Raw genomic sequence first — 59,005 nt, 5'->3', positions numbered from 1 at the left:
TTCCATTGTGTATAGGATGCTAGTATCCTTGCATTCCTTTCTCTCACTGTATATACATAACTTCTTTATCCATCCATCTACTGGTGGGCATTTATGTTATTCCTGTGTCTTGGCTATTATGAATAATGCTGCAGTGAACATGGTAATGAAGAGACCTCTTTAAGTCCCTAATTCCATTTCCTTTGGATATATACCCAGAAGTCGAATTGCTAGATCATATGTAGTTTCTAAAAACATTTTTAGGCTCCTCCATATAGTTTTCCATAGTGGGTGGTACCAATTTATATTCCCATTAACAATACACAAGGGCTCCCTTTTTTCCCACAACCTTGCCAGCACTTGCTATTTCTTGTCTTTTTGATAACAGCCATTCTAACAGTTGTGAGGTGACATCTCACCTGGTTTGACTTTCATTTCTCTGTTAATTAGTAAAGTTAAGTATCTTTCAGGCACTCGTTTGTTATTTGTATATCCTCACTGGAAAAATGTATATTCAGTTCCTCTGCTCATTTTAAAATTGGACTCTTTGTTTTGGGGTTTTTTTTTGTTTTTTGCTTTTTTTTTTTTGCTATTAAGTTGCAAATTTACATTTATATTTTGGATAGTAACCCCTTACAAGATACATGATTTCCAAATGTTTTCTCCCATTTTGCAGGTTGCCTTTTCATTTTGTTGTTTCCTTTGCTGTAAAGGAGATTTTTAGTTTGATTATAGTCCCACTTGTTTATTTTTCCTTTTGTTGCGTGTGCTTTTGGTGACAGATTTTAAAAAAAACCATTGTCAAGACCAATATCAAGGAGCTTACCTCTTATGTTTTCTTCTAGGATTTTTATGGTTTCATAAAGGTGATAAATATATTATAAATATATATAAATAATACTTATATAAATTATATTGTATAAATTATAATTTATATATGTAATTATATATAATAAACATATAATCATATGAATTATATATGTGTAATTATATATTATATATAATTTATATGTAAATTATATGTATTATAAATATATATAAATAATATTATAGTGGTAAAAAATTTGCCTTTAGTGTATTTCAGGTTAATTTTGTCACTAATGTAAAATAGGGTTTCACTTTCATTCTTTTGCATGTGATTATCCAGGGTTTACAGTATTATGTTTTGAAGAGACAATTCTTCCCCTTTAAGTATTTCTTGGCTCCCTTGTCAAATATTAGTTGACCATATATGCAAGGGTTTATTTCTGGTGTCTTGATTCTGTTCCATTGGTCTATGTATCTATTTTTATGCTAGTACCATATTGTTTTTATTACTATAGCTTTGTAGTATAGTTTTATATCATGATCTTTGTTTTTCTTCTCAGGATTGTTTTCCTATTCAGGGATTTAGTGGTTCTATAAAAATTTTAGTATTTTTTTCCTATTATTGTGAAAAATCCCTTTGGAATTTTGATGGAGATTGCATTCAACCTACATATGGTTTTGGGTAGTATGGATATTTTAACAATATAAATTCTTCTGATTCATGAATATGGAATTTTTTCTATTTTTTGTATCTTCTTCAATTACTTTCATTAAAGTCTTACAGGTTTTAGTAAACAGATCTTACACCAATTTTAGAAAGATGATTAAATTATATTCCTAGCCAAATGCACTTGAAATAGCTTTACACAACCATATCTGAATGCATGTTAACAGATTTTATTGTCAAAGGGACTCAAGGGGACAAGATGAGGGTTGGGTCCTTTAAGATCTCTTTCAGCCTATGTGTTTCTGAGGTTGGAGTTGAGTGCTTAGCTGGTGGTGCTGAGAGTTCCAGGAGTAGAAAGAAACTTTCATCTGGGCTGAAAGTAGTTAGAAGACTTTCTCAGAAGAGACCCATGCGAGGTCCTAATGAACAAGTAAGGAGGCAGGCAAGAAGGAGGAGAGGGCCCTCCATGTATGGTAGCCTATGCAAGGGACTGTGTTGGGAGGTGGGGAAGTTGGGTGGGCCTGCTCTGAGAGCTCTAGGAAGGAAGGCCCATTTATTTTAGCATCTGAACTTCAATGCCCCTCAAATGGTCCCAGAGCACTTTCCTAACAAGTCCCCCAGGAAATACAATCAGAATGTCTTACTGACAATTCCATTTTTTTCTCCTTTTCCCCCAGGCTTCTCTCCTTAGAGGCTGTGGCCTTCAGTCAGGAATCCCTGGGACTGTAGACTCTTCCCTTCTCACATTACCATCCACGTCACTCTTAAACGTCAAATTCCTTTAATGCTTGGGGATTGTTAAGAATTCTCTAGACTGGAAATTCCCCTAAATTATTTTCTGGAGAAAGTTGCTAATGAGAAAAGAGCCCTCTTAGCATTAAGTAGTCTTCAGGGTTTTCTTAATATTCAGATGATTCTTAGTTTACAAATAAAACTTGTTTCCAAGCAGCAAAGAGCAATTGTAATATTTTGGTAAGAGAGACATGTAGGTAGAGAATTTAAAAGACTCGTCGTGTGTGGCCTTTTGTAATTTAATATTTGTCTGAATCCAGAGTGGATGGAAATTTGATTTACTTTGATTGCACTAGTTTAGGTCCTGGTTAATGTGACAGCTGATGTGATTGTGTGTGTGTGTGTGTGTGTGTGTGTGTGTGTGTGTGTGTGTGTGTGTGTGTGTGTTGAAGTTATGGCTCTCTTTGTAAGCATTAAATTACCATCATGAGTATCTGACCCATATATCTTGACCTCATAATAAGCCTGATCTTAACATTTGTAATTGATAAGTACAGACTAGTGTTAATAACTTAATGAATATTTTCTAAGACATCTGGCTTTGAAGGCAATGACTATCTAATGATTTTTTAAATTTTATTGGGGTATAGTTGATTTATAATGTTGTATTAGCTTTAGCTTTATAGCAAAGTGAATCAGTTATACATACACATATATCTATTATTTTCCCCATATAGATTATTACAGAACATTGAATAAACCTCCCTGTGCTATACAGTAGGTCCCTGTTAGTTATCTACCCTATATATAGGTAGTGTGCATGTGCCAACATCATCCTTCCAATTTATCCCCCACCTCAGTTTCCCTTTTGGTAATGCTAAATTTGACTTTGAAATCTTTGCATCTGTTTCTGTCCTATAAACAAGTTATTTTGTATAATTTTTATTAGATTCCACATATAAGTGCTATCATATGATATTTGTCTTTCTCTGACTGGTTTACTTCACTAAATATGATCATCTTTAGGTCCATCCATATTGCTTCAATCGGCATTATTTCATGCTTCTTTATGACTGAGTAGTATTCCATTGTGTATATGTACCATATCTTCTTTATCCAATCTTCTGTCAAAGGACATTTAGGTTGTTTCCATGTTTTGGCTATTGTAAATAGAGCTACAATGAAAATTAGGGTGCATGTATATTTTTGGATTATGGTTTTATCTAAATATATGCCTAGGAGTGCGATTGCTGGATCATATGGTAGTTCTATTTTTAGTTTTTGAGAAATCTCCATATTATTTTCCTTAGAGGAATCTCCATATTATTTTCCTTAGTGGTTATTTTCCTACATTCCATCAATAGCATAGGAGGGTTTCCTTTTCTCCACACCCTTCCAGCATTTAAGCATTTATTTTTTGTAGACTTTTTGATGATGGCCATTGTCACCAATAAGAGGTGATACCTCACTGTAGTTTTGATTTACACTTCTCTAATAATTAGAGATGTTGAGCATGTTTTCATGTGCTTTTTGGCCACCTGTCTGAATTTTAAAATTTGTATGGAAACACAAAAGCCCTCAAATAGCCAAAGCAATCTTAAAAAAGAAAAATGGAAATAGAGGAATCAGGCTCCCAGACTTCAGGCTATACTACAAAGCTACAGTCATCAAAACAGTGTGGCACTGGCACCAAAAAAAAAAAAAAAAAAAAACACAGAAATGTAGATCAGTGGAACAGGATAAAAAGCTCAGAGATAAATCCATGCACCTATGGTCAACTAAACCATGACAAAGAAGGCAAGAATATACAATGGGAAAAAGTCTCTTCAACAAGTGGTGCTGGGAAACTGGATGACCACATGTAAAAAATGAAATTAGAACATTCTGTAACACCATACACAAAAATAAACTCAAAATTGACTAAAGACCTAAACATAAAGCTGGATACTATAAAACTCCTAGAGGAAAACATAGATAGAACACTCTTTGACATAAATCACTGCAATATCGTTTTGGATCCACCTCCTAGAATAATGAAAATAAAAACAAAAATAATCAAATGGGACCTAATTAAACGTAAAAGCCTCTGCACAGCAAAGGAAACCATAAAAGAAAAAGACAACCCACAGAATGGAAGAAAAAACTTTGCAAACAAAGCAACCAACAGGGGATTGATCTCCAAAACATACAAACATCTCATGCAGATTTCTATCAGAAAAAAACAGAAAACCCAAACAAAAAATAGAAGAAGATCTAATAATAATTTATATAATTACTTAAGGCCTGTTCGCATTTGAACTTAAAAATAATTTTATGGTGTAGCCAGACTCTGATATAATCATAATTTCCATTTGACAGGTAGGGGGCCTGCGTTTCAGAAAGATTAGGTCGTTTTTCCAAGAGCTCAACAAATTAAGTTAAGACTAAAATCCAGGGCTTGCCACTGTCCCTCTGTTTTCTCTTGTGGCAGAGGAAATTGAAGGGTAAGTCAACTGTGGAAACCAGGACACTTTTGTAAGTAAAAGTCTAGATTGCTGAAAGCCACAATGGGGTAGGTACCATGGAAATAAGAGAGGGACCCCCGAAAGTGAAGAAGAGTTGAAAGAAGAACTGGGGATATTGCAGAGCAGGAATATGGTGGGGGAGACTAGGAAAATCACTCAGCAAGCATTTATTAAGGAGCTAATACCCCTCTCCATGTGCTATTTGCTAGGCGATGAAATACTGGTTAAGGAAGATCTAAAGTATCCAACAGAGCTCTGACTTCATGGATCTGACCTGATAGTTGTGACTTAGAAGAATAATTCTAAGTGTTTGAATTTTCATCAGTACTATCCCATCCATTATCTCAGCTGAGCCTCAAAAATCTTGGCTGACTAATTGAGATATGGCATGATATAACAAACAGGTAAGAACCTGGGCTCTGGAGTTATGCTACCTGAGCTCAAATATCGGGTGTACTGCTTTCTAGCTGGGTGGAATCTTGTGCGTCTATTTCTTTATCTATATGAAGAGGATAATAATACCTACCTCTGGAATTATTATAGGAATTAAAGTACATATAAAGCACTCAGACAGTGGCTGTCATGTGGAAATCTATCAATGAAAATAGTTCTCATTTAGGCACAAGGCATATCATGAAACACATTTTACAGATTTAGAAATTAAATTTCAGAGAAGTGAGTTGATGTTTCCAAAGCCACAGAGGATCAATGACATCCTTAAGCCTTGGACGTATTTCTTTCTGAGTCCTTTCCTAATTTTTCCAGTGACCAAACTAAATGCAAAAGTGGTTTTTTCTAGATATCTCCCTTACCCTGGGAGGGAGGGTCCAATGACTTCAGTGACCATATGGATGTCATAGGCATTGCAGACAGTCCTACTCCATGCTTACTGAGCATCTTCACTCATTCCGACTAACTTGAGGAAAGCCCTCTTCACATCCTTGTTCCGAAGACTATAGATGATGGGGTTGAGAAAGGCAGAAATGACATTGTAGAACAGAGCCAACTTCTTATCACCTTCTGGGGAGGCTTCGGAGCCAGGCCTCATGTACATGACCATGCATGGAATACAAAACATGGTGACCACAGTGATATGTGAAGCACAAGTGGAGAAGGCCTTGATTCGCCCCTGGGTAGAGCGAATCTTTAGAATAGCCACAAAGATGCGAACATATGAGGCCAGAATGAGGGACAGTGGGATCAGGAGCAAGATGAAACCCAAGATAAAATCCACTTGGTCATTGAGGGTTGTATCTGCACAGGCCAACTTCAAGACAGCAGGAATTTCACAAAAGAAGTGATTGATCTCATTGGGGCCACAGTACGGCAGGTTCATTGCAAAGACTGTGTAGACAAGGGCACAGGTGATACCACAAAAGGCAGAGCTGACTGCCAAAAGTACACACAGGGTTTGGCTCATCTTGACCCCATAGTGGAGTGGGTAGCATATGGCAACATATCTGTCATAAGCCATGGCTGCAAAAATCCAGGTCTCAGTGATGCCCAAGGTCAGGAAAACATACATCTGGACCACACACCCAACATAAGAGATGGTCTTACTGTCACTTACTAGATGGATCAACATTTGGGGCACTGTGGTGGTGGCGTAGCTGAGATCCAGTAGAGAGAGGATGCTGAGGAAGAAGTACATGGGGGTGTGGAGGTGTGCATCCACTCTGATCAGGGTGACAATGAGCCCATTTCCCAGGACTGTAAGTAAGTAAAGAAAGAGGAAGAGGAAGAAAAGAATCCAGTTGGTTCTGGGACTTCTAGAGAAGCCTAGGAGGATAAACTCAGTTACAGAGCTGTGATTTTTCCAACCTCGGCTATGCATGGCCTTCCTTCTGGGGAAAGAAGAGGACATACTCCTAAACTCCTTGCAGTCGCAGTGAGAGAATTTCATGGGAGATCCATAGATGCAGGGACTGAATGCCTCTCAGAACCATGCAGTCAAACCAGACATCCACCTCCACGCCAGGGAATATTCTATCCAAATTAGCCTAGCATTACTCCAGGCACTTAGTAGAGAGTCTATAAATATTTTCAGTCTGTCTAAATAACTAGCTTTAATAAAATTCCAAAGCCCCTGTGGAAGAAATTGTACGTAGCAGATATCTTATTTTGAAGAAACACACATACACACACACACACACACACACACACACACACACAAACACACACACCCCATTAACCAAAGTAAAGAAGCTAAAGAAATACAAAATGTTTTATAGTGTACCAAAAAGTGGAGTTCCCGTCGTGGCGCAGTGGTTAATGAATCCAACTAGGAACCATGAGGTTGTGGGTTCGATCCCTGCCCCGCGTTGCTGTGGCTCTGGCATAGGCTGGCAGCTACAGCTCCAATTAGACCCCTAGCCTGGGAACCTCCCATATGCTGCAGGAGTGGCCCAAGAAATGGCAAAAAGACAAATATATATATATATATATATATAAAATATATATATTTTATATATATATATATATAAAATACCAAAAAGTTCTAGAGCTCTCTGTATTTCCTGAAGTAATTCTTTCAAATGTCAAGACAGATAGGTGCTGCCAAGGACAAGGTAAATGTGAAAAAAAACAAAACCCCTGACTTCTTTCCTTTGCCTTCTTCCTCTTTGTACCTTTGAAAACCCACAGACCATAAACTTTCAGGAAAAGTTTCAAAGAAAATTTTATAGGGGGAAAGAAATCTTTCTCTTAGAACTTTTATTCCCTCACCCTCTCTGTTCCAGGCCTACCTGCAGTGGCTACAACTGTATTTATTTATAGTTAAATAAATACTGCCAGAGACTCAAGAATTGAAACCCAGAGAAAACTTCTGTGCATCTAGCATTTTTCAAAAAAAAAAAAAAAAAAGAAGAGGCATATCTACCTGGAAATTAAGTTCCTGTGTGTCTGGAGGCTTTTCTTAAAAGCTAGTAAGGACTCCTCCACGGCCATGTTGCTTGCAGGGCAGAGCTGAGTAGGACGAGCGGGGGTAGGAATGGGTCCTCAGTGTGATTTAGACTCAATCCTCAATCCCACTGGGAGGCCTGGGCCGTAGAACATAAGACAGACCAGTCCTTCTCTCTTAATCCTCTTGCAACAGAACAGTAATGTCTAGATATGCCCCTTTTCCAGATCCCAAAGAAAGAGTAATTTATAAAATGGTACTCTCTGAAAATGTTTTAATTAATGCTATCATTAAATTATCACCATGACTCGTTGAGATCAGTACCACTGCTTTCATTTAATAAAATCATCCATCCAAGGTCAGACAGAGTAAATGGAGGAGCCAGGACTCAAACTCCTGGTCCGAAATGTATTTCTCGCACCAGCTTTTTTGCTGAAGGGTTTAGCAGGTCACCAGATACAAAATAGGTCCACTTTAGGCAAGAGAGAAACTGACCCGTGTGTCAACTCTTTTAGAGGGAAGAAAGTAGACATTGCACAGCATTGTAGAGAGAAATAGCAAGCTCTCCGTTTTTAGATGTTTTCAGGCCTAAGCTATAAGCCTATATATCATTCAGGGGTAACATCACTGCTTTGGATGTGAAATTACAATATCCTACATTAAAAGTCACTTTTGCCATAAATGTTCCAAAATTCCAAAATTCAGAGTTCCTATCATGGCTCAGTAGAAACGAATCCGACTAGGAACCATGAGGTTGTGGGTTCGATCCCTGGCCTCGCTCAGTGGGTTAAGGATCCGTCATTGCTGTGAGCTGTGGTGTAGGTCACAGACATGGTGCAGATCTGGTGTTGCTGTGGCTGTGGTATCGGCTGGCAGCTACAGCTCCGATTAGACCCCTAGCCTGGGAACATCCATATGCTGCGGGTGCAGACCTAAAAAGGACAAAAAGACCAAAAAAAAAATTAAAAATAAAGTAAAATAAAATAAAATTCCAAAATTCAATGACTCCAAAATTCAATGACACAAAGATTCAGAGAATCTGATTTTAGGAGCCATTTCTCACTATGTACACAAACTTGTAACAGAATCTAGAGTCAGAACAAAGAGATGTGGTACTAATGAAAACTTAGGAAGCCTGAAGTGGGAATACACTATTAGTCAACAGTAACGTAAACGTAAGATAATGTAATGTCTCTACCCTCTTACTTTTGCACAGAGGGAGCTCCCCTGAGAGCTACGACGGGTACCCACGTCAGGGGCTTACTCTCCTGCCTCCTGAGAAGGCCCCGCGTAGGCTTCCTCCAGAAAGAAGGAAAAGCCTGAGGAAAATGTCAGGCTACGAGCTGAGGAGACCACTGTTATAAAGCCTGCTTTATATCTTTGTTATGCTTTCCTGTTCAAAATTCGTTGTTTTTGTCTCCTCTGAGAGGGTGTTCTAAGAATGAAATTGGGACAATGTCAACAATTTAAGCAGCGACTGTATCTACACCAACAGGAGGACCATGCAAGGTCCAAGGCCGAGCGGGGACAGGAAACATCCAGAAGAGCATTTCGCTGAAGAAGAGCAAGAGCTTCTTCCCCGGCCGTGCCTGTTCTAGCCTTTCTTCCATCCAACCCAACCTATACACTGTCAGAGTGACTTTCGAAAAGGCAGAGCTGGCCACGCTCTTTCCCTGCTTAGAAGCCATTGAAAACTCCCCTTATCTATGAGCTAATGCCTAAATTCCTTCCCATGGTACTCGACGCCCTTTGGAATCCGACTCTTCTTCTTCTTCTTTTTTTTTTTTTTTTTTTTTTTTTGGCTTTTTGCCTTTTCTTGGGCCGCTACTGTGGCATATGAAGGTTCCTAGGCTAGGGGTCGAATCGCAGCTATAGCCTCTGGCCTAAGCCAGAGCCACAGCGCGCAGGATCCGAGCCTCGTCTGCAACCCATACCACAGCTCATGGCAACGCCGGATCCTTAACCCAATGAGCAAGGGCAGGGATCGAACCTGCAACCTCGTGGTTCCCAGTCAGATACATTAACCACTGTGCCACCATGGGAACTCCCTGTAATCTGATTCTTACTTACCTGGCATTCTAGCTTTATTTCCTGTACTTCCACACATCTTGATAGCTAGGAATGGTTTTTGGTTGGAAAAAATTATTCACTTATGTCTGTGGCTACTTTGCCCTACCACAAGAGTTGAGAAGTTGTGGCAGAGACCATATATGTCCCACAAAACCTAAAATATTTACTATCTGGCCCTTTAGAGGAAGGGTTTGCTGACTCCAGCTGAAGACAAACCAACTCATTCACCATCCTATGAATATTCCAGATCCTTTCATAAATCTATTTTCCATGAGGCAGTATGTACCCAGGAGGCTGCAGAGTCTCTGCAGTCAAAGGAAATTTGGTTTGAATCCTGCTCTGCCACTTACCAACAGTACAACCCAGAGAAAGTTATTAATCTCACTAAACCTCCATTGTGTCGTCTCTAAAACTGGGAGAATAACATGCCTTGAAGGGTTCTGTGAAGACTCAATGATATTTTCGTTGTATGTAACACTATAGCAATAAGCTTCAGTTATCACTAGTATTATTAAGTCACTCTCCAGTTGAAATGCCCTTGTCTATTTTTCTCCTCTTGGTAAAATCCTAATCATGGACGTATTCTGTGGTTCCCACCCCCTTCTTCCTCTGGGCTCTGATATTATTCCCCATAGCTGTGCACTGCTTTATGGAATTCCTTAAAGATGGAGAACCATGTCTTACCTTTCCATCTCCAATTCATAGCACAGGGTATGAGTAAGGGCTAATAAATGTCAGATTAATGGCTTCAATGAAGTCAGGCCAATGATATAAGACTGAGTTTGTTGCAAGAACGGATTCCCGGTCCACTGGGAATCCCCAGTTTCCTCCGTCACCTTCTCTTTCAAAATTACTATCAAGGTCTTCTTTGATGACTTCTACCTGGATTACCCACTCCTGGACAACCAAAATCCTCTTCTTGGCAATTTGTGAAATGAAATAAAGTTAGACGGAAAAACGGGAGAAATGAAATCAAGAACAAGTGGATATTCCTTGTATTACCTTCCTCGAATGAGCTGCTCTTCAAGCCTTAGTTTGTGCCGCTTGGCATGTCATTAGGTGGGGATGATTTCATTAGGCACTCACCATGGGCCAATTACTTTACATCCAAGATAGAAGAATGACGAAGAGCGCGGCACCAGAATCAGATCTGAGTCCAAGTTCTGTCTGCGTTGCTAATTAGCAGAGTGATCTTGGGAGAGTTGTCTAAATTGTGTGTCATTCTCTTCCAGAAACCAGTGATAATATTAGTGCTTATCTCGAAATGTTGTCCTGATGGTTAACTGAAGCAGCACATACAAAGTTGCTTAACACTATGCCTGCAGAGTAGTTAGCGCTCAAAGGCCTCCTTGGAGGTCATTCTCCAACGACCTCCCTTCACCGGACTCTGCTGCGTCTGCACCATCTGCAGGTGACACTGTGCCAGAGCTATGGCTGACAGCAATCTGCGGAGAGCACCCTTCGCAGGCTTCTGGTCTTTGTCCTTCATGTTCCTAACCTATCCTTCCACCCTGACCCCAGGCCTAGTACCCATGCCTCCTCCACCCAGATCCCACAACTGCCTTGGGCGGCTCTAATATCCACCTACTGGCCTATAAGAGAGTCCTATTTTAGCTTCTCCCCAGAAGCTGCTGCATCTCAGCAGCTCCCTGGGAGATACTTGGTTGGTGTATTAATGAGGCCCTTGGGTATCGAGGATCAAAGACTCCCTAAGGGTGCAGCCAAATAGATCCCAGTGGCACCTCAGGAGACTTCTAGTTGTGTGGGATACCATTACTCAGAGAAAGTTCAGTAAGGAGGGAGCAATTATGATAGAGAAAGAAGGGCTGCCCGTGTCCCAAAGGAAACCTTAAAATTTTGGGGAACTAGAGCTAAGGAGTGGGGAAGTTGGACCCTTACCTCAGGCCTCTATGTTGGGGCCCCTAGGTGAGTACCTAGTCAGCTAATACCAGGACCCAAGTCTTAGCTGCTCTGCTAGTCTTATCTGAACTTTACTTAGGCCTCCATAGAAAAAGAATGTCAGAACTGGAAAGCTCTTAGGTGTTGCCTACCCGAACTCCCATTTTAGAGGTGGGAAAACTGAGCTCAGTGCTCAGAAATAACTGCAAGGTCACTAGGACTCAGAGCCAGGTATTCTGACCCCACTTTGTCATGTTACCCCATCTCTCCAGTTACTGATGGATCTCACTTAAGGCAAGCCTACGTTTGGCCTCTTTCCATTTGTGTATCTGCCCTACTTGCTTTTAGCTCTCCTTGAAAAATCACTTCCCATCTTTGTCCTCACAAACTAAAGCACAAAGTGAGTGTTGAGCAAGCTGTGTGTTGGATAGGAGTAGTGGTTGGCAAAGGAGAGATGAGCCTGGAGAAACTATGAGGGCCAGATCATGGAGGTTCTTGCAGGCTAGCCTGAAGAGTTTATAGTACATCCTGAGGGTATCAAGTATCCACTGCAATTTATTATTCAAGAGAGTGATGTGGTTTAGTGGCTCGTGAGAGCTGATGGTGCTCAGCTCCTTCCAACTCTGTGCTCAGTGATGTCACATTGGTAGCTTGAAATCGGTCATGGCGGGAGTGTTTACACCAAAGAAACTGGCACACAAAACAAACTGGAGTTCTTTATTTTCACCAGAGAGCTGACTTAAATATTGACCAGCACGCCATTGGTCAGAGTAGTGTTTTCGAAAGATTGGTGGCCAGTTTGGCTTAAGACTAGAAGGAGGAAGGTCAGTTGGAGTCTACTAAGAGTTCAAGTGAGAGGTTATTAGGCTTTGTTGGCCAGGTATAGTGGGAATGGAAAAAAGGGGACAGATTGGAGAGGATTAATGGGGTTTTGTGGTGACTAATCGGATGTAGGGCATTAGTCCCTTTGGACTGTTGGGTTGTACCATTTATTGAAACCTAAAGCCCATTAGGGCAGCAGGTTGGAAGTGAATGGTGATGAGTCTCCTTTTGGACATGTTAAGTTTAAGCTGCCTTAAGATATTAAGTTGCATGTCATTCAAGCAGGTGGTTGCAGGTGTATATTCATCAGTTTTAACATTATAGAAGGCTAATGTTTACTATACTGAATCCCAATAACGGAATTGGAATGAACTGCTTAATGGCTTAGGACTTTAGAATTTCCTTCCATCTTATCTTTTCTCACCCCTATCGCATATATCCCTTCTTTCTATGATGCTGGATATGTTAGGAAATCCCTATTCCAACCCCAAGGATTCAGCTGCTCTGTAATAAAAAATTTTATTTATACGTAGACACAATGGCTGTCTTCTCAGACAATCCATTTTTCAGAGCTATTTGCACTTTCTGCCTCTCCAAGAAGAGACCTCAGTTTACCTGCCAAGGTTTAGGTTGACCTCTCCTAAGGAACTTCTCATCTAGTTCCATAGCGTCTGCCAGCGAGCCAAGGAAAAGGTAAAATTTTGAGCAAGAAGCATCAAATAGAGCCGAATACTACAGTTAGAATAAAGACTTTTAAGCTGAAGGGAATCATACCACATCATAAAAGAATATTTCACATCAATTGAAGGTATTTGATGCTAATACTCTGCCTTCACACTAACTCACATGGATGCAGTTATTTCTAGATCTCGATGCTAATTCTTGTAATAGAGGAAATCTCAAAAACCAAATTGAATCAGGCTATAGACAGTTTCAGTCTTCTGCCAAATCATTTTTTTCATAGGCTCTCCTTTATATGCATTCTTCTTGACCTTGAGTCCTTGAAAAGTTCTTAAGTATAAGACAAGACACCATCAAACTCCTGGAAGAGAACGTAACACAGGCAAAACATTCTCTGACATCAACCTTACAAAGGTTTTCTCAGGTCAGTCTCCCAAAGCAACAGAAATAAAAGCAAAAATAAACCAATGGGATCTAATCAAACTGACAAGCTTTTGCACAGCAAAGGAAACCAAAAAGACAACTTACAGAATGAGAGAAAATAGTGTCAAATGATGCAACTGACGAGGGCCTAATCTCTAAAATACACAAACGACTTATACAACTCAACAGAAAAAAAGCCAACAACACAATGGAAAAATGGGCAAGAGACCTGAATAGACATTTCTCCAAGGAAGATATACAGATGGCCAACAAGCACTTGAAACAATGCTCAACACCCCTGATTGTTAGAGAAATGCAGATAAAAACTACCATTAGATACCACCTCATACCAGTCAGAATGGCCATCATTAATAAGTCCACAAATAACAAATGCTGGAGGGGGTGTGGAGAAAAGGGACCCCTCCTGCACTGTTGGTGGGAATGTAAGCTGGTACAACCACCATGGAAAACGGTATGGAGGCACCTTAGAAAACTGTACATAGAACTACCGTATGACCCAGCAATCCCACTCTTGGACATATATCCAGACAAAACTCTCCTTAAAAAAGACACATGCACCTGCATGTTCATTGCAGCACTATTCACAATCGCCAAGACGTAGAATCAACCCAAATGTCCAATGATAGATGATTGGATCAGGAAGATGTGGTGTATATACACAATGGAATACTGCTCGGCCATAAAAAGAACAAAATAATGTCATTTGCAGCAACATGGATGGAACTAGAGACTCTCATCCTGAGTCAAGTAAACCAGAAAGAGAAAGACAAAGACAATATTGTAACACTTGTATCTGGAATCTAATATATGGCACAAAGGAAACTTTAAACAGAGACGGAAATCATGGACTTGGAGAACAGAATTGTGGTTGCCAAGGGGGAAGGGGAGGGACTGGGAGCTTGGGGTAAATAGGTGCAGAATGTTGCTTTCGGGATGGATTAGCAATGGGATCCTGATGTGTAGCACTGGGAACTCTGTCTAGTCACTTATGATGGAACATGTAATAGGAGAAAAAAGAATGTATACATGTAAGTGTAACTGGGTCATCATGCTGTGCAAGAGAAAAAAAAACATATATATATAATAAATAAACCCCAAAAAAGTTATGTTAATGATTTATGCACAGAAATGGTCCTTATGCCACTACTTGGGGGAAAAGAGAAAAAGGAGGCAGAGGAGGATGGCTGGTTATCAGCTAGAATACAATCCTTTGCAGAGATATTCAGGGCATGGGGACATGCTCATGATATTCTGTGAGAAAAGTAGGGGACCCTAAGAGACTAAGACGATACGCTCAGGGAGTTGAAGGGTTAAAAAAATTGGCAGGGCGAGGAGGAGGGTGAGGAGGGAGGGAGGGAGGGACCTGCCAAACATCACAAACTTTCCATCTGGGACTCCCAGGGAACTGCAAGGGTAAACCAGAAATATACCAATAAGTAAAAGGCTAAAGCACAGCGTCGAGTCAGTTCAGTGCCTCAATAACTTAAGGAGATTTTTCTCACTGCCCAAACTGCCCGCTAGAAGAAACGTTAATCCATTCTGAAGGAATATAGCCTCACCAGGGCCTCTACACATTTTACAGTATCTAAAATTTAATCAAAAATTGCCAGGCAAAAATAATATATAAAAATCTATTTGGCGTTCCCATTGTGGCTCAGCACAAACCTGACTAGTATCCATGAGGATATGGTTCGGTCCCTGGCCTCACTCAGTGGGTTAAGGATCCAGGGTTGCCATGAGCTGTGGTGTAGTTTGTAGACATGACTCTTATCCTTGTGGCTGTGGCCATGGCTGTGGCTGTGGCTGGCAGCTGTAGCTCCGATTCAACCCCTAGCCTGGGAACTTCTATATGCTGCAAGTGCAGCCCTAAAAAGCAAAAACAAAACCAAAAAAAAATTGCTCAAAATCGAGAGAAAACTTAAAACAATAGAAATGGACCTATAGGAAATCTAGGTAATGGTGCAATCAGACCTAAATTTTAAAATAACTGTGATTAAATAATAAGATGGAGAATGTCAGTGGTGCCTTGGAAACTAAAAAATAATAAAATTGAAATTTTAGTATTAAAAAGATAGTAATTGTAGTAAAGAATTTATTCCCGGGTTTCACAGTAGCTTAGACCAAACTGAATAGAAAATTAGTAAACTGGAAATCAGGTCAAAAGGAAATATACAAACTGAAGTGTAGTAAGTAAAATTATGGAAAATACACGTGGAAGAGACATATAGGTCACACAGAAAGGCTATAGAACAGAATTTATATATGATCTCAATTGGGTAAAGCAGTACGCAGAGACGTGAAGCAGTGAATAAAGATACTAACCCTGAGGGGTGATGCTTCGAGGTATACTTTAGTCACTTCCAATTTTTCTGCCTTTCCCTCTCAAATTTATCCATGCATACCATAGCATTTCTCAAAACATTTTTGGAAAGTACTTGTTTCTTTGGCTAATAAATGTTGCACAAAGAAACAGTTCTGTGATCCAACAAGTTTGGAAAATATTGTGTTAAATATTTTTAACACAGTCAGTGTAGGTATTTTCTTTGTTTTGTTTTGTTTTTTGGTTATTGTTGTTCATTTATCTATTTGTTCATGGTTACTGGACTTCTCAGAGTCTTCATGGAAAGCAATGTTTCTGAGCCTATTTGAGCAAGAAATCTTTTTGTCACAGAATGTTTCATAGGACCAGAGTTCCAGGTAACAGTCCTTGGAAAATATTTGTTTAGAGGGGAGAAAGAAACCTAATATCTTTGACAGGTGCCAGGCCCTATCTGTCACATCTACTGTCCCCTGCCTGGACCTGTGTTCCAGCCATTCTGCCCATTCTCCAAAACCTCCAAATCTCAGGCTGAAACACCCCACCTCGGCTCCCTATCCTTTTCATCAATTATCAAACTTCTACTCATGCTTCCAAGATCCAACAGAAATATGGTCTCTGCTGTGGAGCCTGGCCCACCTCCTCGTTGCTCCTTCAGTGTTTTGAATATGTTTCCAGAAGTACCTTATAGCATCCTTGTCTTAGTACTTGCCTCTTCCTCACCAGACTAGGACTTGGATTATTTATGCCTGTATCTACAGGACCTAGCATTAGGCCTGATTTATACAGTAAGCATCAATGAATGTTTGATGAATGAATAAATGATGCCAACAACATAGGCATACTTTCTTTTCTCCAACAAGACAACAGATTTTTTTTCTTTTAAGGGTCACACCCATGGCATATGGAAGTTCCCAGGCTAGGGGTTGAATAGGAGTTGCAGCTGCCAGCTTACACCACAGCCACAGCTACACTGGATCTGAGTTCCATCTATGACCTATGCTGTAAGTTGCGGCAATGCCAGATTCTTAACCCACTGAGCAAGGGCAGGGATCAAACCTGCATCCTCATGGATACTAGTCAGGTTCTTAACCCACTGAGCCACAGTGGGAACTTCCAACAGATATTTTTGATGTCGTCTTTATTTCTTCCTGCTATAAAGACAATATTTGCTGATTGTAGAAATTTTTTAAAGTAGAGGAAATTATAATTAAAAATTACTTATCATCTTACTACTCAGAGATATCCAACGTTAACCTGTTAAGGTATATCCTTCCAGGCTTTTAAAAATGAATGTATGCATATTTTATAAAAACTGGACTGCCTTTATACACTCAATTTTATACCTGGAGTTTTTTCCACCTAACATTATATCATACTTTTCAATGTAATTAAATACTACTTCAAAACATGAAGTATTGGTTGCATGGTATTTCATAAAGTTGACATATATGTAATAGCTATTTCCAATTATCCTTTGATGAATATATTTGAACATAAAACTTGGTCGCTTCCAGGATTTGTTGTTAGGACAAAAGTCCTAGAAGTGAAATTTCTGGATCTGAGTATAAAAACATTGTGAAAGTTCATGATAAACATTGTTATATGCTTTCTATTTGTTGGTATTTTTATTAAATAAATCTTATGTGTAAAATTCTTAAAACCTTATTGGCACATAAATGTTTAATAAATAGAGCCGTAATTATTAGTTTTATTGCTCTTCATTTAACATGCATATGGGGTAACTGCTCTGTGGAAGGCACTGCTCTGGGAAGGTAGAACTAATGATGTTCTTTTCAGCAATGAATTGAGTGTCGGTCTTACTGCATCCTTCCCAGTATTGAGTATTACTGTTTTTCTAAACTTTGCTAGTTTGATGGTAAAAATGTTATTCCAGTGGCTCAACTCATATTTATTAATAACAAAAGCAAACAATTTTTCCATATAGTTATAGCTTGACAACATCTATTTCATCTCCTCCCCTTTTTGTACCTGCCACTATTTCTTACATATAGCTAGTCTGAATCCATCAATCCTCCCACTCACTGGCTTTATTTTCCCTCTCTAGTTTTTCCAGTGGTGTGTTCACTCCTTCATGCACTAAAATATCCATTGAAGGCCACTATGGAAGAAGCGTAGGGTGAGATCCTAGGGATACAGCCCTCAGCTGGACATTCATGGTCGCTGCCTTTTGGAACTTGCTGTCTATACAGAGAACTCATGTTTAAATGCATGCCTTCACTGTCATAGGAGAGAAGCACAGGGTTCTTTGGAAGGCTAACTCACTCTGGAGGCTCAAAGAAAGGCCTCTCTGAGGAGCTTCAGTTTAAGCCAGAGCTGACGGATTAGCAGGAAATCAACAGCATAACAGGATGGGATGGAGGTGGAGTGCAGTGCAAGGGGTGGAGAGAAGGAATGGCCTACATAGAAGCCCTGAAATGGAAAATAGTGTGGCACATGCAAGGTAAATACAGAAGCCAGACTACATAGGGTGAGGGGAAGAGGAGCAGAGTGAACTGAGATGAGTCTGGAAAGGTCAGTGGCGCATGTTCACACCTGGCCTCAGCCATCCCAGCTTCTCTCTAGTCTGCATGTCTGAAACACGCACGCAATGGCCTGTAAGATAATGCAATATCACTCACTCCTTTATCCTCCCTTCGCCAGGAATCCTGTGATGTCGGTGCCCTGTCCATCCCCAGATAACCTAATACCATGTGTGACGTTTCCAGAGGGTAAGGCTCCTTTCTCAAGAGTCAGCCACAGGTCATCCCCAAAGCCCATTCCCTCCATCTCAGTAAAAGATCCTAATGGCTCAGATACTCTTCTTTGGTTAACCACTGAGACTCAAGACCAAAACAGAATGAAAAGTCTAAAGTGCCTGGAAGACATTTCATGACAGGTCTGCCACCAAGGACTTGAATAAAGTTGAGATTTGGGGCTAAGGGAGGGGGGGTGTACGGTTGCTACCGGGTCATGTGAGTGAGTGTCCAGGTCACTGACTGCATAATGAGTCCTGTTCTCTTGTCCTCCAGCTCCTCTTCCATGGCTTCATCCTGGAGCCCTGCCCCAGCCCATCACCTTGAGAAAAGCCTTCTTCACGTCCTTGTTCCGGAGGCTGTAGATGATGGGGTTGAGGAAGGCAGAGATGACATTGTAGAACAGGGCTAACATCTTGTCCTCTTCCGGGGAGGCCTCTGAGCCAGGCTTCATGTACATGACCATGGCTGGCACACAGAACATGGTCACCACGGTGATGTGGGAGGCACAGGTGGAGAAGGCCTTCCGCCGCCCGTGGGCGGAACGAATCCTCCCGACGGCAATGAAGATGTTGATATAAACGACAAGGATCAGGGAGAGCGGAACCAGGATGACACTAAAGCCAAGAATGAAGTCTACCTGGTCATTGAGTGAGGTGTCCGCACAAGCCAGCTTCAAGACTGCAGGGACCTCACAGAAGAAGTGGTTGATCTTGTTGGGGCCACAGTAGGGCAGGCGCATGGCAAAGACAGTGTAAACGAGAGCAGAGATGATACCCCAGAGTCCACAGAATATGACCAGTACCCAACACAGCCATGGGCTCATGATGACCTTGTACCTGAGTGGGTGGCAGATGGCCACATACCTGTCTATAGACATGATGGCAAACAGCCAGGACTCAGTGATGCCAAGCACCAAGAAAATGTACATTTGAGCTACACAGCTGGCAAAAGAAATGGTCGTCTTTTGGCTGGCCATATGTGCCAACATCTGGGGCATAGTTGTAGTGGTATAGCCCAGATCCAACATGGAAAGTACGCCAATAAAGAAGTACATGGGTATGTGGAGGTGCGAGTCCAGGAAGATGAGACTGGTGATTAAGCTGTTGCCCAGAATTATCAACAGGTAGGTTATCAGGAAGGCTGAGAAGAACAGAGGAGTGGTCCCAGGGCTGAAGGAGAAGCCCAGAAGGATGAATTCAGTCACAGAGGACTGGTTGGACCCTTGCATTGTGTTCTGCTTCTAAATGAAAAAGAAAGGACCCATTCAGACAGAGAACTAGGAAAGCTATCCCCTACTGAGCGTTACTAATAGGGCTAGGATAGTGGTTATTGCCCAGTTGTCATGAAACACCATGATCTCCCTCGACATGGAAGGTCATTTCACCTGCTCTTACCCACTGCCACCTCTCCTAGGACATTTATGAAGAGGAAAAGGCACCCACATTGCCTCTGGCCGACCAGGAATTACCCGTTTTAGCCTCGGTCTCCTCATCTGTGAAACGAAAGCACTGGCCTAGGTGTTTTCTGTCAGGCCTTCGCATCCCAATCTCCTTTAGTAAAAGGCAGCCAGGCGCTCAGAGATAAACATCAGCATACAGACCCTATGCAGTTCGTCAAATTGCAGTGGGACAACCTATTTGGTCCTCTCGAAGATGTCAATTAACTTTTCCACTTTAATTTTACCGTCAGTTTGCCCCAGGCCAGGATAGCGCTCTGACCACCCACTTTCCCATCACAGACTAGGGAGCGTTAGAAGGGACACTGAGCTCTAAGTCCTGGCTTTACGGTTTACTAAGTGAAGGACCTTCAGTAAGCCCTTTGCCCCGCCCCCTACTCCTTTGAGACTACTTTCTTGGGTATAAAATGTGGATAATTGTCTCTTTGTTACAAGTTTGCTACTAGGATTGAACGATGCATGGAAAGCTTAAATTTTTTGGCATGAAAAGCTTCATATGGAAAACCTGAGTGATAGATGCATAATAAATGTTAGTAGCATTTCTGGATGGTTCTCCATATATAGGACTGAGATTCAGATCCAAGCTATGCAAGCAAACATCCCAAGAATTACTTCACTATACTTGATGCCCTCAATCAATTTTCATTCTCCCAAATGTCTGTGCTGTTACTTCTCCCCGTAAAAGCCAGCATTTCATTAACTCTTTTGGTGTCTGACTCTTGGTTCTTTTTCAACTTAACCTCCCAGAGCCTCCATTTCTTCATGGAAACAGGGAGAGGACAGCTTCACTGAAGAGATATTATGTGCATCCTTGATATTTAGGAAATGGGGAGCAACCTGGATGCTGTCAATATTATTCCTTCTCCGAGAGCCAATTTACCTGACCCAACCTGTTACTGAGTCCAAGCTCATAGTGCTTGCCACACGACAAGGCAATTGAACGACAAGGTTTTGGGGCAACAAATAGAAACTTCATTAGGAAAGACAGCAGATAGAGAAGACAACAGACTAATGTCTTAAAGAACCATCTTCTCCAAGTTAGAATTTCGGCTTCTTTATACCAAAGGGGAGGAGGTAAACTCCTGCTTCTAGCCAGGAGGGGATGTGTTATTTTCTTCCATCCTGCAGTCTCGCACAGGTGGGCCTGCTCAGATGTTCCCTGTGAGCTAAGCAGAAGTGTTTTATTACTTGGAAGGCAGGGTTCCCAGAGGTGAGCTATTTGTCTAATTTAAGCTTATGGGCAATATCCCTTTAGTGATTAACTTGTAATGGGATACGAAGGACATTCCCTTTTACAAACCAACTTGTTCTCCAACCTGTTCATTCTCCTCTGGACGTCAGGAAGGAGTCTTCACAAGAACCTGTATCTCCATTCTATACCTCAGAGGGTTTCTTGACTTTGGCCAAAGGGCTGCACAGAGTTTGAACATCTTATGTGCTGTGCACTTTTCTAGGACCTTCACAGATGTGATTCAATAGGCAAATTCCTATGATTAAATCCCTACCTTTCACCAAAGGGTCTTTGTAGGTCTCAGTGTGCCCTCAGATTGGCCTCAGTTTCTGCATAAAGTGTTATGGTATTGGGGCAGGTGATCCGGAAAGGATACGAAGTGCATGGCAGCGTGGAAAGGGCATGGGGTTTGGAGACAGTGGTTCTGCTGAATTCTGGCTCTGGCTTTACTTGCTATGTCACCTCGGGTTGTTAGCTTACTTCCTAGACTTCGGTTTCCTCAACTAAAAAAAAAAAAAACAGGAATAAAAATACTGACATTTCAAGCCTTCTTCCTGAGAAAAATACCAAATATGAGATATTCTTGGGGCCAAGAGTGGGGAAAATGCCCTACCGTTTCTAACTTCATTTTTTACACTTATCCAGCGAATGCACTTGCTCTTTAAGAGTCTAATGTTGAGCCATCAGGGGAGGCTGGGGGAAGCTGGAACCCAGTCTGTAACCCAGCAAAGTATGCGCAAGGATGCTATTTCACACCTAGGACTTTGGGTTGGAGACTTGGGCTCCTTGAACTCCTGGGTCCTCATCATCCTGCCCCTGACGCTCTTGAGGGTAAAACATTTCCTGGGGAAAAGTTGCCCGACTCTCAGGAATAGGAACTAGAAACCCCATGTGAGGGATAACGAAGGGCAGCATCATTTTCTACCATGTGAACCGTGCCTCTGTGCCTACATTTGGGCCAAAATTATAGAATTCAGGTTTGGGGTTGTACCTTACAATGGACTGTGGCATTCGTTCTCTCTTTGAGGCTCATGATGACTCTGAGAAGTAAAGGATATGGATCAGAACTTCCATCTCACAGATGGAGAATCTGAGTCTCAGAGTAGAAATGTACTGGAGAAACCGAATCTCACTCATTCTTTTCTAACAACAAGGTTTCCCTGGGGCAGAAAATTCTCAGCTACACAGAACTCAACTAAAGTCCTCAATATGCAGAAATGTTTTCTGTCCTTGATTCTCAGTGGGGGAATGGCAATCATGAGAGCAAAGAATCCTGTGTTGGACTTAATTTAATACTATGGCTATATGGGTATAGATGTGCACGCACACACTGAGTAATCAATGGCAGCTCTAAGATCACTGCAGACACAGCAGTCGGAAACTTGGGACAATAAAGGTATTGTTGAAAAGGTGGCTCTTTTCTCATCCCCCCTGCATCCCATCTGTTCCCAGGTTCCACTGCTGCCACCTCCAAAATGCCTCTCACCCCCATTCTTCCCTCTCCAATCCCACTGCCACTGTTCTGTCCAGACACTCAGTATCTTCCTCTCAAACGGGCTTCATCTCAGTCCTCCAGCTGGATCCTGACCCAGTTCATTCTCTCCCCTGGCCTTCAGAGGGCTCTTGCTAAAACAAAAATCTGACTGTGCCACTCCTGCAGTCCTTCAGTGGCTCCCTTGTCTTTTGGGGAAAAGCCTAAGAGAGTTAGACTAGTGTAACCCGGCTTTGCTCCTTAAAGCCAGACTCGGCTTTGGTTGCCAGACTCCATGGCAGGTCAGACACTGTAGGGAGATCTTTAGCTGCTGCAAGGGCTGAAACAGAGCATTACAGTGGCCTGAGATGCCAGATGCTGAGAGAAGACCTAGGCAGGAGATGTATCCTAGGTCACAGTGGGAGTTTATTGCAGAGTTGAAACTAGGACCAGAACTCCAGGCTGCCAGCTGACCAGATCCTTGGGCTCTGTCTTAGCTCAAGGCAAGCCCAAGCTAACTTGGAAGTCCTACAGGTCAGACACAGCCACCATGAGAAGCTTAGCTTCACTGTGCATAATTTTATTATTTCCCAGTATAACCTTCTTATTTTATACAGAGCATGGCACATAGCAAGCCCTGAAATATGCTTACTGAATGATCTACAGACCAGGAGACCCCGGGAAGCCAGAAAAAAAAGAGAAAGGAAAGAACACAGACATTCTCTCTCTCCGTAACTTTTCTTTCCTGTTCCTCAGAGATCTGCAGAGAATTACCTGTGTGTGGAGGTCACGAGTCCCCAGGAGAAATCAAGGCACAAATTGACTGAAGGAGGAAGATTGGGAGAGTTGGCACCAAGCATTCTGAATCTCCTGCCCCAGCTAATACTAACAACAATAATAATAATGCAATATTTTATATAATATATAATAATAATTATAACAGCTTACTATGTGCTTGGTGCTGTAGTATGTGCTTTACACGCCTTATTTTATTGTATTTTATTTTACTCCCATAACTGGGGTGGTAGTTGAAAGATGTGATGATAAATAAGGCAGCTTCCATCAGAATGGACACCTTCCACAAGAAACAAGAAAAGCTATATCGGAATGGCTACATATTGAACATGAGCCCTGCACAAAGCAACCCTGTGAGGTGGGCATTATTACTATACCCATTTTTTCTCATGTTATTTTTATTTTTTTAATTTCTTTTTATTTTTTAAATTTTTTTGTCTTTTGCCTTTTGAGGGCCACACCTGTGGCATATGGAAATTCCCAGGCTAGGGGTCTAATTGGAACTACAGCTGCCAGCCTACACCACAGCTCACAGCAATGCGGGCTCTTTAACCCACTGAGCAAGGCCAGGGATCAAACCTGCAACCTCATGGTTCCTAGTCGGAGTCATTGCTGCTGAGCCATGATGAGAACTCCTCTCATGCTATTTTTATTTGTTATTAAAGTTTAGTTGATTTACAATGTGTTAATTTCTACTATATAGCAAAGTGATTCATATATATATGTGAATATATATGGTCATATATGTGTGAATATATATATTCTTTTAAATATTCTTTTCCATCATGGTTAATTATAGGATATCGACTATAGAGCCCTATGTTATACAGCAGAACCTTGTTGTTATCCATTCTATATGTAATAGTGTGCATCTGCTAACCCCAAACATACCCATTTTACAGATAAGGAAAGAGTCACACAACTTGCCCAGGGTCACAGCTGCAGCCAACTCCAGAGCCTGTGCTTAAAACCACTAGGCAAAAGCTGCCTCTCTGAGCATCCCTGACAAGAAGGTGGTTGGACTGACCTGCTTGAACTCGGGTCTTTCCTTTCTCCCCCACCACTTACTCACTCACTTGCCCTTTCATTTCCTGCCTCCTCCAGGGTAGAAGCTGAAGTGAAAGGGGCAGAAGAAGCAGAAGTTGTGGCCAAAACATCAGAGCAAGTGAAGCTGGAGCAGGCAGCTGATCAGACCAAGCAGATGTGGGGAGGCAACAGTGTCAGGCTGCTGGTGCCCCCTCTGCGCACAGTGACACAGTCTGGCTCTCCCTGAGCCTGCATGTCCCCTCTGACCTCCACACCATGGCTCCTTCCCAGCGAGCTGCCTGAGGGGAGTGGCCATCGTGATGGGAAGTCAGAGGCCAGGCAAGGTGCCAGAGCTGGCCCTTTTCCATATGCCCTTCCCCTGCTGTGTCCAGCAGCTCCTGGAGTCCTCAGTGCTGTCTGTAAAGAGGAGGAAGTGCTGGCTCTGGGGCACAGGGTAACCAGGGCATAGCCTTCTCTGAGGGCCTGGGGTCTGCTATGTCAGGGGATGGATGGGGTGAGCCAGGGGAGCCTGGCAGGATCCTGAGATCCTGGGAGACTGAGGATAGAGCAGGTGTAAAGAGGGATCTAGGGTGGAGCTCCCCATCTAAGAGCAGCAAGGATGGACTAGGGCACAGACCAGAGACCCAGACCAGGAGGAACAGAGGCACAGAGGCAGACCAGGAAGGATCAACATACACAAATGGACACACAAGGAGACAGGCAGCAAAGAGTATCACTAGACTAGAAAAGGTTGGAAACCAAAAACAGAATCCAGGGGTCAGAGAGGCCCCTGGAGCCTGGGCCCAGAGAGCAGGCATTGGCTCTGATGGGCCCCTAGTGAATGGGCCGGGACTGCTCCCACCTTCACTCATCACTCCTGCCAGAGCACAGCCCGTGTGGATGCCTGAAACATGCAGCCTCCCCAGACACTGCAGGCAGATGCTGCCTTCAGAGTAAGACTCTGTCCCCGCCCTGGTCTTTGCCTTTCGGCCAAGGAGGGTTACCCTTGTCCCTCCCCCCAGATCTTGTGTCTGGAAGGGGCCTGAGTCATCTATGGCTGATACTCAGCTGAAAATATGGTTGGGCCCAAGTCCAGAGCAAGCAGCCACAGAAGACTCAGGCCCCTTCCAGACCCACAGGGCATCAAAGTTTTGGGCAACAAATAGCAACTTGATTAGGAAAGACAGCAGATAGAGAAGATGGCAGACTAACGTCTTAAAGAACCATCTTCTCCAAGTTAGAATTTCGGCTTCCTTTATACCAAAGGGGAGGAGGTAAAGTCCTGCTTCTAGCCGGGAGGGGATGTGTTATTTTCTTCCTTCCTGCAGTCTCTCACAGGTGGGCCTGCTCAGGATGTTCCCTATGAGCTAAGCAGAGTAAGACTCTGCCCCAGTCTTGCTTTGATATGCTCCATGTCGCAGGTCCCTCTGTGAGCCCTCAGTGACACCCCACAGATCCGTTCTGGGCAGCATGAGAGACTCACCAAACCTAGGAACTGGAGGCAGTCCAGAAGAACACAGCCCCTACCAGGGAACACATCTTCTCTGCAGCCTCCCCGGCAAAGGGTGCTCCAACGCCTATTCACATGCTCCCCTGGGACAGGAGGCTCATTACCTCTCAAGGCAGCTTGGGTAGACTTGACTCTGCCCTTCATAAAATCCTTTCTCGTACTGAGCTAAAAGTAAGTTCTGGTCCTTTATGACATCAGTGATATGTTCTCTAAAGCACTCCTCTGCCCCACACCCTGCCCCTCCACTCTCCCACCTCTCCTCTGTCCTCCAGGGTCCCCAGTCTGCGTGACGATGCAATAGGCCCTACCTGCCTTGCCTTTCCTTATGAGGATGTTTGGGGCTGTCTGGGTCACCCTCTCTCCCTTGATAAGCCCTCATGCCCTGGTCCTGCCTGTTTTCCTTTAGCAGGATTGCTACTCCCATCTCGTGCTTCTAATGCCAGGCAGCAGCCCCGTCAGGCTTTCCACTGACAGCCCAGGGAGAGTCCCACCCTTCTGCTCAGCAGCAAAGGTCTCCCAAGGACAACCTCTGGGGAAGCAACTGGAGCACAGAAGGCCCAGGGATTTGTCATAAGACTTGGTCACCGTGACCTGGCCAAGCCATTTAGTTTCCCATAGGCTTAGCTTCCTCTCTGTAAAATGGAGCTCTGTTCCCTATATCATAACAATACTTCCTAGTGGGTTTGTTCATTTTGAGTAGTCATTATGGGCCAGACATTTGATGTCTACCAAATCCATGCAGCATTATTATCTTCATTCTATAGATACCAAAATGGAATCTCAGAGCACCAAGTAGTCTGAGTGGAGCTGGGATTATGCATGCAGTTTTGTCTGACCACACAGGCTGTGCTCCTAACCAGAGCTGAACCCAGTGTCGTGATCCGGCAGAAGCCAGACCAGAGGCAGAGAACCATGCAGCCTCCTGGCTGGGAAGGACAGTCACATATGGAGTAGGAAGTCACTGGCTGATTCACTTTAGACACAGCTGAGGAATGTCTGTGAAATATTCATTTATTTAAAGTGTAGAGTAACTGTGAGTTAAGGGAGGTCCGTTTCCCTTAACTCCACTTTCTCTCAGCCTGAATACAAATGTCTTGTTTGCAAAAGAACAAGCCATCTTGACACCACAGGAAAAGGCTCAGAGAATCACAGGGGTCCTTCCACAAACATTATCCATCATGAACTAATACAAATAGCTGCTTACCTCAGGACTTCTTGTGAAAAAATTAACTCCTGCAGAGGAATTGTAAATGCCTAAGGCTAATTCAGGCAGGAAGGTGCAATACGCTATGTTTATGAAGATTAAATGTCTTAAGGCGGGTAGAGCACTTTGACAGTACCGGGGATATGGAAAAATGTTCAAAAACATTAACTGCTTTTCTGTTGGGATAAAAACAAATCTGTTTTTCTAGATAAGATTCTAGAAATTCTGGGCAACAACAAAAATTAACTCCTGCATATCTAGACCACTGTTAGCTGGGCTTCCTGGATTTTGCAGCAAATCCTAATGTATTAAGTATTCTGCCTTTTGAAAACTCAACATTATACAATAAGCATCTTACCCCAATCTCAAACCTCCAGCCTTGAGAACTGTGAGAAATAAGTATTTGTTATTTAAACCACTGAGTCCGCGTCTTCTGTTACAGCATGTCTTGCATGTAGGTCTTTAATCCATCTTGAGTTTATTTAGTGTGTGGTGTGAAATGTTCTAGTCTCATTCTTGTACACGTAGCTGTCTAGTTTTCCCAGAACCATTTACTGAAGACTGTCTTTTGTTCATTATACATTCTTGCCTCCTTTGTCATAAATTTATTGACTATAGGTATGTGGGTTTATTTCTGGGCTTTCTATTCTGCTGCATTGATCTGTGTGTCTGTTTTCGTGCCAGCACCAGGCTGTTTTGATGACTGTCACTTTGTGGTATAACGTGAAGCCAGAAAGTGTGAGACTTCCAGTTTTTTTCTTTTTCTTTCCCCAAACCCAAGATTACTTTGGCAATCCAGGGTCTTTCGCGGTTCCACATAAATTTTATAATTATTTACCTCAATTAAAAATTGTTTTAAAGATCTACGACTATACTGTACAACATTTACTGCATGTGTCCTGAGTAAGCCTACCCCAGATCAGGTAATGACCGGGCTCACAGTCTCCTAATCTAGGAAACCAAACAATGTCCAAACTTAGACACATTTCGAGAGTGAAAGAGAGTGTTTTAAAGAATTACAGGAGTTGAGTGATCTGCAATAGGCATAAACCATAACAGTTCCATGAAAACTGGAATACGAGATCACCCGACCCAATCCTATCTTTGGCTGTCCTAAAATCTCCCCACAGTTGGGACCAAGTGCTGTAGCTTATACTAGTCAGCTCTAAAACTCTGCGTTGCCTGGATGAATGTGCTACATCTCTGGGGACCTAAGCAGTCCAGTCCTTTGCTTTGAGCATCCAGTCCTGCTTGACCACTGGCTTGTCCAACTTCAAATTCTAGTTATGCCACAGGACATCTTTGGTTTTGCCTGTCCTTTAAGATGATGTGCTCTTTCTGGGACTCCTCACAGTTACCAGGACTCAACCAGCTCTGTGCTCAGTTCCCATCCAGTGGCTCAGGCCATGCTCCTGCAGACAAACACCCTTTGACCTCTAAGTATCACTTGATCTGGATTCTTCATCGCTGACCTCTACCAAGGTAAAAGTATTCTCCATTGGCCTTAAGTCCCCCAGGGCCCAAGCTGGACTTCACCTTGCCCTGAATTTGACCTTCATCACCACATCCTTCAGGATTTGAATTCTACCTTGCATGGCTGGACCATCTCTCATAGTTGGTCAGTGATTTCCATTCATGAGACAGACTCCTTTCCAGTGAGCCCTACAGCACTTAATTAGGCCATGTGCGTCTGCTGCCTTTCTCGCCTAGAATTCCAAAAGGACCCAAGATGTACCTTGTTGGGAAACATGTCCTTTAAGTGGGTCCAAAGGAAGAGTGTGCATCTGTCTTGGCCTTTGACCACCTGGCTCCTACACTTAACCATTCAGATATTCTAAAATTTGACTACATACACCCTGTAAAATAGTATTGCACTCTGGACATAGAAATGCTGCAGTAGGAGTTCCCATCATGGCTCAGCGGAAACAAATCTAACATCCAAGAAGACGCAGGTTCAATCCTTGGCCTCGCTCAGTGGGTTAAGGATCTGGTATTGCCGCGAGCTGTGGTGTAGTTTGCCAGTGTGGCTCGGATCTGGCATTGCTGTGGCTGTGGTACAGGCCAGTGGCTACAACTCTGATTTGACCCCTAGCCTAGGAACCTCCGTATGTCATGGGTGAGGACCTAAAAAGATGAAAAGAAAAGAAAAGAAAAGAAAAGCTGCAGTAGAATTACTTGAAATCTAGATCCAGGTTCAAATTCAGACTCTTCAATTTATTTCCTGTGTAATGTGAACAAGCCACTTAATTTCCTCCAACTATTTGGGCCTCCTGAGCTATCAAATGGCTTACCAACCTTGTGAGGATTAATTATGCTATGTGTAACACCCGGTGATAAGAATAAGTGTTCAATAGCAGGTGGTTGTTACTACAGTAATAGGTTTGGTAACAGTTATACTACAATGAGGTGTATGGCCTTGAGTAATAGTAGGTTTCAATAAATGGTAGTTACAAGGACACTAATAAATATTAGCAGCATTTATATTATCTATATCCAAGCCTTAGTTTTATCTCTGCCAGAAAAGTGGCCTTGGATAAGATGCTTAAGGATATAAAATGCAAACTAAAGTTCTTCAGAAGGAAACAAAGCACATCTTATTATATCATCACTGAGTCACACAGGATATGGCCACTCAGCCATAAGACTCCTCCCTCCTCTAATTCCCAGTAGGAAGGAATTTCAGTCCCCAAATGGAAACTGCAGAAGGATGCCCAGCTCACTAGCTCTAGGGGTTGAGCCCAAAATGTCTTGGAGGAATTAAGCTTTCTGTCTGTGCCCTCCATCCTGCCCAGGGGCTCTGTGCTGCACTTACCAGCATGGACATGGGATTTTTAGGGCTTTGGGGGGAATGGAAGTCTACTCTCCAACCCCATTCTGATGCAAAAAGGTCTCCTGGGTCTGCAAGCAGAAGCAGGAAGCCTCTCCCCCCAGGGCTGCTCTACAACTGACAAACTTAAGAGAGGCACAGATGGCTCTAGTAGGGCCACCTTGCAAAGAAGAGGGGAGAATTGCTTTCTACTGTACTGCATGAGACCAAGAGAAACCAGGCTGATGCTGCCACAGGAGTGAAGGAGGCTTTGAAAACAGGATGCTGGTCATTTGTAGGTGGGGCTGAGTGAGGGGTGGGGGAATTTCCTTCCCGGGGTACCATCAAGAATGGGCAAGGGAACCCCTCTCTTCTCTTTTCTACCCTATGACCTGGCGGAGGAGAGGGGGGCACCTGCCCTCACTGAGCAGGAGCAGAACTTCCAGTGCACCACCAGGGCCGTTTCCAGGCTTGCAAAGTTCCCCTCAGGAGCACATCCCACCCCTATACCCAGAATACGTCCTTGGGCTCCCTGATGGACCTCTTACTAGGGATCCTCTTTCTTCTTCTCTAGCAGAAGACAGAGGCTGGGAAGGGACAAGGAAGGGTTGGCGAGTGGAGAAAGGAGAGCAGATGTGAATACGGAATTTTCTGAGTGAGAGGGATTGACGTAATCATTCTTCATGAGTGTCTTTGCAAAGGACAGTAGCAAATAGTGGTTAAGCATCTGGCAGGCTATGCAGCCAGTGACTCCAGATTCAAGCCTCGAACTGCCACTCATCAGCTTGGAGGAAGGCAGAGCAGAATCTGCTCTCTAAGCAGAGAAAACTGGTACTAGAGCAGGGCTCTGAAAGAAATCTTCTGGTCCCAACTAGACACTGTGGAGAGACAGAGCTAACAGACATAGCCTCTGCCTACAGCCTGGTGGGAAGACGGTACACAAAACCCACAAGAATAGACTGGCTTGGTAAGGAGGGCAAAACCCAAGCTGGGCTTTGAAGGTTGGTGAGATATGGAGAAGTAGAAAGGATTATGGGAGATACTCCAACACATGAACAGTTCTGGGGAAGAGTGGTAGAGATTTGCATGGCGTTTATGGTAGATACTGAGAAACGTAGTTTGGGAGATCTGTGGGTCAGAGAGAAAGGGCACCCCGGCTGCCCAGACTAGGATCTTTTGGTGGCCAAGCTGTTAGCATCATGGCTCAGAACTCTCACTGAGGTCATGACACATCACACAGACTTGAAAAGTGGTTAGAACCGGATGGGAAAGGTCTCAAGTTATATTCTAAAGAGGCATGAGAATGGGCATGAGAGATGACATGGTATCTGCTGGCGGGTGGACCAGGAAGGCAGGCCAGTAAGAGGCTACTGAGAAAGTCCAGGTCTGGGGTGTGGATTAGTACGAAGGAGGATGGAGGCACCTCCTCATTCTCAGCCCTCATCGTCCTGGCTTCAGGGTTTGCCACTTACACTGCTAACCAGTCCTTGTCTCCCTCCCTCTCTCTCTCTCTGTTTGTCATGAGTTCAATTTTAATTTTTTGTATATATTTATTTTTTATTATAGGTCATTTACAGTTTTGTGTCCATTTCTGCTATACAGCATAGTGATCCAGTCATACACACACACACACATATTTCTTTCTCTCATATTATTATCTCCATCATCCAGACAACGCTTGTCTCTTGAATGTGTCTCCTCTCAACGTCCAAGACTCTGAGCCTCCCTTCATAAACTTTCCTGATCTGGATCACTTTTCTTCTTCATCCCTAAAGCTCAGCACAAAAATGTCATCCCATCCTCTTTTGCTCTTAGCCTCAGATAACTTCTCCGTCCCCAGACCTCCACGTTCTTCTTGCTGGAATAAGACCTTGTTTGCTTGAAGTCTTGTTTTCAGCCTTGTACCCTGGAACCTAGATGCCTGGAAGTGTGACAACAGTGCCTCCTGAATAGGCAGGTCACCATGCAGAGCCTCAGCAAGGAGAACCGCAGCTCTGTGTCCGAGTTCATCCTCCTTGGCTTCTCCACTGAGTCTCAGGTCAGAATGGCTCTGTTCACTTTTTTCCTCCTTCTCTACCTCATCACACTTGTGGGCAACGGGCTCATCGTCGCCCTGACCTACTTGGATGCACGCCTCCACACACCCATGTACTTCCTTCTCAGTACCCTCTCCTTGGTGGACGTGAGCTATGTCTCCACCACTGTGCCCCAGATGTTGGTTAACCTGGTGTATCCGAGGAGGACCATCTCCTGGGGAGCTTGTGTGGCCCAGATGTTCATATTCCTGGTCCTAGGCATTGCTGAGTGTGTCCTCTATGCTGCTATGGCCTATGACAGGTATATAGCCATTTGCTTCCCCCTCCGCTATACCCTCCTCTTGAGCGGTCCCATTTGTGTCAAGATGGTCACAGCCTGTTGTTCCATCGGCATAGCTGGGGCCCTGATCTACACTGTCTTCACCATGCGTCTGCCCTATTGTGGCCCCTACAAGATAAACCACTTCTTCTGTGAGGTCCCTGCTGTCCTGAAGCTGGCCTGCGCAGACACATCCCTCAATGACCGGTTGGACTTCATCCTGGGTTTCATCCTGCTTTTGGTCCCACTCTCCTGCATCCTGGCCTCTTACATCTGCATCTTTGCCTCCATCTTAAGAATCCGTTCATCCCAGGGGAGACTCAAGTCCTTCTCCACGTGTGCTTCCCACATCACGGTGGTCACCATGTTCTATGGGCCAGCCATGGTCATGTACATGAGGCCAGGCTCCTGGTATGACCCAGAGAGGGACAAGAAGCTAGCCCTTTTCTACAATGTTGTCTCTGCCTTCCTCAACCCCATCATCTACAGTCTCCGGAACAAGCGTGTAAAGAGGGCCTTTCTGAAAGTACTTGGTGACAGAGGGACAGCTCCATGACCCAGCATGTTTCAGAGTTGTCAAAATCATGAGCAGACTTGATGGGGCTCATGTGGTATCATACATGTATATTGGTTCTGACCAATCTGAGCCTTTCTGAGGCTGTGAGCTACCCAGAAAGGGTGAAGCCACCCCTACACTGAAAATCTTCTCATTGATTGGAAAATCTTCAGCTGCCACCACCCAACGACTCAGTTGAGTACTGAAGGCAAAGGATTTCTTTCACAATAACTATGTCCTTATGGTTCAAAGCTATTGCTTTTTTGTTTTTCCTGGGTTCTCTCATCTCTGGAATTTTATGTCAATTCAATATAATCAGAGCCAAATGTTTAACACACACACATATTTTCTACAGCATAAAGGACTAGGGGTGAAGATGACATAAACAGTAGACAGATTATGCAGAAACAGTCTTGCTTTACTGCCTGACTTGCACTCACAAGTAATATCAACATTGCTTTACACTTGGTACTACGAAATCTAAGCTAGAATTATTTTAGATGCGTCTGTGTAACAATATGGCTAATAACCTGGTCCGAACTCAGCTTGCGAAATTAACTCTTACCTGGTTTTACATTTCAAGTCTCACTTTTGAGAAAGTACATATTTCATTAAAAACATGTGTATATATCTCTCTGCATTTCTCTACGTATATCTATATAACAAGAGCGTCAGTCAGAGATGCACAGAAAGAAATGACAGAAGAGAGTATAACAAAGAGGAGTTCCTGCTGTGGTGCAGTGGGTTAAAAGATCTGGCATTGCCACAGCTGCAGCGTAAGTCACAGCCACAGCCCAGATTCAGTCCTTGGCCTGGGAACTTGCATACGTCGCAGGCACAGCCATTCAAAAAAAGAAAAAGAACATTAAAAAGACCCCATTTTCTCACACCCAAAATAAGCACATTAATATTTTGTCATATTTAGTTTGCATCTTTTTCCCCTTTTTTAAAAAAGGAAAATATAATTACAGATAAAGTTAAAGTGTTCTTTGAATATTTCCAACTGCTCTGAATCAGTCACTACCATTAAACTGAAATCTATTCAGTATGTTTTTAAGCTTTTGCTTCCATACAATTGTATCCATAAGTAATACATAGACTTGTTTTTGTATGAAATTAAACTTTTATAGTGGTGTCATGGTATTTGTTAACACATTAGGTCTCTGACATCTATCTGTTTGATGGTTATAGGCCCAACTCACCGTCTTTAACAGGTCTTTTATGTACCACATCTCATTTATCCAATTCTGGATATTGAACATTTGTTTATTTCCGATTTTTCACTATTTAAACAATTCTGCAACAAATGTCTTTGGACATTCCTTCATATATATTAGTATTTACGCATAGCAGTGAGTTTGGCAGATGTTAGAATCCAAGAACTTTCAAACGTACTAGATCCTCCTAAGCTATTTTTCCAAGTAGTCATACCAGTCTATACCTTCCGTTCTCATCAACACTTGCTCATGTTATCTGTCGTAACCATTCTGAAGTTCCTCTCTCATCGATAGAAAGTGTTCAAGTTTACTGTTAATTTATAATTCTCTGGTGACTAGTGAATTTAACATCTTTTCCGAAGATTGTTGGTACCATTGCGTGATGAAGTCAGCCCTGGAGGTAGACTTCTAGGTTCTAACCTCAGATTTACTAACTCAGTGATGCCGGGCAAGGTACCTAACTTCTCTGAGTCTCAAATTCCTCATCTTTTAACGGGAAGAAAATACTGTAGACCTCAGAGGGTTGTTGGAAGGATTAAATGAGATGATATATGTAAAGCATTTATCATAATGGAAAACAAATAGTACATGCACAGTGCGTATGAGATGTTACATACCTTTTCCTAATTTGCAGCTTATTGTATATTTTGGATACTATTCTTTGTCTGCTGTATGCACTGACGATCTCTTCTGTCAGTTTATTACTTGTTTGCTTTATTGCAAGAGCAGTGTATGTTTGTTCTTAAAATTTTATAACAGATGCAAAAAACACCCATTACCTTAGACTTGGAGGTAACTGCAGTTAACATTGCAGCATCTAAAATTTTTTAATTGCTTTTATTAAATTTTTTTGGCCACACCCACAGCATATGGAAGTTCCTGGGCCAGGGACTGAATCCAAGCCACAGCTGCAGCCTCTACCACAGCTGCAGCAACACTGGATCCTTAACCTACTGCGCCACAGCGGGAATTCCACTTTTATTCATATTTTAAGGAAAATACTATAGCTCTTAAATGACTTATTATCTCGTTCTATAATTTTTAAATTTAATTACACTGTATGTATTCTTCCATAACTTGATTTATTCACTCAATATAGTTTTTAGCATTTTTCCACGTTGATTTGTTTTCACTGCTAAAAAGTAATCCTTTCACTTTTTGGATGAATAGACTACAATAATCTTTTAATGAATAGAATATTCATGAGTTTATGAGTCTTTTCCTTATGGTTTCTCTTAAATGAACATATGTCAAAGATTTCGCTGAGCTGCAAGAGGGGAGACCAGGGAGGTGAACAAGCTTCAGCACGGAAGGGCTTTGGCAGCGGAACAGAGGAGCTGAGACTAACTTCGGCACATGGGAACCAGTGAAGGGTCTGGAGCAAGGTAGGAGCAAAGAGCTGCAGGCTAGAGAGACAGAACGATGGCTGTATCAGCTAAGCAGATGCTTATTGGCCAGTGAGCCTGTTGCTGAAATCAGGCCCTGCCCCTTGAGAAGGAAGATAGGGGATCACAGACCTGGAAACCCTGGTTGCTTGGGGCGGGCAGCCAGGGAGAAGGCATTCCAGGCTGGGCCAGGGGAGTGCTGGAAAAGAAACAGACCTCCAGAGGTATGAGGAGGCCCTTGGGGTGGGGGCTTCCCTGTGGAGCAGGCAAAGGCCTGCAGCCCTGAGGGTCTCAGAGGGGGCCAAAGCCAGATTTAGCTGGGCCTGGACACCACCAAACCCTGAGCTCCCCTCGAGTGAAGGAAGAGGCCTCCAGGTCCTAGTTAGTGCTGCAATGGACTCCATGCTGGAGCCAGAATCAGGATAGTGGGGAGCAGGAGAGAGTGACCATCACCCAGGAGGAAGAGCTCAGCCCTCAGTGTGGCCAAAGGAGTGACCAGTAAGGGGACAAGGAAGGGACATCATCCGGGGAATGCAGGGCACAGTAACGCTCTAGGGCCTGGCCCTGGCTTCCCACCACCCTATCGTGCAGGGAGGCAGGCTAGAATGAGCCGGCTGGCCCAGCCTAGGGAGCCCACCTGTCCCAGAAGCCAGGCTCTTGGGCTCAGCTCTCATCAGCCTCTTCCCTGTACCGCTCCTGACTTCCAGCCCAAGTCACAGTCTGGCTCCTGTGGGGAAATATTGGGCCAAGTGCCAAATGTTAAATCCTGCCCACAAGGACTGTCTGTGGGCAGGTGACCTTATTATGCTCAGAAAGGATGGAGCCTGAAGCTTCTTTAGCCCTCCAGGCAAGACTGAACTCCTCCCTACTCTTTGGCCAGAGATATCAAAGGAGAACGAAGTCTTCGCTGCTGCCTCACTCTCCAAATTGTAGGATACATGTTCCTTCTGTTACCCCCTTGGTGCTATAGTCCTTGCATGGGAGAGGCCACAGTGGGAGCCTGCGTGAGAAAAGCGTCTCTCCAAGTGATCTGAAACGACAGAACCCACCTAAGCCCCAAGAGGCCTCTGGGCAGTTTCAGACCTCCATGGGCACCCTTCTTTATAAGATACATATTAAAGTGTACCATATCCCACAGCAAATGTAATTAATACATCACTTCTGATGAGACTATGTAAGAGTTATTGAGTCACCACTGACGAACTGATAAAATGGTATCGTTAATAGTCATTTAACTATTCACTAATTTTTATTCGGTGGGGTCCCTAGTTTTGAGCCAATAATCTTTTCCACATCTCTGTCTGCAGACATGTCTGAAAGCTCCAGGGCCCTGGACACGTTGCCTGCAGTGCCTTTTTCTCAGCTTTGCTGAACTATAGTTGATTGACAATGTTGTGATAATTTCTGCTGCACAGCACCGTGATTCAGTTCCACATATACACATACCCATTCCCATATAGGTTATCACAGAATATTAGGCAGAGTTCCCAGTGCCACACAGCAGGTCCCCACTGACCATCCAGTCCATGTCCAACGGTGTGCATCTGCCAATCCCAGGCTCCCAATCCACCTCTCTCTCCCACCTTTCCCCTTTGATAACCAGAAATTTGTTTTCAAAGTCTGTGAGTTTGTTTCGGTTTTGTAAATAAGTTCATTTGTATCATTTTTTAAGATTTCACATATAAGTGACATCATATGCTCTTTGTCTTTCTCTCTCTGACTTAACTCCACTTCGTATGAGAATCTCTAGGTTCATCCATGTTACTGGAAATGGCCTTATTTCATTTCTTTTATGGCTGAGTAATATTCCACTATATATCTGTACCACATCTTCCTTAGCCATTCTTCTGTGGCTGGACATAGGTTGCTTCCATTCTTAGCTATTGTAGATAGTGCTGCAATGAACATTGGGGTGCATGTATGTTTTTGAGTTATGTTTTTCTGTGGATATATGCCTAGGAGTGGGATTGCTAGATCATGCTTAAGTTTTCTGAGGAACCTTCCTACTGTTTTCCATAGCGACTGTACCGATTTACATTCCCATGAACAGTGTAGGAGAGTTTCTTCTCACTACACCCTCTCCAGCATGTACTGTTTGTAGGCTTTTTGTGAAGTGATGCTTCATGGTAGTTTTGATTTGCATCTTTCTAATAATTAGTGGTGTTGAGCATCTTTTCATGTGCTTTTTGGCCCTCTATATGTCTTCTTTGGAGAAGTGTCTCTTTAGATTTCCTGCCCATTTTTTGATTGTGTTGTTCGGTTTTTTTGATACTGAGTTGCATGTGTTGTTTGCATATTTTGGAGATTAGTCTCTTGTCAGTTGCTTTCTTTGCAGATTTTCTTCCATTCTGTGGGTTTTCTTTTCATTTTTTTTAAGATTTCCTTTGCCATACAAAAACTTTTAAGTTTAATTAGGTCCTATTTTTTTATTTTTGTTTTTATTATCATTGCTCTAGGAGAGAGATCATAAAAAAATATTGTTGCAATTTATGTCAAAGAGTGACCTGCCTACATTTTCCTCTAAGATTTTTATATTATCCAGACTTATGGTTTAGGTCTTTAATATATTTTGAGGGTTTTTTTGTGTATGGTGTTAAAAGAATGTTCTAATTTCATTCTTTTACATGTAGCTGTCCAGTTTTCCCAGCACCATTTGTTGACGAGACTGTCTTTTTTTCCAGTGTATATTCTTACCTCCTTCATCAAAGATTAATTGCCCATAGGTGTGTGGGTTTATTTCTGGGCTTTCTACCCTATTCCATTGATCTATATTTCTGGTTTTGTGCCAGCACCTTACTATTTTGATGACTGTAGCTTTGTAGTATAGTCTGAGCCCAGGGAGCCTGATTCCTCCAGCTCCATTTTTCTTTCTCAAGATTGCTTTTGCTATTCAGGGTCTTTATGTTTCCATACAAATTTTAAAAGTTTTTGTTCAAATTCTGTGAAAAATGCCATTGGTAGTTTGATAGGGATTGCATTGAATCTGCACATTGCCTTGGGTAGTGTAGCCATTTTGAAAATATTGATTCTTCCAATCCAAGAACATGGCATATCTTTCCATCTGTTTGGTCATCTTCAACTTCTTTCATCAGCACCTTTTAGTTTTCAGAGTATAGTTCTTTTGCCCCTTTAGGTAGATTGTCTTAGGTATTTTATTCTTTTTGATGTGATGGAAAATGTGATTGCTGCCCTAATTTTTCTTTCAGATCTTTCTTTTTTTTTTTTTTTTTTTGCCTTTTAGGGCTGCACCCTTGGCATATGGAGGTTATGGAGGTTCCCAGGCTAGGGATCTAATTAGAGCTGTAGCCACCAGCCTACACCAGAGCACAGCAATGCCAGATATGAGCCGGTCTTCGACCTACAACACAGCTCATGGCAACGCCAGATCCTTAACCCACTAAGCGAGGCCAGAGATCAAACCCACAAACTCATGTTTCCTAGTTGGATTCAGTTCTGCTGTGCCACGATAGAAACTCCTTGATCTTTCATTATTGATGCCTACAGTTTCTAATGAATGAAACAGCCCTGGGGATGCCACTGGCAGGAGGAGAGGACAAGTTCATGGACTTCATCACCCCAGACCTCCCACAGTGCCTCATTTTTTCCCTGGGGAAGGAGGAGCAGCTGAGAAAAGACCTTCCCTTGGGGTCCTGCCTGAGTCCCAGGACATGCCCCCTCCCCGGCATCCACACTCCTGTTCCCGGCTGAGCCTTACATTCTCCCAGCCCAACCTGGGCCTCCAGAAGAGCCTGGCCTGAGCATCCTTAGAGACTGATGATTCTGAGTAGTAGCCTGGTGATTCTTCCCTGGCAGAAAAGCAGTTACAGGAACAGTCTTGGCTAGAGCCCTGGGACCTTGCGCCACACAGGAGTGGCCCCCTGAGTCGGAGGGAACTGTGCCCACAACCCTCTTCCCTGCAAGGTTATAAGCTCAAGACAGCAGTGCCCCCAACCATTCCAGGGAGCAAGCCTGGTGGCTGGCTACTCCCCATGCCCAGCCTTTGACGGAGCTCTGTGTAGGTGCCCAGCCTAGTTCACAGTTCCTGCTCACCTCTGTTTCATTGCTCATGTCTGTGTGGGTGTGTATATGGGTGCTTGGCTCTGCTTTTTTCTCTCTCCGTATCCATCCACACCTTTCTGTCTTTGAGTCTGTTTTTATCTGTTTCTGCCTCTCTTTCTCTTTCTTACTTTCCATCCCTCTTGATCTGTCTCCTGCTGCTGCTGTTTCTTCTTGCTGTCTCTGTGTTTCTCTGCCTCCAGAGTTTTTGTCCCATGTCTCCAGTTGTCTCTCTGAGTCTATGGATCTGATGTTCTCTGACTGGGTCTTCAGCTCACTCTGTGCCTTCCTTTCCCTCTTTCGCTCTGCATGTGGCTCATGCTACCTCTGAATCTGCCTGCAGCACAGTCCCTCTCCAGTCACCCCTGCTTCTCTCCTCTTCTCCTTTGCCTTCTCTTCTCTTCTCCTTTGCGGCCTCACTGACTCACAAGGCTCTTCCTCTTGCAGTGTTTCTCTGGGTCTCCCCTTGAATCTGGTTCCCACCACCCCCCCTCCACTCTCAGTGAATCTCCCTCACCTTCCTGCTCCCTCAGCCTCCACCCCTGTCCGGCTCTCCCTTGTCCGAAGTCACCCCATCGTCCTGCTCTTGGCCCCTCTTCCAGTTCTTTCTCTCTCTCCTGGAGACTGGCTTGCCCCTGCCTCTCGCCACCTGCCCCGTTGGACTCCCTCTGTCTCTCTCTTTCTCTTTCTGCTCTCTTCCAGCTCTTTGCTGCTCAGCCCTGCCTCTTTCTCACAGCCCTCACTCGTCCAGCTTCCCAGCACATTCCCTCCTGGCTTCTCCTTGGTCTCCTGGCCTCGTTCTCCTTTTGGATCTTCACCTCATTTTGTCCCTCTGACTCTACCATTGGGTCTCCAGTCTTTTGTTCTCTTCTTACACAAAGAGAAAAAGAAACATTTTCCCAAATTCTTTCTCTTTCTGAGCCCCCTCCTTCTCCTCCTGTTCATGTCAATTGCACTCTCTCCTCGTCTGTGCCCCCCAGATTCTAGTTCTCTGTGCTTCTCTCTGCCTCCTTTCTACTTGTGTTTGGGCCTCTCCCTCCCTTCTGGGAGCTCTCTGTCTTTATCCATCATTCTCTCTGCATTTGTTGCTTTCTGGTTTTATCTGTTTTTCTGGGTCATTCTTAGCCCCATGCAAGTCTGTGCTGATCTGGGGGAGGGTATGTGTGGGGGGGGGGCTGGAGAAAGGGGAAGGGAAGAGAAAACAGATATCTTCAAAACTTGACAGAATTATATATTACTGCAATCAACCTCCTTTTCTTCTTTTCTTTTCTTTTAACAGATAAGAAACGATTACCTGCTCAGAGTCACGGCAGTAAATGACAAAAGTGAAAATTCAAAACTCTCTTGAGACATTTATCTTCTAGCCTATGCTGTAGAGAGTAGATATGTGAGGGGGAGATAAATATAAGGCCCAAGGTGAAAAAGAAAACCAATTTTCTCTGAAATCTATTATATCCTAACAAGGCTGGCACTCCTAGCTCCACTCCCAGGCAATTTGGGGACCAGAAGCTCATCTCTACCAGGACCTTACAATCGCACAATCAAGTTCTCCCTTCTCATTGCTAACAGGTCATCATCAAACCTGGCTGTGGCAGAGTCAGAAGCTGAAATTCAGAGAATCCAAGAAACTGGTCCTTAAAACACACAGCAAGCCGGCCAAGGAAGGTAAGGGTAGAAACCAGTCCCAAACGCCACTCTGGACAAAGTCACAAATTCACCAAGGGCAAGGAATTGTGGGGGAGCCAGAGGCCTGTGACCCCCATCACCTCTGCTTCCTCTGCCTCCCGCTGCAGGTCCAAGCTGGAGGTGAGAACTGGGAAGCCTCTCATAACCAGAGACCGTGTTCAAGGATCTCCATCTTTCAGGACCTATCTCCTAACCAAACGCTTTAACCTCAACCAATAAATGCGCTTGCATTAAACTCCATAAGCTGATTCCCAAGTACTGGCCGGTGAAGGAGACAGGGGACAACGGGAGAAGCCTTCCTTCCACTCTCCCCTGGCCTTTTCTAGGTCCGATGTATCCGTCTCCATTTCTGATCTTCCTCTCTCATATCCACCCTTTACCTAATTAGTTTGAATGGAGAAGCCAGCCCCTACAAATTCTGTCTTCACTTGAACTTTATTCCGTATTACAAAAGGTATTCATGTCTATTGTAGAAAATTTAGAAAGTTCAATTGTTCAAAAGTTCAAAGTGCAGCCCAAATTCTCAGGCTCCCCCCCAGAACTTCTGAATCAAAACTCAGGATGTGAGGCATAGTAGCATATGACAAGCTCTCCTGGTGATTCTGATGCTGAGTGAAGTTAGAAAGCACTGAGTCAGAGGAACTGGAGTTTGTAGCTGGCTGCCCAGGTGACAGGAGTAAGGCATCCCAGAGCAAGGAAACAAGAGGAGATGGGAGGCGGTTCCAGGAAGGAGACGAGACTCTAGTCCCATGATAGCTGGCAGGAGACCAGAGAGGGGCTGCCGAGATACCTTAGGGACTTTGTGATATTAAACGTTCAACTTTTAAATAGTTTTCTGTTCTGCCCTGCATTGTAAGTCATCTTCATTTTACCCATACCTTCAGGAAAGTCTTACGAATAGCATCCTTGTGTTGGTGAGGGTCAAGGAGGAAGAGAAAAGGGATGGATACTGAAGAGGTCAGTACCTACACAAGGGAGGTAACAATGGGATCAAGCGTTCAGGGAAGGGATTTTAGAGCAAAGTGACCAAGGATGCACAAGAAACCCTCAGAAATACTGGGGAAACACAGAGCAGCTCAGCTAAGGAGCTGTCTTGATTTACTTGCTCATTAGAGGGAAAAGGGTCAACACTAGAATGCTGAAGGACTTGGAATGAACTCAAAGGCATGTCTCTGTTCCACCATAAAATACTCACCCATTCATTTTCTCCTAGGTGGCTTTACAGTTTTATTTTTCTTATTTAATTCTTTAACATATTTTTTTGGCCATGCCCATGACACATGGAAGTTCCTGGGCCAGGGTCTGGACCTGCACCAGAGCAGTGACAATGCCAGACCCTTAACCCTCTAGGCCACCAGGGAACTCCACTCTTTAAAGTATTTAGAATTTATCCTGGTACCAGAGACGGGATTAAGATGGCAGAATAGAAGGACTGGAGCTCAATTTCTCTCATAGAATTTATCCTAGGAGACTACGTGAAATCGCTTTTTCTACTGATATTATCTCTAGCTCTTCATGACCCCTCTGATTTATAACAAATACTAATCATTTGGTTAAAAAATGTGTTGAATCAATGACATAATTAATGAACACCAATAAAGTAACTTCTGTTGTCCCATAAAAAAACAGAAAAATGGATGAATAATAATAATTTTTTTAAAAAGGCTGTCTCAGGAAAAGGAGAAACAGAACACAGCCTACAACACTTCCCTGACTTGGTCTTCACCCTTTCATCGCAATGACCGTCAACTAAATCCCGAAGCAAACCTCAACACCACTCAAACTACTGTGGGGACGTATCTAGGAGTGCCCATCTGCTAACCCAAACTTCCCGTTAGGAAACATGAATGAGACATGCGTGAAAATTCCCTGGCACAGAAACCCAATAAATTGCATATCCCCCAAACTCTCTGAACAGGCAGATCGCAATGCAGGAACTCAACCAGTCCATCGTGACGGAATTCATCCTGCTGGGCTTTGCCTCCGACCCCAGGACCGACCCTCTGCTCTTCGTCTTCTTTCTAGTCTTTTACCTGCTTATCCTTGTGAGCAACAGCCTCCTAATCACCCTCATCCACCAGGACTCACACCTCCACACGCCCATGTACTTCTTCATCAGCGTCCTCTCCATGCTAGACGTCTGCTACACCACCACGACCGTGCCCCAGATGCTCGTGCACATTCTCAGCAGGAAGAGAGCCATCTCCTTTGCCAGATGTGTGGCCCAGATGTACCTCTTCCTCCTCTTTGGGGTTACCGAGTCCTGGCTTTTCTCCATCATGTCCGTGGACAGGTACTTGGCCATCTGCCACCCTCTCCGCTATAAGGTCATCATGAGCCGCTGGGTGTGCCTCCTCATGGTGGGCATCTGTGCAGCGTATGGTGTGGTGGGTGGCCTGTCCTATACCTTCTTTGCCATGCGCCTGCCCTATTGTGGCCCTAATGAAATTGACCATTACTTTTGTGAGGTGCCTGCGGTCCTGAAGCTGGCTTGTGCAGACACCTCCCTCAATGACTTGGTGGACTTCCTCACGGGCTTCAATGTCATTGTGGTCCCCCTCTCCCTGGTTGCCATCGTCTATGCCAACATCTTTGCCACCATCATGAAGATCCGCTCAGCCCAAGGGCGGCTCAAGGCCTTCTCCACCTGTACCTCCCACATCGCAGTGGTCACCATGTTTGCGGCTCCGTGCGTCGTCATGTACATGAGCCCTGGCTCTGACTCCCTGTCGAACAGTGGCAAGAAAATGGCCCTTTTCTATAACATTGCCACAGCCTTCCTCAACCCTGTCGTCTACAGTCTGAGGAACAAGGATGTGAAAAGGGCTTTCCTCAAACTGACAGGACAAGGCAAGGCCCCAGAATGACTCTTTAAAGATGAAAATCTGGGGAGCCGTACAAGGCAGGACTCACACTCACCAACTCCTTGAGGACTCCTCCATGAGACCTGGAAGAGACTGACTGCATAAGACCAGCTCTTCGCCCGGACCCGGTGGGAGAGGTCAGGATGCTTGGACATCAGCAGTGCTGTGGCGGAGTGCTTTGAGACAAAGATGATAGTGAAGGTCCCACACAGGGGTCAAGAGCCCAGACGCTAGTGCCAGACAGACCAAGATAAGAGACGGTTTTATCAATTCCTAGGAAAGTGAATGCTTGCAGGTCATTTAACTACTCTAAGGTTTGTATCTTTTCCTCACAGGGTAATTGTAATGATTAAATGAGATGATACATGGAAACAGCCTAGTACAGAGCTTGGCATATAGTAATCTTTTAACATGTAATCAGGGTGTGTTTTGGGGGGGTTGTGGGGGGGTTTTTTTTGTTTTTTATTTTGTGTCTGCATCTGCAGCATGTGGAAGTTCCTGGGGAAGGGATCGAATCTGCACCAGAGCAACAACCCAAGCTGCCGCACTGACAAAGCTGGATCCTTAACCCAGTGCACCGCAAGGGAACCCTATCAAATGTCAGTTTTAATTTTTATTACTCCTGCATGAATTATCAATCCTTAATCAGCCATGATCCTCCTGGGCTGTGGAAGTGCCTATGGCGGGCAGGGGTGGGGATGTTGGGGTGGGGAGAGTGGAAGGAGAAACTCAGAAACTGTAAAGTGGAAAATCTTAAGTTGAAGAAGAGATTTGAGAAGGAAGAAGTGAACCCTTCTCTACTCATCTATGAAGTTACCTTAGAAAGGGGAAACATTTTGTTTTATGACCATTTTTCTGTTCTTTTGTGTTTTTATATCTCTTGATTTCCCTTTTTCCCTTGTTTCTAATAAAGTCCATTTTTGAAAACTACAGCCTCTCTTGGGTGATCTCAAGAAAAAAAGACTCTGTCCACTTAAGAGTGCGGGAAATTAGAGAGGAGAGGGTGGATAAAATGTTACCCCCAGATACAAAATTTAGAGAGCCCAGAGACTCTCTAAGAGAAAGGGATTAGAAATTCAAAGAGAAGGATTTTTCCCTGTTTCCTCTTGCTTAGAGGGACCTTCCCCGAAACTGTTTATTTCTCATAGCATCTTTACAAATGTGAATTGTTTTCTCCCAGGCTTTACCAATCTGCAGGTTATGTTACAGGGCATCACCAGTATTTACTGACTGCTTGCTGCCACAGAACTTCAGTACCCAACACAGCAATTCCCATGAGGTTCTAGAGGCGCGTCCCATAAGCTGACATGCAGCCTCTTTGGGCTCTTCTTTCCCAACTCCTTCCTGATGTGTACCCTGCCTAAGAAACTCCTTGCAAAAAACAACAAAAAACAAAAAAATCCGCCAGGCTGGCCAAAAAAATAGAGCATGAGCGTCTGTGCCCTCCATGAGAGGCTAGAGCCCATGCCAAGGGTGCAGGTTCACAGTGTCCCCAAAGGTCCTGTGCCACCCCACCATCAGGAGCCAGAGTGTTACCTAAATAACGAAGCAAAGTTAAAGGCAAATGACAGGCAAAACACAGGGCATATAATTGCAACACATTTACAGATGTGAATAAAATCATTAACACATAAAGGGCTCTTACAAATTGGTAAGAAAAATACAAACACTCCAGAAAATTGGCAACAGATATGAACAGTTCATTGTTAAAAATCCAAATAAAGGAGTTCCGCTGTGGCTCAGTGGGTTAAGGACCTGGCATTGTCACTGCAGCGGCTTAGGGCCATACGTTTGATCCCAGGCCGGGGAACTTCTGCATGCCCTGGGTGTGGCCAAAAAAGAACAAAAATCCAAATAATCAATAAATAGATGATAAAATCAGACCACAGTAGGCACCAAAGTAATGCAAATTAAAATATCAAGGCGATACCACTTTTCCACATTTAGAAACTGCCAAAGAGCTTTTAAACAACAGAGTCAGAGGTGGCCAGAATACAACAAAACATGAATTTTCATCTATTGCTGGCGGAAATACAGATTGACCTAAAAAGCACATTCATCTTTCACACAACCAACTATTACCAAGTAATAGTAATCAGTCTAGGCCTTGTTATATGGCAGCCAGGACTTTCCCAAAGTCCAGGCAGTGGTCAGAGCACCTTAGAAAAAAGTATTTATTTCTATGCAGTCAACCACGTTCACATTCTAGGTTTTAACAGCTCAGTTTGAACAAGTGGTCCAACAGAAAGTAAGCCACCTGAAAGCAGAAAAGCCAGAAAAGCATATTTCAACTCAGTCTCAGAGGGACTCATGCTCAGCAGCAGGCTACCAGGAAAGCTCCCATCTTTACCAAGTAGCGATTATTTTAGGCATAACGGAGTTATTTTAAGAACTGGACCTTATCCAACCATGGGAAAAAAAAACATAAACCAAGTTGACCATACCACAATCCAGCCACCATTATGCCAAAACATCTTTATTATGTGTTTTTCATTAGGGTTTTCTCTTTAACCCAGGAATTTTTGAGAAGTAGGGTTCTTTAGCATTGCTTATTAAATTTTATTGAGTACAGTTAATTTACAATGTTGTGTTAATTTCAGGTATACAGCAAAGTGAATCGGGTTGTACAGGTTATTACAGACTATTGAGTATATTTCTCCATGCTATACAGTAGCTCCTTGCTATCTGTTTTATATACAGTAGTATGTCTGCATTAATCCAAACTCCTAATTTATCCCTTCCCCTCACATTCGCCTTTTAGCAACCATAAATTTGATTTTGAGACCTGTGAGTCTGTTTCTGTTTTGCAAATAAGTTGATTTGGAGAAGTAATTTTTTTAAATTCCAAATGTGGGGAGGGACTTTTGTTTCTGATATGATTGAGCAACACGTATTACCTTCTATGGCTCAACTTAAGATCTAGGCTGGTGACCATGATTTTCTTCTCCTGACAGCCGTTCCGTAGGATTACCCTTGGCCGTACCTCATCTGGATGGGTGCTTCAAGCCTGCACTCCACAGGCTCTGGGTGCTTGAAGTCCTTTTCTTCTTTTTAGAGAATGTTTTTGAAATGTATTTTTATTGAAATATATTGGACATATAACTTCTCATTAACCACTGAGCCATGAAGGGAACTCCGTGAGTATATAGTTTTGAAAGTAAGTGAAGTCAGTGTTGGAAGGAAGAAAGAGCGGTCAAGCACGCCAAACACCGCTTGTGGTCCCTGCACCAAGGACTGAGCAGTGACCACTGCAGTTAACAGCAGGAAGGTCATCACCACCTCCGCACAAGGTCGTGGTGAAGGAAGTGTTAGTGTGTTAATCAGAGTGAAACCTGACTGGTGAGTTTCAGAGAAAACTGTAGGACAGAAATCAGAAACTGCATGGACAACTTTTTCTAAGAAATTGCATCCAGAGGAGAGCAAAGCAATGGATGGTAGACGGCAGGAAAATGAGGATTTAAAAGAGTTACTTTTCTTTGAGACAAGACAGTAAAATATTAGTGCTCTATTCCCTTTTCCTTGCTGCCAGTTCGGATAACTATGTGGTTCTCTTTTTTATTCTCCTCGACAAAACTAAGTTAGAGCTTACAAATAAGGAGGCCAGAGCCGAATTCAGGTTTTTCTCAAGATAATTACAGAAAGTGCCAGATAGCTGACTCACTACAGATGACCAATGAAGTCACAGAGACAAGAGAATGTGGTATCTCTTGAAGCCCTGGAGCCAGACTGTGTCAGGAAAGTCCAGGTTTCTCCTCTTGGGTTTTTTGTTTTGTTTTTTTAAGCTTTATTCACTCCTGAGCTTAATTTTTAAATTTTTTAATATTATTTAGCATGTCCTTGCAGTACTGGCTAAATCATTGTTCTCAAACTTAAAAGTGCGTAGGAATCATCTGAAGAAGCTTTTCAAACGAAATTTTGATTTTAGAGTAGGAGTGCCAAGATTCCGCACTTCCTAAGAACTCCCCGATGAGGCTGGTGATACTAGCAGACCCCTCCTTGAGTAGCAAGAGTCTAATTCACAAGGGAGAAGCTTCGTATGAACCGATGACCCCGTATTCTGGTATTCACACCCAAGGTAATCCTCTCCCCTTGAATTTGGCCTGAACCTAATAGTTCACTTCTCATGAATACCCTCAAAGTGATGGGAACTCACGTTCAATATTAGGTTACAAAAGACCCTGGCTTCCTCTCTGCTCACAATCTCTCTCTTGCTCTTGCTTGCTCATGCTGATGAAGCCAACTGCCACATGACAAGCTGCTCTAAGGAGAAGACCTCATGGAAGGAACTGACGGATGCATATACAACAGTCAGGAAGGAAGTGAGAACTTCAGTCCAACAGCCTAACAGGAACCGAATCCTGGCAATCCTGAATCCTGGGGAAGTAGATCCTTCCCCAGTTGAGTCTTGGCTCCAGTGGTTACCTTACTGCAGTCCTATAATAGCCCCTAATCCAGAGGAGCCAGCTCAACATCATTCAAATACCTGACCCACAGAAACTGCAAAAAGTAAATGTTTTAAGACACAGCATTTGGGGGGGGAGGGTAATTTGTTACACAGCAATCAATGACCAATACAGAGGAATTGCAAAGATCAGGGATGAGGTTTATAATGATCCTAATTATGGTGATAGTTTCACAGATATTACAGAACTCATCAAATTATGCTTTAAATACCTACAGTTGATTGTATGTCAGAGTACTCCAGTAAAGTCAAAAATGCATTATGAAAGTCTTGGTGGGAGGAGATTTTCATCCAATTACTAGGAGATTCTATTCCCCCCTACAAATATCTCTTCACAAAAACAGCGCTCCCTTCTTTAGTGACATGAGGGGTTTTGTGCCCTAAATTCATCCTCTCCTAATAGTACTAAGGGAAAACTGACCTGTATTACTTCTGGAACTCTGTTTCATATGATCAGTATTGGTTTTTCTTAAATTGCTTTTCTTTCAGAACTTATCAACTACTGATTAAGCTATAACTGGGTCATTGATCTGAAAATCTAGAAGTCACCTTGTACCCATCAACTTAAACTTATTTCATGAGTCTTGAGCTCAGGCATTCAGGACCACATTCATGTAGTAATAAGAAAGGTGAACACTGGAATTCCCTGGTGGCTCAGCAGGTTAAGGATCCGGCATTGTTGCTGCTGTGGCATGGGTTTGATCCCTGACCTGGATACTTCTGCATGCCATGGGCATGGCCAAACAAAAGAAAAAGATGCATATATGAGACTTGCCTTCATGGAGTCCACTGTCTGCTGTCTTTGTATTTGAGGCACACCCATGGCCACAGCCCTCTGGATGGCCTCATGCTTAATCTCACCGAATCTAACGCATTAATATATCATGTGTGCCCATTTGATGTTGAAAAGCATTTGGATGGAGAAGTCATGTAGGCCGTGTCCTGGGTTTGCTGCTGGTGCCCATGCTTCTTTGACTTCTTGCTGGTGCATTACCCCAGCCTGTCGCTTTGAGGAAGGCCCCCTTCACATCTTTGTTCCTAAGGCTGTAGATGATGGGGTTGAGGAAGGCAGAGATGACATTGTAGAACAGAGCCAGCTTCTTGTCCTCTTCTGGGGAAGCCTCAGAGCCGGGTCTCATGTACATGACCATGCATGGAACAGAGAACATCGTGACCACAGTAATGTGGGAGGCACAGGTGGAAAAGGCCTTGAGTCGCCCTTGGGATGAGCGGATTCTCAAGACGGCAGTAAATATATTGATGTAGACAATGACGATGAGGGAAAGTGGGACCAACAGAAGGATGAAGCCCAAGATGAAGTCCACCTGGTCATTGAGAGATGTGTCTGCACAGGCCAACTTCAAGACTGCAGGTACTTCACAGAAGAAGTGATTTATCTCATTAGGTCCACAATAGGGAAGAACCATAGCAGAGACAGTGTATATTAGGGCACAACTAATACCCCAGAATCCACAGAAGGCTACCATTGACCCACACAGCAAAGGGCTCATGATGACTTTATACCTGAGGGGATGGCAAATGGCCACATACCTGTCATAAGCCATGATTGCAAAAAGCCAAGACTCAGTAATTCCTAGCATCAGGAAGATATACATTTGGGCCACACATCCAACGTAGGAAATGGTCTTTTTCTTGCAAACCAGATGCACCAGCATCTGGGGCACCGTGGTGGTGACATAGCCCATATCCAGAATGGAGAGGACACTAAGAAAAAAATACATGGGTGTGTGGAGGCGGGAGTCCATGCGTATCAAGGTGAAAATGAGCCCATTGCCAGAAAGGGTGATGAGATAGAGGAAAAGGAAGACACTGAACAGAATAACATTTATCTCTGTGTTACTAGAGAATCCTAAAAGAATGAACTCAGCAAGGGAGCTGTGGTTTCTCAAGAGGAAGTCCTGCATTCTTTTCCTGGTGTAGAGAAATAATAGAGCCATGACTCAGAAAGTGAAATCTCCAAATTCAAATCCCCCAGCTGCTCATATATTAGGAGTGCCAGATGCCAGTAGCAGAGCCTGCCTATCAGGACACTTGCAAAGCTGAGGACCATATTTTTACAAAGAACTTCCATTTGATGTGAAACAGCATGTTAATATTGTATTATTTAATCCTGGTTTATGCTAAGATCCCAAATAAATTCTGCATTTCAAAATGGAGAACTTGCAAAAGGAGTGTCTAAAACTGTTTCTTGCCCTTCATGAATATGCACAGTTCATGCAGCTTATAAAAAAGATTTCAAAGTGGAATGAATGAGATATTTGAGGATATAGCGTTTTCTGTGAGTTTCATATCAAATGGGGATGTCTGCCCCTCCTTTGAAGCTTCTCCCCAAATAGGCTTCAGTGGAAGCACCTGAATAGCTTAATGAATGCTCCAGAACTTTAGAGAGATGGTTGTTAGATATCTGACTCAAGCCTGTATTATCAGGAAAAGAAGTGTTCTTTGGAAATAAATTATGGGGAGTCCATGGAGAGTCACAGTTATGTGTTTCTACGAGCCACAGGTGGGTGATATATGAGGGGGGTGGGGGGGCAGGATGAGGGAAATGATTAAAAGGAAAAAAGAAAAGCTAAAAGAGAAAAGAAAAGAAGAAAGGAAGGGAGGCAGAGAAGGAAGGAAACCACCAAACTAGGATACTATATAATCGATGAATATATCGTTCAGAAATGAAAACTGTTTGCTCTCAAAAACATAACTTTCTTTCTCTCTCTCTCTCTCTCTCTCTCTCTCTCTCTCTCTCTCTCTCTTTTTTTTTTTTTTTTTTTTTTTTTTTTTTTTGCTTTTTAAAGCTGCAATTGTGCTGTATAGAAGTTCTCATGCTAGGGGTTGACAGAGCTACAGCTGCTGCGACCTATACCACAGCTCAAGGAAACACCGGATCCTTAACCCACTAGCCAGGGATCAAACCATTATCCTCATAGATACTAGTTGGGTTTGTAACCCACCGAGCCACAACAGGAACTCCAAATAAATAAATGATTACCAAAATGCTCAGAATGAAAGAAATATTAAAGAACTCCTTTAGGCTAAAGGCAACTATAGGAGAAGTGCAGAAAAGGAAATGCCACTCAGAGGAAGCATCATGTGTGAAGTTATGAAATGTGAGCTAAGCCAGAGAGTGATGGGAGATGGGGCTGGAGAGGTAAGCAAGATAGACCATGGGGGACCTATATGCCCTGCAGAAGAGGCTAAAGAGAGTGGACTCTATGGGCAGGAAGACAAGGATCAGTTAAATGACACTGACATTCAGATACATCTGGGAACAATCACTCTGACTGTAATGTGGAGACCAAATTGGAAGTGAAAGATGCCAAATGCCACAATAATTCAGGAAGGAAAGACTGAAAAGTGGGAATAAAAGCAGATTACTGACATGAAAAGTAGGTATTAGACAAGAGTCTTTAGGCGGGATCAATGGATCTAGGTAAGTGATTAAAGAGTGGAGAGAAAGAAAGAGGAGTCGAGGATGAGTTCCAGGTTTGGTTAAACGGGCAGGTGATGACGCCATTCCCTGAGCTAAGAAACGTGGGAGGGGGAAGTGTGGGAAGGAGGTGAGGAGTGAACGCACTTTGGACTCGCTTTGGTCTCAGGGGCTTGTGGGAGTCCTCGCACCTGTTGTAATGATGGGTCAAACGCTAAAGAGAACCCTAGAGAAAGGAATCGAGTATCATCAGTTCTTCTGGAGGAAATGAAGGTATCAGCAGGGATGATGATGATACCACTCAGAGAAAGGGCGCAGAGGTGGAAAAGAGCTGGAACCAGAACCTTGAAAATCTCCAAAATGTAAGGGCTGGCTTCAACGAGAATCCAGAGAAGACAGTATTGAGGGACCAAAGAGGGATGATTGACACAGAATCTGAAGAAAAGACAAGGTTTGCAAGGAGAAGGTGGTCTTTGTGGTCAAATGTGCATAGACATCAAGTGAGACAATAATCCAAAGTGTTTCTTGCTTTTCACAACAAAGAGGCTTTAGGACAATAGTTTCAACAATTGTCTACACGAAGGAGGCAAGAGAAGCTAAGTGTAGTCTGATTTCTAAGACATTCGCACCGAGTGGAAAGAAGGTATAGGTCAGGAGATAGATGGTGATACAAATACAGTATTTTATGTTGTAGGAATTTTGGCTTGACTATATGGTGAAGGAAACTGCTAGTTAATAGAGAATAAAATTATAGGAATGTGACAAACTAAGTCTTTGATGAGGCAGGAAAGTGTGGGATCCAGGCTATAAAGGGCGGGACTGGGCTTAAATCAGAGGACCCCCTTCAGCTGTGGCTGATGGGAAGAAAATAAGAATTGATGTGGACTGGACTCCCCATCATGGCTCAGCAGAAACGAATTTGACCAGCATCCACTTGGACGCAGGTTCGATCCTTGCCTTTGCTCAGTGGGTTAAGGATCTGACATTGCCATGAGCTGAGGTGTAGGTCACAGACCCAGCTCAGATCCAGCATTGCTGTGGCTATGGCGTAGGCCAGCATCTACAGCTCTGATTCGACTCCTAGCCTGGGAACTTCCATATGCCATGGGTGCAGCCCTAAAAAGACAAAAAAAAAAAAAAGACAAGAAAGAAAGAATTGATGTGGACAAAGAATATTTGAAATGTCAACAAACACAGAAATTCTGAAGTGTATCTATGTCAATTCTGTCGGCTAATTCAAGGTTTTTTTTTTTCCTTTTTAGGAAAATAACCTAATATAATGAATAACAAAATCAAGATACAAAACTATTTCACCTGATAAGAACTGTCTGAAACTAGCCAGTCTTGTGGCTTAAACATATCTTCATCTTCCTATCAGTTGCCCAGACCCTTCCCCCAACCTCCATGCGTCCAAATGATTGACTACTTGAACTCTGCCTTTGATGTTTGATAGATACCTCAAAACTACCATGTCCAAATTTGGACTAATAATTTTCACTACTATGATCTAGCTCTTGGACCTCACCTCCCATTTCTGTCTCCTTCATTCACTTAACCAAAACCACAGTGTAATTTTTTCTATTCCGTCAACCTCCAACTTGGCTTTCACCTAAATTCCTTTGCCAGATATCTGGTGCTCTTTTACCAGAAATCTTCGTGGTGAATTCTCTCACCCCTTCTGGATTCCCTTCCCATTTTCATTTCATCCAAGAGCTCTTTCTTCACCATCCTCTCTGAAATACAGCCATCCTCCACTGTCTCTTTAGCCTGCTTATTCTTCCTTGTACCTCGCTTCTTAAAGACTTTTCCATTATCTACCTAATTATTGTATGTTGCCCCCAACTAGATTGTTAAAGCAAAGACTCTGTTCACTACTGTTACTCCAGGGTCAATCACTGTGCCTGGCACATGACAGGAACTGAAATAACATTTATTAAATTATTAAAGCAAGGATGCCAGTCTGGTGCTCCATCCCCGAACTATGTTGGCAAGACAAGAAGAGGTGTTTGCTGCCTGTCCTCTGCAGTGGAGCAAACACATATGGAATGTAGAATTTACACCTGGGACCCACGTCTTGAGGGGTATGTGGACAAGTTGCGACACATAGAAAGATACATTGCAATGGTGAAAAAAAGAAACCTAAGCAACTGGGATATTTTCTCCACAGAAATTTAAGCTAAGGAGAATGGTTGGTCCAGCTACACAAGTCTCTAAAGAGCTAAGTTAAGGCAGATGAATAAGAATTGCCCTGCATAGCTCCAAATTTAGAATTAAGTGTAAATTTTTCCAGTGTGACAAGCTTCAAATTGACTAGAGCAGACGTTCTGACTCTCGGACCTGTTCATAGACAGAAGTGTCCTGAGATGCAATGAGCTCCCTGTTGAGAGTTTGAGGGGGTCAGACTGAATCCAGCTGATCATATGTCTGGGATGCATTGGGATAAACACAGACTTAGGAAGAGGTGGAGCAGGAAGACTGCTGAAGTTCATTCTACATGAACTTCTCCTCTGTTCTCTTTATCGTTCAACTTTGCTTTTCTTGATGCCTAGTGTCTGGGGCATTGCAGAAACCTCCCACTTGTGACCTCCATCCCCCATCCCATAACATTTGTTGGTAGCAATCTTAATAAAAGAGCTTTTCCGCTGAGGATCAATAACATGGCACAGAATGTATGTGGGAAAAAGCATGGGGTACTTAGGGAAGAATAAATAGGGGGAGTAGGAATGGGGGAATAGACGGGCAGCCTCCAAAAGCACACTCAACCCCTAATCCCTCTAGTATAACAGGGAGCATCAGTGGACTGAAGACATCTTGGTGGAAGGGACCTGCTTTGCTCTCTGCTCCTCAGTAAGAGATCTTTTGAGAAATTCCCATTTTCAAGGTGGCCCCCCAAATCCCTGCCTCCCCTGAGATGATCTTGCAGCTCCCCTCCTTCTCCTTTATATCCTATGCTGTCCTACATACCTTCCCCAACTCCCATCTGCCACCCCCCTGTCTCGCCCACTTCCAAGGGCCCCACTGATTAGGACAGGGACACAGGGAAGTCCAACTGCCTCAGCTTCCCCAACCACAGTTCCTCCTCCTTCTCCATATCTTTATTGGCTACTAGAGGCCAGATACCTTGAGGGAGTTGTGCACACTAAAATACAGTCAGAGTATGAGAGAAAGGCAGTGGAGTAGAGAGTTAGCAAAAAAGCAAGTCAGAGAGACAGGAAGGAAGAGATAGACAGAGAAGAAAAGGGTAGAGCAAGAAGCACAGACATGAAAGGACACGCAGACGTGAAGGTTTGCAGACAGTAAAGAAAACCACGGCAGGCAGAAGACAGAATGCCCCAAGACTCGGGCCCCTGCCCACCACTGCCTTCTTTACCTGCTGTCGGGCTCTGTGTGAGGGGTGGGTCAGTGGTCTGAGTATCTTTCCTTTGAATCCCTGATCTTGAGAGCCTTGGTTCCTGAGAGGACAAATCTAAAATCTTCCTAATGAGCTCCCTGGGCCTTTGAATTCCCCAAGGTCTGATCATTAACTCCAAAACCCAGTATCTAGTGCTCAAGACTGTGTACAGCCAGCCAACTACCCTCACCCTCCCTAAAAGCCCTCCTTGTTCTAGCCAGGCCTGCCCATACCTTCCCATGCTCCATGTTTTCTCTGGTTTAGCACCAGACTGCACAGGTTGGATCCCTGGTTTCACATATTTACTAGCTGTGTGACTTTGGGCAGGTTTTAAAAACCTCTCCAGGCCTCCAGACCTTTTATCAGTAAAAGAGAACTTGCTTCATAGGGTCATAGTGAAGATTAAACAAGTTAATAAGAATAAAGCTTTTAAGACTGTTAGAGGCAAGCAAGAGAAATATGAAGTGAAAGTGCACAGACTGTATGGAGAGCAGAGAACACTTGACTGGTATGCTCTGACAGTGTACATTTGAGTCAGAGTGACGGGGGGAGTCAAAGAGGGAAGCGGGGCTAGGTTAAAAAATTCTCCTTATACCATGACAAGAACCTGCACTGGGCAATGTGGAGCTCTCAGAACATGTAAAGGGAATAAAAAGGAATAAAATAGTTTGAATTTCAGAAATATCACTCTGAAGGCTGGCATGTGGGAAAAACTGGATAGGAGTTACTAGAGAGAATAATACTAGGAAAGAAAAACCCTAAAACTGTAGACATTTTTGGTTGTCACAACTGGTGGAAAGAGGGGGAGAAGGGAAGGGAATACTACTGGCATCTAGTGAGTCAAAAAGCCAGATGCTGTTAAATATCTACCAATGCATAGGACACCCCTCAGCAACAATGAATTATCCAGCACACAATGTGAAAAATACTAAGGTTGAGACAACCAGAGCTATTGGAATGTGAGTTCAGGCACAGCCCCTGTAATTGTATACCTACCTATATACTGGAAAATAGGTCAACTTTCATTTTCTGGGACAGTCCAGCATGGAAAAAGAGATCTTCCTGGGAAGTCAGAGTTCTGGGTTCGTATCTTCCTTTCATCATATGTAATTTGGAATGTGCTCACTTGTGTAAGTGGAAACTTTTTAACTGTGAATGAGTGAATATTGGCTTGAGAAGTATTTTTTTAACTAGTCTTTCCAGAGTGTCTGCTATCAGAAGATCAAAAGAATAAGACATAGTTTCTATTCTCAAGGAATTTATAGATATCATGCAACATGCATAGTCACTATAGTTTGAAGATAGCATTTCATGGCCATAAAATTCAAAGTGTTTAATGAAATAACTAAAGAGCTCAAAAAAATATTCAAGAGTTCATTAAATGCATATGTGACAACATCAAAAAAAATTAAATATAAGCTGGGAGAGTTCCCATTGTGGTTCATTGGGTTAAGAACCTGACACAGTGTCCATGAGGATGTGAGTTCAATCCCTGGCCTCACACAGTGGGTTAAGGATCCACCGTTGCTGCAAGCTGTGGCATTCATTGCAGATGTGGCTTGGATCTAGCACTGCAGTGGCTGTAGCGTAGGCCAGCAGCTGCAGCACCAATTTGACCCCTAGCTTGAGAACTTCCATATGCTGCAAGTGCAGCCTTAAAATAAATAAATAAAACCTCATGGAATTCTGGAAAGAAATAGATGAGAAAAATAAAATGACCATAGAAATAATGGTCATATGGCATGCAGCAAAAAGTAGGCCAGACATTGCTAAAACCCCATCTAAGGACAAGGAAGTCAGAACAAGAAAATTAAGAAATTAAAATGAATTTTGTTCACCTTTTCAAAGAACCAGCTCTTGGTTTTATTAATTTTCTCTATTGTTTTTTGAGTCTCTATTTTATTGATCTCTTCTTTGATCTTTATAATTTCCTTCCTTCTGCTGACTTTAGGACTTTTTTGTTCTTCTTTTTCTAATTCGTTTAGGTGGAGGGTTAAGTTGTCAATTTGGGATCTTTCTTCTTTTTTGAGAAAGGCCTAGATTGCTATAAATTTCCCTCTGAGCACTGTTTTCGCAGCATCCCATAGATTTTGAGAGGTTGTGTCTTCACTATCATTTGTTTCAAGGTAGATTTTAATTTCCTTCTTGATTTCCTCATTGACCCATTGGTTTTTTAGTAGCATGTTGTTTAGTCTCCATGGAGTAGGTTTTTTCTCTTTCCTTTTCCCGTGGTTGATTTCTAATTTCATGGCATTGTGGTCAGAGAAGATACTTGAGATAATTTCTATGCTCCTAAATTTATTGAGATTCGCTTTATGTCCCAATATGTGGTCGATTCTTGAGAATGTTCCATGAGCCTTTGAGAAGAATGTGTATTCTGATTTTTTTGGATGTAGTGTCCTGAAGATATCAATTAAGTCTAACTTTTCTATTGTTTCCTTTAGTGGTATCACTTATAACTGGAATCTAATATCCAGCACAAATGAACATCTCCTCAGAAGAGAAAATCATGGACTTGGAGAAGAGACTTGTGGTTGCCTGATGGGAGGGGGAGGGAGTGGGAGGGATCGGGAGCTTGGGCTTATCAGACACAACCTAGAATAGATTTACAAGGAGATCCCGCTGAATAGCATTGAGAACTATGTCTAGATACTCATGTTGCAACAGAAGAAATGGTGGGGGAAAAACTGTAATTGTAATGTATACATGTAAGGATAACCTGACCCCCTTGCTATACAGTGGGAAAATAAAATAAAAAAAAAAAGAAATTAAAATGAAAATTAACAAAGACTTGAAAGAATTGTAGAGATATGATATATAGCACAAATGAATACCAACATAGGAAATCAATTTGTGTCTTTGAAGACTAAATTGAATATATGTAACAGGAATTAAAATTTAATAAATAAAGCAAAAAAAAATTTAAATAAGCTTTGACTCTACAAACTGAAAGGTAACACAATGCAATGCACCAGTAAAAACTGGTCAGAAGATCAACAAAGGGGCATACCCTAATAAATATACTGTGTGTTAATAATGAAAAAAAAAATTCCTTTGAAGGGTCCAAAGAAAAAACTCTAACAAAGGAAAAATATTACCCTGGCCACAGGCTTTTTCACAAAATCACTCCATGGTAGAAGGCACAGGACAGTGGACTAATCCTTACCCAAAGTTCTAGATGCAGAAAAATAAACATGCAACCCAAGAATATTATATCCCACCAAACTTTTCTTTCCCTCTTATATGGGTAATGAACATTTTTATGTGCAAAATTCAGGAAATATACCTTTTGTGATCCTTTGTTGAATAAATTGCTGGAGCATGACCTTTGGCCAATCAAGAGATGAATGGAGAAATTATGCATGTAAGCACAGAATTAATTTAACTAGGGTTATATATTTAAACTGTAGTACTAACATTAAAATATTGTAGAGATATCTGCCACTATTTGTCATTTCTGGAGTTTCCCTGGAAGACCTCACTTGCATGGCTGTCTTTATTTGACCTGACTT

The 59,005-nt window shown here is 43.0% G+C and overlaps 5 protein-coding genes across 5 annotated transcripts; 2 read left to right on the top strand and 3 right to left on the bottom strand.

The window, feature by feature from the left end:
* Positions 1 to 5,575: 5,575 nt before the first annotated feature.
* LOC100737983 (olfactory receptor 2A5-like) lies at positions 5,576 to 6,553 on the bottom strand. Its single transcript, XM_003482113.3, has one exon. The coding sequence runs from the start codon at positions 6,551 to 6,553 to the stop codon at positions 5,576 to 5,578; it is 978 nt and encodes a 325-aa protein (XP_003482161.3).
* A 12,316-nt stretch (positions 6,554 to 18,869) lies between these two features.
* LOC100737941 (olfactory receptor 2A12-like) lies at positions 18,870 to 19,808 on the bottom strand. The gene has a single exon (XM_021097630.1). It carries the CDS (start codon positions 19,806 to 19,808, stop codon positions 18,870 to 18,872), a length of 939 nt encoding a protein of 312 aa, XP_020953289.1.
* Positions 19,809 to 32,042: 12,234 nt separating this feature from the next.
* LOC100522147 (olfactory receptor 2A12-like) lies at positions 32,043 to 32,990 on the top strand. Its single transcript, XM_003128091.3, has one exon. It carries the CDS (start codon positions 32,043 to 32,045, stop codon positions 32,988 to 32,990), a length of 948 nt encoding a protein of 315 aa, XP_003128139.1.
* Positions 32,991 to 43,262: 10,272 nt separating this feature from the next.
* LOC100521977 (olfactory receptor 2D2-like) lies at positions 43,263 to 44,201 on the top strand. The gene has a single exon (XM_003128090.2). It carries the CDS (start codon positions 43,263 to 43,265, stop codon positions 44,199 to 44,201), a length of 939 nt encoding a protein of 312 aa, XP_003128138.2.
* Positions 44,202 to 49,586: 5,385 nt separating this feature from the next.
* On the bottom strand, positions 49,587 to 50,618 carry LOC100521802 (olfactory receptor 2A12-like). Its single transcript, XM_003128089.4, has one exon. It carries the CDS (start codon positions 50,616 to 50,618, stop codon positions 49,587 to 49,589), a length of 1,032 nt encoding a protein of 343 aa, XP_003128137.4.
* Positions 50,619 to 59,005: the final 8,387 nt, after the last annotated feature.

This window comes from Sus scrofa, chromosome 6 (genome assembly GCF_054392235.1).
Source record: "Sus scrofa isolate SSC_HxYL_T2T_F1_AM1 chromosome 6, Sscrofa_HxYL_maternal_Yorkshire_Landrace_v2.0, whole genome shotgun sequence".
Classification (NCBI taxonomy): domain Eukaryota; kingdom Metazoa; phylum Chordata; class Mammalia; order Artiodactyla; family Suidae; genus Sus; species Sus scrofa.
This window is presented reverse-complemented; position numbering and strand designations above follow the sequence as displayed.

Bases quoted from the DNA above. Each gene is read 5' to 3' on its own strand.
- LOC100737983 (XM_003482113.3), bottom strand. From the start codon at position 6,553: ATGTCCTCTTCTTTCCCCAGAAGGAAGGCCATGCATAGCCGAGGTTGG.
- LOC100737941 (XM_021097630.1), bottom strand. From the start codon at position 19,808: ATGCAAGGGTCCAACCAGTCCTCTGTGACTGAATTCATCCTTCTGGGC.
- LOC100522147 (XM_003128091.3), top strand. From the start codon at position 32,043: ATGCAGAGCCTCAGCAAGGAGAACCGCAGCTCTGTGTCCGAGTTCATC.
- LOC100521977 (XM_003128090.2), top strand. From the start codon at position 43,263: ATGCAGGAACTCAACCAGTCCATCGTGACGGAATTCATCCTGCTGGGC.
- LOC100521802 (XM_003128089.4), bottom strand. From the start codon at position 50,618: ATGGCTCTATTATTTCTCTACACCAGGAAAAGAATGCAGGACTTCCTC.